Genomic DNA, 72,089 nt, shown 5'->3' with positions numbered 1-72,089 from the left:
TACTGGGATAACAAGACTACCGGTCAGGAAACTGGAGGGACGGTTAGAGTCTCCTGGCAGACCTGACACATAAGCGTTGAACAGAGCCAATTGGAATAGGTATACAGGCACTTTTCTGTACCAGCGTCTGGCCTTATGGGCAAATAAGTACGGCCCCATCATCTGGTCGTTGAAGTCCACCCCTCCCATGTTAAGGTTGTATTCGTGGACACAGAGGGGCTTCTCAACAACACTAGTCGCCATAGAAATTTTGACTGCCATGGCTGCATGAATGGAAGACAGAACAAAAACCTTCCATTTTTCCTTCCATCTCACTGCAAGCAATTAATTGGACCTCAAGCAGGCTCTCTCCCCCCTATCGGGTATCTACAAGCCGTTGGGGGAAGCCCCTGTTATTAGATCGCATGGTGCCACATGCACCAATTCCTAATTGAAAGGGGTGTATAAAAGTGGCACACTTGTATAAAAATTGTCCACGAATAAATGGTACCCCTTTTGGAATAAAGGTGACATCAAGTCCCAAACAATCTTGCCGCTGATCCCTATGTAGTCTAGGCAGTCACGGGGCTCCACGCTGCTATCTTTTCCCTCGTAAACCAAGAAACTATATGTGTAGCCTGTTGCTCTGTCACAGAGCTTATACATTTTGACCCCATATTTGGTACGCTTGCTGGAGAGAAAAATTTTGAAAACAAGGCGGCCAGAAAATTGAATCAGACATCTTGATTGGGGACAAACAAGGCTGCAAATGGTTGGTTAAAGTGGTTTACGAGGGGCCAAATTTTGTGGAACCGCTCATGTTCATGGTCACCCTGAGGATGATAAAGTTCATTGTCGTTGAAGTGCATGAACTGCAAGATTTGCTCGTATCTAGTCCTGGCCATGGCAGCTGAGAACACGGGCATATGATGAATTGGGTCAGTGAACCAATATGACCGCAACTCAGTCTTTTTAGTAATGCCCATGAGGAGGGATAGGCCCAGAAAGGTCTTAAATTCGGGAACCGTTATAGGTTCTCAGCTAAATTCTCTGGCAAGGGTCAAATTTGGATTTGCGGCAATAAATTGACCAGCATATAAATGGCTGTGGTCCACATACATCTGTACAGATCTTCCATGAAAAATGGCTCATAAAAGTCAAGGGAAGTAAAATTCTGCTGTTTCCACCTGAATTCCGGATTGGCCAGTGAATGGGGGAAGTACGGGCGCTGCAGAAGTGGTGGGCTGCCAATCAGGATTTGCAAGCGCATCAGAAAGGACACTATGGGCTCTACGGGCCTGTGTTCGAATTCTTGGTGGCTGCGGGACACTACTTGTGCTAGCCACTGCACAAGCTTGAACTGCACTTATGGGACCCACCACGTCACAAAGTGTTATCGCAGGTTCTGGTTTGTCTACGACCAGGATGTATTAGGCTGCTGGTGCTTGCCAGTTCACCAGAAGGTTGAGCGGCACTAATACTGGCACTTTGCTGCATACGAGAACCATGCGATTGTTGCACCTCAGCAACAGAAGAACGTAGTTGGGTACGCCTGACCTTAGCAGGAACCACTACTCCTTCGCCAGAGCCATCTGTTAGGGTGCTGCTGCTCTCTACAGGTTTGGATAGTGAGCCTGAATCTGATTGTGATTCTGACAGTGAGGCTCCCCCTGCGCTCTCATCTGTCATGCTAAGAATCCTGTAGCCCTCTTCACTAGTGCACCTTTTCGTTTGACATATTGGCCACTTAATTTATAGGTACCTAGTGTGACTCACAGGTAAAAAAGCACTTGGTTGTTGAGGACTGTTTGAACCGCTACAAAACAAACTGCTAGTGCTAGCAGAGATCAGGCGTGACTCTGCTAACTCCGCGGTTTTGTGTGCTGTGTATTGGAAGTGACAGTTATCTACTGATCCTGCACTTTGGGTGGGCTAGGCGGAGGGGCTAAACGCAGGTGCTGGCAAGTGTCTGAGCTGATCCTGCTAACGCTGCATTTTTGGGAACACTATACTATTGGGGACGCTAATATAATAAAAGATATTGATCTGTTCAGACACTATACTAGTAATGGAGGTATATAGTGTGTGTGTGTGTTAGTGTTGTTGGCAATCAAAGGGTAAAAACTGAGGCTGTCTGGGATTGACGCTAACACTTACTGATGCTAACACTAACTGACATCACCCAATGACACTAATAAAGTGATCAGAAATAGATCTGTACACTATACTAATGACACTGTGACAGGGAGTGAAAGGGTTAACTGGGGGGTGATCAGGGGGTTAAAACTTTATTAGGGACACTGACGCTTTACAAGACTGACGCTGATGCTAACTAGTGTCACCCGTGACACCAATACAGTGATCAGAAAAATAATCTGGGGGTGATCAAGGGGTTAAACCTTTATTAGATTTAGGGTATCCCCCATATATTTCCTATCTGGGACTAACACTAACTACCACTAACTGTCCCTATCGCTGTTTAGTGTCACAAGTGACACCAATACAGTGATCAGTAAAAAATATGAACACTGTACCTTGGTGATACTGTGACCGGGCGTGAAAGGTCTATCTAGGGGGGGGGGCAATCAGGGGGTGAAATATGTGCCTATGTGTCCTGGTGTTAGTGTAGTGCTTGTGTACTCACTGTTGGCTGCTTGCACACTGGAAACGAAAGGGCTCCAGGAGGGGAGATTGCATCACTTCATGTGCCTGAGTTTACATTACACAGGCACAGGAGGTTCTGTCATTCACCAGGACCTAAAGACTGATCGGTTCTGTAATGAATCAGATCGCCGCGGTACGTTGTTTCGTGCAACCGGGCCACCCTGCTGCAGTATATGTATGGTGGGCGGTCCAGAAGTGGTTAAAGTCTAGGGATTTGAACAGTTCTCTTTTACTGAACACTTCAGCAACATTTATAGGTCACAATGCACATCTAGTTTTCCTAACTAACTACGTTATGGCTTTCCAGGCATACCTCTATATGTGTAAGTCCAAAACTGGCAGAGTCCATTAGTGGAGAATTCCTTTGAGGTGGAAGATGGATGATGCTCTGGGCTACATCTTTCAGGAAATCTGGACCTTACTGCTTTCCACGCTGTCCCGCTGGTGGCTCCCCGAGCCCGACCTTCCCCTTTTTTATATATAAACCAGTGTGGAAGACAGAACCCAAAAGGTCTGGGAAACCAACTAGCCCAAAGCTTGACCCTTCTCTAGCCTGGGCAGCTAACTCTCACTTACCAGCAACACATTCAATAGGAGCCTACAGGTATGTATTGGGAACAGCTGGTTAATCACATATCCTCTTTGTTGCAAGTATAGGCTATGCCCAATGCCTTCATCTGGAAAGAAATTGGGCAGGTCTAAAACCTTAAACCTTCTAAATACCATAAAAAACTGTTCTGTTCACCAGTAAGTTTCAATTGCCACCAACTTCTATTGTTTTCTATGAACTGGTGCCACGGTTTTGTGGTTTTCTAAGTTTGGGCTCTAGTTCATGGTAAGGTTACATTTAAATGTGAATTGATTGACGTGATGATCTATGCTCAGTATTCATGGCTTCTCAGTTTGCCATTGTGAACGTGATAGTTTTCTCAGAGGTCTCTTTAAGAGTGTTTTTAATTTTATTTTTCTCAGATACTGTTAAGGTTTTTACAGATATTGGTTTGTAAAGAATGATTGTTTAGGCTTTGGTGGTGGGGTGGGGTGAGGTTGGTAACCAGGCTTTTGGGTTATGTTGCCCACCTTGTGGGCGGACAGTGGTTGGAAAACTGTTATTTGGTTGGTGTAAGATATTACTGCAAGAGTCTTGGTGACTATGCAGGTTGATCTTTTAATGGTTAACAGTGGTTGTATTTGGTAATAAAGGTTAAAGCTTATTTCATAAATAAACCTTTTTTTTAAAGCCAATAAAAGGGATGGGGACCGCTGCCTAAAGTTTTCACAATTTTTAGTGTGTGTTTACTTAATTATTATTTTGGTATGTTATGGTATGAGGGTGTTAATGGGGTGTACAATAACATGTTACAGCCACGAAAGAAGAGACTAAAAAAGTGGTCCCATGGAATCGTCACCTCTATCACACGTTTGTTTTTACATTAATTAAATTTTAAAATAGAGAGCTATGATGATTGTTAAACTAAAGGCAGGGATACTCACCTATTCTCCATCAGTCTGATTCCAATGAGGTCTCTGGCCGGCACTGGCTTCTTCTCCCTAGCTTCTGAATGCCAGTCTTTGGCCATCCTGATTGGTCGGTGTAGGATGAAGTAAAAAATCCTAGCACTGTGCTGTAAATGTAAACAGATCTGCGCATTCGCAGTTCCGTGTACATTCTGCAGAGGATTGGGAGCAGGCAAGTCATTTTCTTTTATTGTAGAAGAGAGATTGCACCTCTCTTCTACAATAAATAGCCTGCCTGTTCACAAGTGCACATTTATTTCCACTCTCTTCTACAATAAAGAGCCTGCCTTTTCATAAGTGCACATTTATCTCCAATTTAAAGCAGACTAAAGTTCCGCTGTTTGCTGCAAGCAGGCAGATATGCATACACTTGCCTGTCTGTTCAGTGTCCTCTGGCATGTAAACTGAGCTGTGAATGTGAATCTCAGCTTACAGTGGCCGGCCTGATCCCTGTGTGCCGGAATGATGACCCCCTGTGCATGTGGAAGAGCGACGTCATCTCGTCCAAGTTATTGAAGATGGCGGAAAACTGGCACACAGGAGAAGATGTCAACAATGAGGGACAGGACCTTTGGAGGAGAGGTGAGTATAAACTGCCTTTAGTTCCACTTTAGGTACATGTAAAAGGCTCAACCTCCAGAGGCCTGATGGTGACCCCCAGAGACAGGGAGGGCTGACATTCCTCCTTAGGGTGCAGGTTACTACGTATTGTGGGTGGTGTACAAGGTAAAAAGATGGGAGCCAGTCACTTTTATACTTTAACAAAGAGGTTTATTTCTCACAACAGGAAAAATGTGGGAGAGAGGGGTAGGGCTGGGGAAACCCTCAGCCAAATATAACAGCAGACTAGCAGACTAGCAGACCGGCAGACTGCTTAGACAAAAATGTAGAAAAAAGGTAGACAGCAGTACAGGAAAAGAGCCTTTAAGCTGGAACCAGAAATCTCTACTTTGTAGCATAAGCTGTCTCCTGTAGCAACAAACTTGACTCACAGCATTATTCAAAATTCTCTTGGATGAGTTCTCTTGAAGTTTTCCCAGCCACTTCATAGTCCTCAGCTCATGAAGAGTCACCTCTGGTACTTCCTTAGAACTCCATCCCTCTCAGCATTGCCTCTAGGTAGTGAGCAGGCTCTCCTTTGCAGAACCTTGAGCACATGGTTAGGCCTCAGGCTTTAGGCCAACCCAGAAGCAACTGTTCCTTACATACCTGGGTTAAAAGACCCAGATCACCTGACTTCCTCCAAATGAATACCTTCTCCCAGCATTCTCAGCGTGGCCAAAGAAACCTCTACTGATTGGCTGAGAAAAGCATACACACTCATAACCTGAATTCACTGTAGCCCATCATACTAATGCCAAAGGTAACAGTGCCACCTATTAACCAAAGGGAGAAACCACAGCTAAACCAGGCTTAAGAGGAAACCCATTTGATCAAATAGACTACAAATTAGCCAGGGTAGCTACCACCCAGCACAGATAAATTTACTAGCAGCCCTGTTTAAGACAAGGGTGCTACATCCTCCCCCTGCCAAGGAGACTACGGAGCCTGCAAAAAAAAACATGCTCTCAAGCCTGAGAGCGGATGTCCTGGCAAAATGTGGATAAGGAAGGGTAAAAGGATGGATACATTTTGAATTACAAATACGTGTGGCATTCCACACAAAAACAGGTGAAAATGATACTTTATTTACAATAACGTGTGGCATTCCACACGAAGGCAGATGAATAATACATTAGGCAAATTACATTTTATCCTTAACTATCTAACTAATACTATACTCTAGGCAGTAGAAAATGATTAATATGCAAATTGGTGGCATGGTCTCTCCTCAGCCGAGGAAGACGCAATGTATAGAAAAACACACATTTGTGTATAACAAATGACTATTCAATATTGATACTATAGCATTTGGCAACACACACTAGAGTATAATATACTTTTATAGCAATATCTACGCTATGGCAAAAGTGTATGTACATATTTAGAACAATGTCTACCCTCAGCCAAGGAAGACAATAAATGTATAAGATGACATTAAAAAGAAGGCCCCACTCCCTAAAGAGTGACACATTCTCCCAGAAAGTATATATGCAATATATGAACATACTTAAAGCATTAAATTCCTAAGCATATCGCTATGAAGATAAAAAACATTGGATTGGAACAGATTGGCTCCCTTGCTGCCATCTAGTGACAGTAAAACAGAAAAAGTTCACTTGAATATACTTTGTAGTCCATGAAGTATAGGTTTCAGATGTAAGCTTGCTCCAGGCCCAAACTCACAGCCTACCTGACTTCCTAATTAGAATATCACATTGTCTCTGTAACCCCAGAGTTCAATGGGCACAAACTTAAAGCAGAGTTCCACCCATTTAAAAGTCAGCAGCTACAAAAAGTGTAGCTGCTGACTTTTAATAATCAGGCACTCACTTGTCCCATGGTCCAGCGATGCGGGCGCACGAAGCCTCGCTCCTCTCCCCCTCCTCTCCGCGGCGCTGGCATTCTAACTGTGGGCACCCGGCTCTGGCTTCACAGCCGGGCAAGCTGCGCTGTGAATGGCCGGGCAATCTTCTGGGACCTGTGATGTGTCCCAGAATATTACAGGGAGGGAGGGGCGAAACGTGATCTTCCTTCCGGCGCCAGGGGAGGAAGTGGGAGCTGGGTGCCTCTAAAAACAGGGTACCCCCCAAAAAGAAATGACATGCCAAATGTGGCATGTCAGGGGGTCACCAGCACTTAAAGCGGAAGTTCCATTTTTGGGTGGAACTCCGCTTTATAAATTTCTTTTTCAACTGCACCAACACATAGTCACCTATTTGAGGAATCATACTGCCTCTGTATCCCCAGAGTTCAGTAGACACAAACTTTAGTGTGAACATTCTTGTTGGCTCTGTCACACCAAAGTCCAACAGGTACTTTCCCTGGTTTTGCTGTCTCTGTCACGCCAAAGTCCAGCTGATACTTGCCCACTTTAAGTATCACAAAGTTCCATTGTAGTGTAGAATAGGAGTATCATAACTCTGATCCCCCAATAGTGAAAACTTGTTTTCCCTAGTCACTGATTCCAGGGACTATAGACTTGAAATGTAGTGTTGCAGACTTTCAAATAGGCGACACAGAGAACTTGAAACATGACTCAGCCTTTTGCAGAAGACTTAAGCCCCGTACACAAGATCTGATTTTCCGACATGAAATGTTGGATGTCAGGCTGTTGGCGGTAAGTGCGACCGTGTGTATGCTCCATCGGACAATTGTTGTCGGACTTTCCGCCAACAAATGTTGGCTAGCATGTTTTCAAATTTTCCGCCAACAAATGTGTGTTGTCGGATTTTCTGATCGTGTGTACACAAGTCTATTGGACAAAAGTCCAAAGTACAAACACGCATGCTCGTAAGCAGAAGTGGTCGGTCTTGTAAACTAGCATTTGTAATGGAGAATTAACATTTGTGACGTGGCAAATTACGAAATCTCCAAATGCAGCGCACAATTCTTTTCTTCTTTAACCACTTCAATACCAGGCACTTTCGCCCCTTCCTGCCCAGGACAACTTTGGACTTTCAGTGCTGTCGCACTTTGAATGACAATTGCACGATCATACAACACTGTACCCAAACTAAATTTTTATCATTTTTTTCCCACAAATAGAGCTTTCTTTTGGTGGTATTTGATCACAACTGCGGTTTTTATTTTTTGCTAAACAAACTAAAAAAGACCAACATTTTTGAAAAAAAAAACAAAGTTTTTCTTTGTTTCTGTTATAAAATTTTGTTTTCTCCTTCACTGACGGACAGTGATGAGTCGGCACTGATGGGCACTGATGAGGTGGCACTGATGAGGAGGCACTGATATGTAGAATTGATGGGCACTGATAGGGAAGCACTGATATGTAGCACTGATGGGCACTGATAGGTGGCAATGATATGCAGCACTGATGGGCACTGACAGGCAGCACTGATGGGCAATGACAGGTGGCACTAATGGGCACTGACAGGCGGCATTGATGGGCACTGACAGGTGGCACTGATGGGCACTGACAGGCGGCATTGATGGGCACTGACCGGCGGCGCTGATTGGCACTGATAGGCAGCACTGATTGGCACTGACAGGTGGCATTGATGGACACTAACAGATGGCACTGATGGGCAGCACTGATTGGGCAGGTACTGACAGGTATTAATGCTGGGCACTGATTGGCACTGTGATGGACACTGATTGGCACTGTGGTGGACTCTGATTGGCACTATGATGGGCACTGATTGGCACTGTGGTGGGCACTGGCAGGCTTTATTATTGGGGCACTGCTGGGCACTGATTGGCAGCTGGTTGGAACATCTGATGGGGCTGTGCTGATAATTAACACCATTATCCTATAGTTTATAAGATCAAAGATATAACTATGTTGGTGTCCCTTTTCAATTTTACATTGTATTTTTTTAAATGCAACTGCCTACTCCCAAACTGTCATTTGATGTAAAACACATAGCATAGTATTATTCTACACAATTTTTTAATTGTGCATTAAAAAAAAAAATTGACATGCCATCTGCCAATAGAACTTAAACAAAAAATGCATTCTATGCATTCAAAAATATAAAAAAAATACCAAATCAAATCATTATTCAACCCAAAAAATAATGTCAAAGCAATAACTCCAGGGCCAATAATAATTAACACGTTATCTCCTCCGATTCCACAACATGACTGGTTGACGAACGGCTGTTCAGAAACGAACTGAAAAGCACGAAATGAAAAGCGCAAACTGAAAAGGGCTAAATGAAAAACGCGAAAAGAAAAGTGCGAATCAACACTCACCAAACTTCTACTAACACGAAATTAGCAGAAGGAGCCCAAAGGGTGGCGCTAAAGACCTGAAAAACCACGTAGTATGTCACTATGTTCGTAATTGTTGGCCAACATTTGTGTGACCGTGTGTATGCAAGACAAGTTTGAGCCAACACCCTTCGGACAAAATTCCACGGTTTTGTTGGCGGAAAGTCCGATCGTGCGTGTGTACGGGGCATAAGGCTTTTTTCCTCACACCTGGATGACAATGGCAATAAAGAGCAACAGGCCAGCGTTTTACTTTTCAGGGCACTTCCTGCAACTGCTGGTATCAGGAGAACAATCCAGCAAGAAACAGCAGCTGCAAGATTGTCCCTGCAACCAGATTTTTCCAATGTGAAGGACTACTTCTTGTAGAACTTTGTGAATTTTCTTTTCTGGAACAGCAACAATAATTGCAGCGCGTACTTACTTCAAGACAGGATCAGCAATTTCCGCTGACAACAAGTGTCATGGCCATCACTAAAGTGACAACAGCTGTAACTGCAGCAAATGTAGATATCTTCGCAGAAAAGCACATCTCAGAGGATATATAAGCTATCACTTTTTCTGCACATTCTCTATCCCTGTTTGGCTTACCAGCTTCAGACAATGGTGTGGCAAGACACAGGTTCGAGTCTTCCCACGACCACAGAACAAATGGGCATGCTAGTCCCACTGACAGTAACAGAGGGTCTTCAGTTGGAGCCTCACCTGTAGTAAGCAGAAGATGCGGGCACTCGGTTTCTTTAGCAGTTGCATAACCACCTACCCAGTCCACCTTCATCACCTGGGACAGCAGTGGTGGACAAGCGGCCACCAGCAGCAATTCCCCGCAACGGCAACACTGACTCCAGGGGCGCAGAAAAACCACAAAACCAGAACATAGCCTGCAAACAATTCACATTTCTCCAGCACCTCTTTCTTGCTGTAACAATCTCGCAGCACGTGAATCAAAGATGGCTGTGCACACAACTGTCTGCAACTATATCTTCTCCATGTTAGAGCGGCAACCCCTCCCCCTGCCAAGGGATTTTTCCAGCTGCTCTTCAGGAATTCAGCGCTTGCCTCTTTTTTTGCAGCAGCGCACAAACTCTTCTGGATTCTGCCTTTATCCCCTTCAGCACCGGCATAAAGTGACAAAAGACCAGGCTAACACTGTCCCAAAAGCAAAAGACAATAGGGGTGACCACAGCAAAAATAGTTAAGTCTGACGTTGGGTGCCAAAATCTAGCGCCCTCCCCAACCACCAGAGGCCTGGTGGTGACCCCCAGAGACAGGGAGGGTGACATTCTTCCTCAGGGTGCAGGTTACTAGTGGTGCAGGCAAAAAGATGGGCACCAGTCCCTTTTATGCTTGAACAAAGAGGTTTATTTTTCACAACAGGACACATGTGGGAGAGAGGGGTAGGGCACAGGACACTCTTAGTCAAATACAACAGCAGACTGGCAGACTGGCAGAATACTTAGACAAAAAAAAAAAGTAGGCAGCAGTACAGAGAGCCTTTAAGCTGGAACCAGCAATCTGTACTTTGTAGCATAAGCTGTCTCCTATAGCAACAAACTCAACTCACAGTATTATACGAAATTCTCTTGATGAATTCTCTCTTAAAGTTTTCCCAGCTACTTCATAGTCCCCAGCTCATGAAGTCACCTCTGGAACTTCCTTTAGAACTCCATCCCTCTCAGCATTGCCTCCAGGTAATGAGCAGGCTCTCCTTTGCAGAACTTTGAGCACAAGGTTAGGCCTCAGGCTTTAGGCCCACCCAGAAGCAACTGTTCCTCACACACCCACTCTGGGTGGAAAGACCCAGATCATCTGACTTCCTCAAATTAAAGTAACAATGCCACCTATTGACAAAAGGGAGAAACCACAGTTAAATCAGGCTTAGGAGGAAACCTGTTTGATCAAAAAGATTACAAATTAGCCAGGCTAGCTAACACCTAGCACAGCTAAATTTACTTGTAGCCCTGTTTAAGACAAGTGAGCTACATACATGTCCCTGTTTGTGCTTTCTTTGCTTCTTCTGCCTGGTTTGTCTTTCAGGTTAGAAGCTGTCTGCGGTTTCTAGGAAGATTTACCTCAGTTGCTGGGCAGATCTTCAGTCAGCTGAGCACTGAATTGGTGACAATTGACAAAGCATTTGTCAGGAAAACAGCTGGCCAAGTAGTGTAACCTTTCACTTGTATATTCACCCATCACTGGGCGGGGTCAGCAGTTACCTCCGGTCTGTTATCTGGACTCACCTCTACACTAAACATGTTGGTCTGTTAAGGGTTAATAACAGTTCTGTTCAGTAATAGGTTAAGTTTATTTCATGGTTAAAATGTATTTAACCCAATAAAGGGGCTGCAGCCTAAAGTCTTCTGACACCCTTTATCTTGTGTTTACCATATTATTCAACCAATTCCTAACCGGCCTATAGCAGAATGACGGCTGGGAAGTGGTTCAGTTATCCTGACTGGGCACCATATGACGTCCAGCAGGATAACAAGCCAGCGTACGCCCATGGGGGCGAGCAGCGCAGCGATCGGTGGTGTCAGTCTGACACACCGCAACACCGATCTCGGTAAAGAGGCTCTTTACCATGTGATCAGCTGTTTCCAATCACAGCTGATCACAGTGTAAACCGGAAAAGCCGTGTATCTGCTTTTCCTCTATCACGTCTGACAGACGCGACTAGAGGTGAGCCGATGGGCTGCTCTCCTGACGGGGGGGGTCTGCGCTAATTGATTATCAGCGCAGCCCCCCCAAGGATGCCCACCCAGGGCCACCTGGGATGCCACCCAGGACCACTCAGGAATGCACACCAATAATGACCACCAGGTATGCCACCCATGACCACCAGGGATGCCAATCAGTGCCCATAAATGACGCCAATCAGTAATGCCTGCCATTGCCTTCTTATCAGTGCCACCTTTCAGTGGCACCTATCAATGCATATCAGTGCCGCCTATCAGTGCCCATCAGTGCTGCATATTAGTGCCTATCATTAGTACCCATCAGTGCCACCTCATTGGTGCCACCTCATCAGTGCCTATCAGTGGCCCCTTATCAGTTCCCGTCAGTGCCCATCAGTGAAGGAGAAAACTTATTTACAAAATTTTATAACCAAAACAAAAAAACTTTATTTGTTTCAAAATGTTCAGTCTTTTTTTATTTGTTTAGCAAAAAATAAAAACCGCAGAGGTGATCAAATACCACCAAAAGAAAGCTCTATTTGTGGGGGAAAAAAATGATAAAAATTTTGTTTGGGTACAGTGTTGCATGACCGCGAAATTGTCATTCAAAAGGCGACAGCTCTGAGAATTGGCCTGTACAGGAAGTGGGGGGGGGGGCGGAAGTGCCCTTTATTGAAGTGGTTAAGTATGTTGTTATGATATGATGGGTGTTAATGGGGTGTTATAGCTCCCAACTCACCCTAATTTTGAAGGACTGTACCTGATTTGGAAGAAAGTCCCTCTGTCCCTCTTTCCTCCTCATTTGTCCCTCATTTTGGTCTGAGCTATATATTTGTATATAAAATGCACTTTTAATCTTTCAAAAAGTGTTTCCCAGTGCTAAACTTTTCATCCATTTTTTTTAATTGCTGCATTTGTAAATTTCAAAGCCTGTATAAAAGAAATAGTAGTGGTAAAAAAAGCAGTTGTGGATTTAACCACTTCAGCCCCGGAATGTTTTACCCCCTTCCTGACCAGGACCTTTTTTGCGATACGGCACTGCATTGCTTTAACTGACAATTGCGCGGTCATGTGACACTGTACCCAATTAAATTTGATGTTTTTTTCCCCACGAATAGAGCTTTCTTTTGGTGGTATTTGATCACCTCTGTGGTTTTTATTTTTTACGCCATAAACAATAAAAGACCAAAAAAAAAAAAAAAATTTTTTTTACTTTATGCTATAAAACATACCCAATAAAAAAATGTAAAAATCAAATTTATTCATCAATTTAGGCCAATATGTATTCTGCTACATATATTTGGGGGAAAAAATCCCAATAAGCGAATATTGATTGGTATGCGCAAAAGTTATCACGTCTACAAACTATGGGATATATTTATGGAATTTTTATTTATTTTTTTATTTTTTTACTAGTAGTGGCGGCAATCAGAGATTTTTAGCGGGACTGCGACATTGCGGTGGACAAATCTGATACGAAGTGACCCTTTTTGGGGACCAGTGACACCAATACAGTGATCAGTGTTAAAAAAAATGCAGTCACTGTACAAATGACACTGGCAGAAAAGGGGTTAACATCAGGGGCAATGAAAGGGTTAAATGTGTCCCTAGGGGTGCTTTCTAACTGGGGAGGGGGTGTGCTTTGACTAAAGGAAAACAGATCCGTATTTCTGCTTAGCAGAAACACAAGATCTTAATTTTCCCCTCTGGCAGAGCTGTTTTGCCTCTCCTTAGAACAATCGGCGGGGCCCAGCGGACATCGTATCCAATCACAACGGGAGCAGGTCGCCAGCAGAGTGCATGCGCGCCCCAGACCCCCGTGCATGAAATCAAGTACAGGTACATGATTTCACGCAGGACGGCCGCCCTGCCACCGTATATCTGCGTGAGACAGTCCAGAAGTGGTTAACTAATCACTTTTTTTTTGTTGTATAATTCTCCTTTAAGAAGGTGTGGCAGGAGGTGTGTTCCATGCCTACATACTTTTGCTAATAGGTGTCCCTGGTTCCCATCTCCAAAAGTTGGGAGGTATGGGGTGTGCAACAGGGACGAGCTGCCAAGAGCATAAAAAAAAAAGATTTGAAGGTCGTAGCTCAGCGACCAGGGGTCACAGAGACCCCAAATTTGGGGGGTAGGTAGCTGAAGTCCTACCTCACCATCCATGGTTCCGGAGATATGGGACTCCTTGTGCAGCCTGTCAGAAGCTACATACAGAGCGGCCAGTTTAAATACAAGCTGGCACACTCTGTTTGCAGCAGACTGAGTGGATGAGCGCATAGTGCCTCTCACTTCTTGTCAGAAGCACTGAGCTCAATGGACAGTGTTGAGTCTTTGACCAATGGTAAAGTACCATTGGCCCAAGCTGCCCAATAAAAATGCTGCAGCGTAGGCTGGCCTCCCACTGCAGTGTCATAGAAGGGGGCATGTGTCTAAAAGACAAATGCACCCTTCCAGCCAAGCCCTCTTAACTTAAGAAAGAAAAAACATGGGTTTATGGGTATAAGATTTACCCACAATCCCATGTTTTTCTCACACAGTCAAGAGGGAGAATGAGAATCTGCTGCCTGCTGAAAAGGTACTGTTTTAAGCACTTGCCGCCCTCCCGTCGTCAAATGACGGTGGGGCGGTGCGGCTCTCGTTCTGGGACGCCGTCTGTGGGGAGCGCACAGCGTGGCGATCACGGCCGCGCCGTGTTATTAGGACATGACGCAACCCCCGATCTCTGTAAAGGGCCGCTCCTCGCCTCACACTGACAGTGTGTGGCGAGGAGGACCGATCAGCAGCATCTCCTTGCAGATATCTACACATGTAATCAGGGCACTGATCTTCAGTGCCCTGATAACAAAAAAGCCCCACCAGTGCCAGCAATGAGTGCCCACCAGTGCCAGCAATCAGTACCCACCAGTGCCACCAATCAGTGCCCATTAGTGATGCCAGTCAGTGCTGGCTATCAGTGCTGCCCATCAATGCCACCCATCAGTGCCACCTATCCGTGCTGCCCATCAATGCCGCCTATCCGTGCTGCCTATCAGTGCCCACTAGTGCCACCCATCAGTACCGCCTATAAGTGCTCATCAGTGCCACATATCAGTACCACCTATCAGTGCCCATAAGTACGGCATTTTCGTGCCTCCTCATCAGTCCCACCTAATCAGTGCCCATATCAGTGCCAATCAGTGCCGCCTCATCAGCGCCCATCAGTGAAGGAGAAAAATTACTTATTTACAACATTTACTGACAGAAACTAAAACTTTTAGGAAAAAATGAAATAAAAAACACAGAAGTGATTAAATACCACCTAAAGAAAGCTCTATTTGTGTGAAGAAAATGATAACAATTTCACATGGTTACAGTGTAGCATGACCACGCAATTGGCATTCAAAGTATGACAGCACTGAAAATTGGCCTGGGCAGGAAGGTGGTGAAAGTGCCTGGTATTGAAGTGGTTAATCAAGCTAAATCATATATTATTATGCTATTTGTTATAAGATAATAATTTATAATTTATCTATTTACTGTGAAATTACTGGTTTGAAGTTATAACTGAAAACTTCAGTAATTTGTCCGTTAAGCCACCTGCTTGAGTACAGTTTTTGAAAATATAGTAAATTACCTTAAAAACAATATATAATAATTATTTGCATATTACTTACTTATGGTAATTAACCACTTGCCACCCAGGCCAATTCTGACACTTCTCTCCTACATGTAAAAATCATCATTTTTTTTGGTAGAAAATTACTCAGAACACCCAAACATTATACATATTGTGGTTATTGCAACTTTTTATGTTACACGGTATTTGCACAGCAATTTTTCAAACACATTTTTTTTGGAAAGAAATAATAAAAAAAACAGTAAAGTCAGCCCGATTTTTTTTGTATACTATGAAAGATGATGTTACGCCGAATAAATAGATATCTAACAAGTCACACTCATGGAATCACGCCAAACTTCAATACGTTAAAATCTCCATAGGAGACGCTTTAAAAATTTTGACAAGTTATATGTTTACAATTACAGAGGAGGTCTAGTACTAGAATTATTGCTCTTGCTCTAACACAGGGCCGGTGCTACAACTAGGCAAACTAGGCAGCCGCCTAGGGCACACTGCAGCCTAGGGGCGCCCAGCTGCTGGTTTCCCTCCGCGTCTGCATGCTCTGCAGGCTGCAGCATGTAACTAACTCAGTCCGACCGGTAATGTAATTAGAGGTGCAGCGCAGCACTGGAGCCAGCGCTAGAGGAAGCAGAACCGATGCTTTCTGTATAGCGGTGCCTTCTGTCACATGGGCATGGCAAAGGGGGTGCAGTCAGGGGTGGGGCCAATGGGGGCGGCAAAATTAGGTTTTCGCCTAGGGTGTCAAAAATCCCTGTACCAGTCCTGCTCTAACAATCGTGGCGTATGTAACCTGTGTATCTGGCTCTGATACTAGCCAGTGCCTCACCAGCCACTGACCTCACGTTCCTGGTGTGCAATGCCATCCCAAGTCACTGTGACTAGACAAGTGACATCAGGGAGGGGGTATAACATACAGTAGGATGCAATATGGAACCATGCTAATGGTTGAAAAGATACCAAATAAAGCTGCTAGCATGCCACCTAGATATCAATGGTTATACAATATTGGTAAACAAGTGCTGCCCTCCTAATATCATTAAAAAGTTAATATTATTCTCTATACAATATGTCATACAGTGCAACAAACATGAGAACATATAAATCACTTCAAATAGTGTATCCGCATCTATATATTGCAACTACGGTTGCATCGATACTGGGGTTTTTTTTGGCGAGGAAGAATACTGATACTTTCTGTCACATACTCGCTGATACCAAATACCAATAACTTTGCGGTGCAATTTGAGCCCATTCAAAATGAATGGGCTTAAAATCACACTGCAAAAAATCGCACGCGATTTGATTTGGAATGTGGTGTGATTCCTGTCCGAATCGCAAACAGTTTCCCGCACCCCTCCTTTGTGAATCCCAGCTGAAATCACTATGACAAGCCTGGCTGCACACAGGAGCGGTGGGGATTCAGACAGGAATCGCACCACATTCCTGTTCAAATTGCATGCAATTCTTTGCAGTGTGATTTGATCCTATTCATTTTGTATGGGCTCAAATTGCACCGCAAAGGTATCGGTTTTGGGTATCGGAGCATTTTTTACGAGTACTCGTGAAAATACTCAGTATCTCCACCAATACCAATATCGGTATCGTAACAACCCTATACACAGAAAAGTGATAATGTCCAAATAGCCGTAAACTCCAAAATTAAAAAATATGAGTCTTCTAAACATTCCCCTTGTGTGGGAAAGTGTAAACAAGAAACTCTTCAAACATGTGAGAGACACTGCAAATGTGTTCCTCCACCAGTCCAACACCAAAAAGGCTTACAGGTACAAAGTGACCCCCCGATTTAGATCAGTCACTTGATTATGGGAAAAAAGAAACCAGTTATGCCCTTAAGATGTAACGTCACCTCCATCTGGTGTAACTGTCATCTCCGATTTACGGGAGCAGATTTGGGGAAATGAAAATTCAAACATGCCACATAGCATAAAACCATTCAAAGTATTGTCCCAAATACTCAAAGTATAACAGTGCTGTATAAAAAGTGCCGATCTCGACATGGCATTTTATCACAAACTGCGTCATCGGGAGCATGGCTATGTTTATGACGAAACACATAGGGTGGAGCTGATGTACGTGACTTCACCATACATAGAGAAACTGGAAACGACTCGCCTATCTCTGGATAGACACTTTTTGTACAGCTCGGTTATACTTTTTAACCTTTGAGTACTTGGCACAATTTAATAAACTTGACTTGAATGGTTTTACGCTATGTTTTGGTTTCTCTGGATCTGCTGGGCCTGTACAGTAAGCACATTACTATGGCATGAACAGACACCAAAGGTGGGAGGGACTAAAAGGTTCATTGGGAGGGTGAAGTTCCTCTTTAACCACTTGCAGTCCGCCCCATAGCCAGGCTTCTGCCTGCAAGGGGCACATGCACGTGCCATTGGCGGGCACTTTCTGCTGTGATAATTCACAGGAGAAGCCGATCTGCGGGTTCCGGGCACTCGGTGTCCTCCAGCACCTGCCAGTCGTCGCCAATACACAGAGAACAGAGATATGCCTATGTGAACAAGGCATATCTCAGTTCTGAATGGTGGGAAGGAATGGGTTCTGTGTTCCTGCTAAGCAGGGACTAGAATCCATCTCTTCCCCTAGTAAAAGCAGCACACAGTTGGCACACAAACACTGGCTAGGCACACAGTTAAGCCCTTGATCACCTTAGAGGTTAACCCCTTCCCAGCCAGTGTCATTAGTACAGTGACAGTGCATATTTTTAGCACTGATCACTGTATTAGTGTCACTGGTTCCAGGCAAAGTGTCAAAAGTGTCAGAATGTCCGCCGCAATATCGCAGTCCTGCTATAAGTCGCTGATCGCCGCCATTACTAGTATAAAAAGAAAAACCAATACATGCTTATTGGGAATTTTTTTTACCAAAAGCAGAATAAATTTTGGCCTAAATTTATGAAGTTAGATTTTTTTTTCTATTTTTTTTTTAATTGGATATATTTTATAGCAGAAAGTAAAAAAAAATATTTTCAAATTTTTTTTTTTATTGTTTATAGCGCAAAAAATAAAAAAAAATGCAGAGGTGATCAAATGTTTAGTCTTTGTCCCCCAAGTTTGTCCACCTATCTTACCATCTCCAGAGTCACTATTTTTTTTCTTCATTTTGGATAGGGTAAGGGAGGCCCCTGTAAGGTTTATTTTTGCCATCTTTGTCCCATTGGAGAGATTTACCTTCACTTCCTGTCTCATAGCCAAACAGGAAGTGAGAGGAAATCCCTGCAAAATAAGGGAATCTCTTGGGGACCCCCAGGTGGAAGATTTCTCCTCTATTCATTTTCTGGGGACAACCCAAAATTTCAGATTTTCTTTTACTTTAACTTTCAAAGATAATGGTAAAAACAACAAACAGAGGGTGAATCTTCCTAATGGGGACACAGACAGCAAAAAAAACTGACAGAGGCTCTAATCCTGCTCCACTCTATCCAAAACTAAAAAAAAAGTTTTGCCTTTAGTTATACTTTAACCACTTCAGCCCAGGAAAGTTTACCCTTCTTTATGACCCGGCCCTTTTTTGCGATATGGCACTGTGTTATTTTAACTGACAATTGCGCAGTCGTGCGATGCTGTACCCAAATAAAATGTTTAGCTTTTTTTTCCCCATAAATAGAGATTTCTTTTGGTGGTATTTGCTCACCTGTGCGGTTTTTATTTTTTGTGCTCTAAACAAAAAAGACTGACAATTTTGAAAAAAAAAAACCCAATATTTTTTACTTTGGGAAATCATCCCCAATAAATAAATTGTGGCAGCACAGTTCCCTGTCATAGTAATTGTCGCCCAGGGTTCCCAAATAGGCAGGTTGAGGGGCTCCAGGGATATTTAATGTGGAGGAATCTGTTTTATCAGTTTCCTCCAAAGTTTGTAAAATCCATTTGGGGACCTGGAGCCCAGAGATTCCATAGCGTTATGGGTGGGACGGAATCTCCAATCCAGGGATCGGGTTTTGGAAACAGCCAGGAGTCTGGCTGATTGATTGAGCAGGTGGGTCCTGGGCTTATAGCAGAGTCAGGATTTAGGCTCTGGGCTCCACCCAGAGAGACAGGAGGCCTCCAGAGAGTCCAGAGAGTCCAGAGAGTCCAGAGAGTCCAGAGAGTCCAGAGAGTCCAGAGAGTCCAGAGAGTCCAGAGAGTCCAGAGAGAGGATCAGAGTAGTAAGGGGCTGCTTTCTAGATAGACCCTGTGTGCATTGAAGCTGTGTGCATCTAAGGAGACAGATGAGAGCCTGAAGTGGAAGGCCTGAGCAGCAAGGAAGCTGAAAAGAGGTACAGTAGTTGTACAGGAACCCTGTTATATGGCCAAGAGGGCTGAAGCGTAAAGCCTAAGTGGCAGTACTGCTGAAGAGAGCCAGGTGGCTTGGCATTTTTCATTTGTTATTGTTTCTGGGAGAAGAACCCCTGTGTGGGCATCCAAGTGCATGTATGAACTTTCCTTTATTTTGTTCCTTTTAATAAAAGTGGGCTACCATGCCCTTAAACTAAAGTACCTGTTTGCTGTGAACTTAATGAAAAGGCATCCACCACTGAGCTAGACGTCCCCCAATGTCACCAACTGTAAAAAATCGAATTTCTTCATCAATTTAGGCCAATATATATTCTGCTACATGTTTTTGGTAAAAAAAATTCCAATAAATATACGCTTATTAGTTTGCGCAAAAGTTATCACGTCTATAAACTGGGGGATAGATTTTATTTTTCTTCCCCCTCCTTCCTTTTTTTTTTTTTTTTTCCCCCCGTAATAGCAGCGATCAGCAACTTATAGCAGGACTGCAATATTGTGGCAGACAAATCGGACACCTAACTGACACTTTTGACCCTTTTTGGGGACCAATGACACTAATACAGTGATCAGTGCATTATTTTATCACTGATTACTGTACTAATGACACTGGCAGGGAAGGGGGTTAACATCAGGGGCAATCAAAGGGTTAAATGTGTTCCCTGGGAGTGCTTGCTAATGTGGGGAAGGTAAAGATCCATGTTCCTGCTCAGCAGAAATACAGGATCAGTACATTCCCCTCTCACAGAACAATAGCCAGACCACCGTTCTGCCTTTCTCCTGATCGACAGGTCCCAGAGGCCATCGCGTCTGCCGGACCTGCTGATTGGCTCCTGCTATGTCCAATCAAGCGCCCCAGACCCGAAAGTGTCAGATCATGCACTAGGTACGTGATCTGGCACAGAGTGGCCGCTCTGCCGCAGTATATGTGCATGGGGTTGTCTACAATCGGTTAAATCAGTGCTGCTAAAGGCATTTTTTTTTTCCATTTTGGGAAATTCTATTCACTTCCTGTCCAATAGCCACAGCTGGAAAATTACAGCAATTCCCCCCCCCCCCCCCCCCCCCCCCAACACCACCACCAGAACTAGTGTCCCCATTGGCAGATTTCCCCTCTATTCCTGTTCTGGTGACAACCCAAAATTTGTATTTTCTTTGGTGATAAGTCAACAGGAGAAATAGAGAGAGTGAATCTCCCTAACAGGGACACAGACAGTAATAAAACCTGATAAGGGTTCTAACCCCTCTCCACTTTATACAAAAGTAAAACAGGTTTTCCCTTCAGTGGTATGATGGTTTATATACAGTGCAAAGGTAGAGCTGCCTTTATTACAACCTGGAAGTTTTTAGACCTGAACTTTGTCCTCAGTTACAAGGTAATTAAAGTGATTGTAAACCCTCCTTTTTTTATTTTTTTAAAATAACAAACATGTCATACTTTCTGTCAGACTGTATTTGCGCAGCGGTGTTACAAGCGCACTTTTTTTGGAAAAAATACACTTTTTTTTTTTTTTAATTAAAAAATAAGACAACAGTAAAGTTAGCCCAATCTTTTTTTTTTTTTTTTTTTTTTTTTTTTTTTTTATTGTGAAAGATAATATTACGTCAAGTAAATTGATCCCCAACATGTCACGCTTCAAAATTGCGACCGCTCGTGGAATGGCGACAAACTTTTACCCTTAATCTCTATAGGCAACGTTTAAAAAAATTCTACAGGTTGCATGTTTTGAATTAGAGGAGGTCTAGGGCTAGAATTATTGCTCTCGCTCTACCAATCGCGGTAATACCTCACCTCACATGTGTGGTTTGAAAACCGTTTTCATATGCGGGCGCTACTCACGTATGCGTTAGCTTCTGCATGCGAGCTCGTCGGACGTGGCGCATTTGAAAAATTTTTTTTTTTTCTTATTTTACCTTTTATTTTTTATTTTTACACTGTTCTTTAAAAAAAAAGTGTCACTTTTATTCCTATTACAAGGAATGTAAACATCCCTTGTAATAGAAAAAAGCATGACAGGACCTCTTAAATATGAGATCTGGGGTCAAAAAGTCCTCAGATCTCATATTTGGACTAAAATGCAATTAAAAAAAAAAAAAATGCACCTTTAAGAGCTATGGGCAGAAGTGATGTTTTGACGTCGCTTCCGCCCTGCAATATGGAGACGGATGGGGGCCATCTTCCCCCTCACTCGTCTCCATGTCACATCGCCTCCACTGCCAACAGCTCCGGTAAGCGGCGGAGGGAACCGGAGCGCGGCGGCAGGGGGGGCCTCTTCCGCCACCCATAAAAGTGATCTTGCGGTGAATCGCCGCAGAGACCACTTTTATCTTGAAGTGGACCGCCCACTGAAGAACAGGATACCAGGGTTATGGCAGCTAGCTGCTGCCATAACAATGATATTCCTCTTCATAATACCAACGTATAACGACGGTGGGTGGTCCGGAAGTGGTTAAACTCACTTGGTGCCTTATCTGCATTAACCGCTAAAGCCCCGGAAGAATTTACCCCCTTCCTGACCAGAACACTTTTTGCGATTCGGCACTGCGTCGCTTTAACTGACAATTGCTCGGTTGTGCGAAGTTGTACCCAAACGAAAATTGAAGTCCTTTTTTTCACACAAATAGAGCTTTCTTTTGGTGGTATTTGATCACCTCTGTGGTTTTTATTTTTTGCGCTATAAACAAAAAAAGGCAACAATTTTGGAAAAAACGCATACTTTTTGCTATAATAAATATCCCCCAGAAATATATAAAAAAAATGTTTTTCCTCAGTTTAGGCCGATATGTATTACTACATATTTTTGGTAAAAAAAAAAATCGCAATAAGCGTATATTGATTGGTTTGCACAAAAGTTATAGCGTCTACAAAATAGGGAATAGTTTTATGGCATTTTTCTTTTTCTTTTTTTTTTTTTTTTTATTAGTAATGGCGGCGATCTGTGATTATTATATTTTTTTTTTTTTTTTTTTTTATTGGGACTGCAACATTATGGTGGACACATCGGACATTTTTTTACACTATTTTGGGACCATTGTCATTTATACAGCGATCAGTGCTATAAAAATGCATTGATTACTGTGTAAATGGCAGTGAAGAGGTTAACCACTAGGGAACGGTGAAGGGGTTAAGTGTGTCCTAGGGAGTGATTCTAACTGTGGGGGGAGGGGCTACACCTCACATGACAGCGATCACTGCTCTCAATGACAGAGCAGTGATCTCTGTCCTGTCACTATGCAGAATGGGGGAATGCTTTGTTTACAAAAGTATCTCCCCATTCTACTGCTTCGTGACACGATCGCGGGTACCCGGCGGAAATTGAGTCCTCGGGACCCACGGTCTCGGAGACCACGGCGGCGCGCAAGCGCCCGCAGCAACGCTTCCTAAAGGGGACATACCTGTATGCCCTTTTGCCCACCAGTGCCATTCTGCCGACGTAAATTGGCATGCGTTGGTCGGCAAGCAGTTAAATTGGCCTCAGAACCTGTGTAATTCATATGTTTTCGGGTTTAAAGGGTTGAGGTGGCAACCCTAGCAGGCGCGCTCCCGAATCCAGCATTTGCGTCCATGGACCTAACCCCCCCCCCCCCCCCCCTCCTGCCCAGACCATTTTTTTTTCAGCTTTTAGCGTTGTCACTCTTTGACAATTGTGTGGTCATACAACACTGTACCCAAATGACATTTTTATTTTTTTCCCCACAAATAGAGCTTTCTTTTGGTGGTATTTGATCACCTCTGGGATTTTATTTTTTGTTAAAAAAAATTAAAAAAGATCGATTTTTAAAATACAAAACCGTTTTATATTTTGTTAATAAATTTTGCAGACAGGTAATTTTTTCTCCTTCATTAATGTATGCTGATGAGGCTGCACTGATGGGCACTGATAAGGTAGCACTGTTGGGCATTGATTGCTGGCACTTATGTACTAGTGGGCACTGATTCGTGGCAGGTGGCACTGGTGGGCACATATGAGGCCACTTTGTCTCTTCCTCTTCGGGACCGATGTCCCTTCAACGGAAGCCGGGGAACAGCTTTTTTTTTTTTTTTTTTTTTTTCTCACACTGTGACCGTGAGGAAAAAAAAGATTACCGATCTTCTGTTTACATCATGTGATCAGCTGTCATTGGCTGACAGCTGATCACGTGGTAAGGGGCCGGATACTCCGATCTGTGATCAGCCAAGTCTCATTGACGCGGGTGATCAGAGTGAACGCGCCCTTCAGGGGGGTGTGGTGAGTGTGCAAAGGGGAGGACATCTAGTGACTGCTTCCCGGCAAAGCAGATCCGCGCTGCAGCCATCATTCAGCTATAGCGCGGATCTGAAGGGGTTAAATACGACCGACAAAAGCTCTATTTGTGTGAAAAAAATGATAAAAATGTAATTTGGGTACAGTGTTGTATGACCGCGCAATTGTCATTCAAAGTGTGTCAGCGCTGAAAAGTGGTCTGGGCAGGAGGGGGGTTTAAGTGCCCAGTAAGCAAGTGGTTAAGTAAATCGGATGACTTCTTTACATTTGATAAAATAATCAGCGAGTTCTTAATATTTGATGTATAAGCTCCACCTCTAATCCCACTGTCATTTCGCCAGCATCCACCAAGCCCCGCCCACTCCTCAGCATCGCTTCAATGTACCCAGAGCCCCGGCCACACCACCGCTTTAACTTCACTACACTGTACCCAGAGCCCCGCCCACCCCTCCATTCCGAACGCACATGCGGAATGCGGGCGGGGCTATGCAAACGAAGCCGCGCGAACACCACCTTCCGAAAAAAAAACAACCCTCCCACCGCCCCGGAAGCCCCCTGCTATGCTTCACTCTCTCATTGGACGGCTGCGAAGAAGAGGCGCGCGCCTCCGCTCGCTCCCGCGCTGGCTTTGTGTAGCTGTGAGGGACTCGTGGAGTTGAAGCGGACTCCGCCGAAGGGCGCCTCTGCGGGGAAGCCATGGAGGAGCTGAGCGCGGTCGGGGAGCAGGTGTTCGCCGCCGAGTGTATCCTCAATAAGAGGCTGCGGAAGGTAAGGCCCGTGTGTCTGTGCTCACTGCCGCCATCCATTCCTCTGACCCCGCCCCCTGGAACAACAAGTCACCCCCGTGTTCTCTTGTGTCTCCCGCAGGGAACGTCCGAGTACCTGGTGAAGTGGAGAGGATGGTCCTCCAAGTGAGTGCAGAGCTAGGCCTGTGTGTGAGCGGAGTGTACCCCACCTCTATGGTCCCCCCCCCACCTCTATGGTTCCTGACACTCCTCCGCCATGTTTGTGTTTACATTCCTCACTCATCATCATCCCCGTAGTGCTGGCTGGGCTCCTCCGGGGTGTACATCACACCTGTGGCCTCTCATCTGACCTCTATACTAACACACGACCACATGTCATTAACACACATGCAGATCTGTGCTGTTCATCAACTTCCGTTGCCAAAGTACAAAGCCTTTAAGAGATTAAAAATCAGTTTTTTTTATTTAGCCACTTTCCAACCATATAACTTACATATACAGCCACAAGGTGGCACTGCTGTGCCAGATCCCCTACCTAGTACGTAAGCCGACACTTCGGGGTCTGGGTGCGCATGCACGCTGCCACTGGCCTGCTCCCGCAGTGATTATACCGAACAGGAACTCGCCTACGGGTATCACGGACTCCGTGTCTTCCGGTACCCGCCGATCATCCAGCACAGAGGCAGAATAGCCATCTGGTAATGTAAACAAGGCAGATCACCATTCTGACAGGAGGGAAGGCACGGATGCTGTGTTCCTGTAAAACAAACATGGATCCATGCCTTCAACCTACTAGTAAAAGCACCTCCCACACTACACTAAAACACTCCCTGGGAACACTGTTAAAAAAGTATGGGTTTGGCTTTTAATAAGACATCCCTAGGTAGATGCAGCATCTGGCGCCTCTGCGCTGAGAACCAGGCGATCGAACACCGCCGATCACTCAGTTCTGACAGCTCCCTGAGCAGAGAGCTGCTGTCAGTCACAGCTCTCTGCACTGCCCCCTCTTCACTCACTGGAGAACTGAGTGGGGGCAGCCAGCTCAGGCTTCCAGCATCTTGCTGAGAGGCTGAGCCGGGTGTCGGTCCAGGCACCTGGCGGATCCAGACTCCCATTGTTTTGATGACGCAGTCCCTGGACCGACTTCTGTGACAGCAGAGAGCAGACCTCAACCCACTCTCTGCTGAAAATGGGTCACAGGAGTGCCAAATGAATTGCACTCCTGTGATTCATAGAAGTACAGCCAAACAAGCTTTAGCTATACTTCTCCTTTTTAACCCTTTATTATTATTAGTATACAGGATTTCTATAGCGCCAACAGTTTGCACAGCGCTTTACAACATGTGGGCAGACTGTACAGATACAATACAGGAGTAATAAGAGGGCCCTGCTCATTAGAACTTGCAATATAGGAGGAAGGGTCAAGTGATACAAAAGGTAATAACTGTGGAGGATGAGATGACGGAGTAAAACAAAGTAGAGTTGATAGGTGGAGGCAGGATAGGCTTCTCTGAAGAGTATGGTTTTTAGGGATTGTCTAAAAGCAAACTTAAGTAGGAGATAATCAGACAGATTGGGATAAGGACTTCCATAAGATGGGAGAGGCTCTGGAAAAGTCCTTGAGAGCAGGAGGGCTTGGAAGTAACGATGAGAACAATTAGGCATGTTTAAGACCAGGTTAGTCATGTAGCTGGGGGCTGAGCTGTGGATGGCTTTGCAAGTTGTTAGTATTTTGAATTAAATGTGACCACCCCTGATGTTAACCCCTTCCCTGCCAGTGTCAGTGCAGTGACAATGCATATTTTTAGCACTGGTTCCCCAAAAATTGTCAGTGTCAGACTGTCTGCCATAATATCGCAGTCCCACTATAAGTCGATAGCTGCCATTACTAGTAAAGAAAATAGTAATAAAAATATCCCATATAGAGGCTGACTGATATATCGGCTGATATTTGGCGTTTTTTAATTAATCGGCGTCGGCCGATTATAACTTCAGCGCGACTTGCAAATGACTTCTGTAATAGAAGTCAATGCAAGTTGCCTGAAGTCTTCCGGAGTTCTCAGTTTAACCATTTAAAGACTAGATCTTTTCTGACACTTGTTGCTTACAAGTAAAAATCTTGTATTTTCTGCTAGAAAATCACTTAGAACCCCCAAAAATGTGTGTGTGTGTGTGTGTGTATATATATATAGATATATAGATATATCTATATATCTATATATCTATATCTATATATATATATATATATATATATATATATATAATTATATTTTTTTTAGAAGAGACCCTAGGGAATAAAATAGCGGTTGTTGCAATATTTTATGTTACACGGTATTTGCACGGCGGTCTTTCAAACGCAATTGTTTTTGGAAAAAATACACTAATGAATTAAAAAAAAAAAACTAAAACAGTAAAGTAAGTCCTTTTTTTTAATCCAAAAGTTTTTATTACCTGTTTTTGTGTATTTAATATTTAAGAGTTTTTTTTTTTTTTTTTTCTAAATTATACATACAAATGAACTGATTGGAGGTTTGTTTTGTTTAATGTTTAAATGTAAGAAATTTTCTGTATCACTTATTACTTAAGGCTGCTTTCACACTGGAGCGGGCAGGCGTTGACGGTAAAACATTGCTAGTTTTAGCGGCACTTTACCGTCATTTTAGTGGCGCTATTCGGCTGCTTGGGCGCTTATAACCTAGCTAGCGGCCGAGGATGGGGTTAAGTGCACACGTATCGCTTTGCAGGCCCTTTGGCAGCGGTGCCCATTCATTTCAATGGGCAGGAGCGGTTAACACCGCACCAAAGATGCTGCTTGCAGGACTTTTTTTTTTTTTTTTACATCCTGCCAGCAAATCGCCAGAGAAAAACCCATATCGGTTGACCTCTAATCCCATAGTTTGTAAATGCTATAACTTTTGCACAAACCAATCAATATACGCTTATTTGGATTTGTTTACCAAAAATATGTAGCAGAATACATATTGTCCTAAAGTTATGAAGAAAGTTGAGTTTTTGTTTTCATTTCCATTTTCCATTTTTGTTTATAGCGCAAAAAAAAACGCAAAGGTGATCAAATACCACCAAAACAAAGCTCTATTTGTGGGGGAAAAAAAGGACATGTTTTTTTTGGGAACAATGTAGCATGGCTGCACAATTGTCGGTTAAAGCATCGCAGTGCCGCATGGCAAAAAAATGACCTGGTCAGGAAGGGGGATAAATTCTTTAGAATTTTTCAAGTGGTTAAAGTTCAAAAGTGTAATGATATTGCACAGAGCAGCCCTGATCCTCCTCTTCTGGGTTCCTCCGCCAGCACTGTCCACTCCTCCTCTTCTGTGTCTGCCCCCTCGGCAAGCCATCTGCTGTGGGGGCTCCCTCCCAAGTCAGGTTGTGTGTGTCCGTACACACACAGCACAGTTTGGCTCCGCCTCCTCAATGCTGTCCTTTATAGAATTTGATTGACAGCAGCAGGAGCCAGTGGCTTTCAGTCTAGGCTGTGAATCCAGGAAGGGGAGAGAAGACCTGTAGACAGGCACAGCACTGGATTGAGAGAAGAGTCAGGTAAGTGTATGGGGGGTGGGGGCAAAAGTGGTAAAATATTCTTTTACCTTAGTGCAGAGAATACAATAAGGTAAAAAAAAAAATTGAAGCTGAACCACTTTAAAGGGTTAGTTAATCTTTACCAAAAAACTGCCTATGTAGACCAGGGTAATAAGATAATAATAATAATAATAATAGATAAGAACAAATGCTTCTGATTAAAGTTGAATAATATAGGTGTAGGCCATGTATGTACCTTATGAAGTTTGACCTGAAAACTCCTAGGAAATTACCAAGAGATGTCTAGCTCTTACTGCTCACTTATCACAGGATTGCGCTCTCAAACACTGAGCTCAGAGGTACTGCATTGGGGGAAGAGCGAATGTGAGGAGCGGGGTTTGAATCGGAGAAAGGGCTCACTCCTTGTGATGGTGAAGGTAAGCAGTATCAGCTAGTCCTCTCTTAGCAACAAGGCAGGATGGGGTGATACAATCTCTGGAAGTTTGAGTCATGCTTCAGGAGGTAGATAAGTGGCCTAACACCTATAGCAAGGACATTCAAATTTGATCAAAGCTGAGTTGCTAAAACACAGTAGAGGGGGATGTACATAGGCCACAGCCATGATGCTTTCTATCACATCATGGCAAAAATGATCCCAGCTGTTGCATTCAGTGGGCAACTTTGATTATGAAATTAATCGATTACTATTTTCATAATAGATTAATCGGCCAGCCGATTAGTTGGTCTGCATACAGAATGCATTATTTGTTTACATATCAGGAAATACAGTGCAGCACACATACAGCTCAGTACACCGTCCATACATGTCAGTAAGTGCCTGGGAACCTGTGAATGTGCGAGGAGCAATGCCTCATGGAACATGTAGTCCTGGGCAGGAAGTGAGTGGTTCTAAAGGCAAAAGTTTTCTTTACCTTGCTATTGGGGCACTCTATACAGTACTTGACAACCAAAAAGCAGTATAGAAACAGATCAAAAGCAAACTACCTAGGTGTGTACCAAGCCTTCTGCTGTCCACACGGATCAATTTTCAGACGAGAATATTCATATGAAAAATCTTTGTACAGTCGCTGAAGGAAAGAATGTTGTTTGAAATTTTTACTTGTTTTTAATATTCTGTTTTAAAAATAATGTAATTTCTGAATGAAAACCACATACACTGTCTGAAAATTCCTTTGACCAAGCAGTTTTCTATTTCTAAATTTTCCTGTCTTTGTGGTTGAAAATGAACGTCAATTTGACCCCGCTAACGATTCAAAAATCGAACGATCGTTCTTAAAATGACTTTTTTTTTTGAAGGAAAATGTTTTTGTATGGCCAGCATATACTATATTACAGTTCTGTTTGAAAATCTGCAAAACAGTCTAACTTTTTTTAATTTTCTTTAAATAAAAAAAGATCCGAGTCTGATGATAGTTACCAGATTCAACCTCTAATAGTATATACAGTATATATCTCCTCTAATAGTATATATTAGGGGTGCGCATCTTCACTGGTCTCATTATTCGATTACGATTATCTGGTCAACGATTTGATTCCACGATGCATCACGATTACTGACGAGCTCCCACTTCCGCTTGGGCCGCCTAGGCGGCCCTTCCACCCTGCAATCTTCTGGGACACATCACAGTTCCCAAAAGATTGCCCGGCTATGCAGGACAGTGTAGTGAGACATGCGCACCCGGCGGTGAAGCTGCAAGCTGTCACAGCCGGATGCCCACAGTAGTATTGCCAGCGCTGTGGACAGGCGGGGGAGAGAAGGGAGGGTTTGGGTGGCCACGTCGCTGGATTGTGGGACAGGTGAGTGTCTTTTTATTAAAAGTCAGAAGATGCACTTTTTTTTGTAGCTGCTGACTTTTAATAAACAAAAAATTGGCTGGAACTCCGCTTTGAGTTAAAAATAACCTCACTCCCTTAACCATTTAAGGACCAGCCTCGTTTTGGATTTTAGGTGTTTACATGTTTAAAACAGGTTTTTCTGCTAGAAAATTACTTAGAACCCCCAAACATTATATATGGTTTTTCTTCTAACACCCTAGAGAATACAATGGCGGTCATTGCAATACTTTTTTTTGCACCGTATTTGCGCAGCGGTCTTATAAGCGCACTTTTTTTGGAAAAAATTCACTTTTTTGAATAAAAAAATAAAACTGTAAAGTTATCCCAATTTTTTTTAATATTGTGAAATATAATGTTACGCCAAGTAAATTGATACCCAACATGTCATGCTTGAAAATTGCGCCCGCTCGTGGAATGGCGTCAAACTTTTACCCTCAAAAATCTCCATAGGCGACGTTTAAAAAATTCTACAGGTTGCATATTTTGCGCTACAGAGGAGGTCTAGGGCTAGAATTATTGCTCTCGCTCTACCGGTCGCTGTGATACCTCACATGTGTGGTTTGACCACCGTTTTCATATGCAGGCGCTACTCGCGTATGCGTTCGCTTCTGCGCGCGAGCTCGTCGGGACAGGGGGGTTTTAAAAATTTTTTTTTTTATTATTTTAAAATATTTTATTTATTTTTACACTGTTTAAAAAAAAAAAAAAAAATTGTCACTTTTATTCCTATTACAAGGAATGTAAACATCCCTTGTAATAGAAAAAAGCATGGCAGGACCTCAAAAAAAGACCTCAGATCTCATATTTACACTAAAATGCAATAAAAAAAAAAAAAGTCATTTAGAAAAATGACATTTGAAAAAATATGCCTTTAAGAGGCGTGGACGGAAGTGACGTTTTGACATCGCTTCCGCCCAGCAGTATCTTGGAGACGAGTGAGCGCCATCTTGGCCTCGCTCGTCTCCTGACACACAACGGCAGAGGACGCGATCGCCTCCGCCGCTACCGACGGCGACGGAGGGCACCGGATCGCGGCGGGAGGGGGGGGCCCTCTCCCGCCACCGATAAAAGTGATCTCGCGGCGAATCCGCCGCAGGGACCACTTTTATCTGAAAGCCGGCTGCCGCACGAAAACGGGGATACCGGGGTTATGGCAGCTAGCTGCTGCCATAACAACGATATCCCCGTTCAAACTTAGGACGTATATAGTCGTGCGGCGGTCGGGAAGTGGTTAAAAAGTGCACTAATCCGGTGCACTACAGGGTACAGAGATTCACACACACATGGCTGCTGGGAGGTCAGAAGGGATAGAATCCACAGATGACAAACAACCCTGTGAAGTTCCCTGTACTGTCTCCGTGCTGACCAGTGGCAGCTGGTGCTCAAAATATTTTTGGGGGGTGCAAACACTGTGCCCGTCAAATGCAGCCACCTGTGCCCATCAAACGCAGTCATCACTAACCACCACCACAATGCACGGGCCACCACTGGTGCTGACCGTTCCTTGGCATTCCTGTTTGCACCTTCCAGCACACTAGGAGTTAACAGTGGAATGTGCACAGGATTGCCAGGGACCTGTCAGCATGGAGCCAGAGGTGTAATGTTACTGTTTTTAAAGTTACTTTAGTTTAATAAATGTTATGCTACTATGGATGATGTGCCCCCGCTGTATGTGCTTTTTAAAAAACTATTTCACTTCATACCGAATTTCTCCGTAGTACGATACGCTCATGTGACTCCCGTCCTGTCCCGCCCCTCCCCGCTCTCCTCTCACGTGTCTCCTGAGTCCTGACGTCAGCGGGGAATTCTCAGTCCCACCTGCTGACTATAGTTATCGTATCAGAAGAGAGGCAGGCGGGACTGAGAATTCCCTGCTGATGTCGGGACTCAGGAGACGGAAGAGGAGAGCGGAGAGGGACGGGACGGGAGTCACACGAGCGTATCGTACTACGGGGAAATTCTGTATTAAGTGACATAGTTTTTTAAAAAGCACATACAGCAGGGGCACATCATCCATAGTAGCACAAATTTATTAAAAGAGAGTCATTTAAAAAATACGCTCCGAGCGAGGGGCGGGGCTAGTCATGACGTCACCAGACATCGATTTTCCGGTCCTTATGCATCGATGCCGCATCGGGGACACCCGAATCGTGATGCAACGATTAATTTCAGCACCCCTAGTATATATCTCCTCTAATAGTATATACAGTATATCTCTTCTGTCTATAATTCTCAGATTTTGCTCTCCAACCATATAGTTGGTTATTTATATTTTTCACTGCATAGAGATATTTAAGAATAAATTGCCTTTTTTTTAAAAAACTTTACATATTAACTAAATTATACACCACACTTTTAAGGTTATTAACCGATTAATCAAACCAGTAATCGGCCAACTAATCGATTATGAAAATAATCGTTAGCTGCAGCCCTACTGTCAAATGCCCCCAGTAGGCGGCATGATTGTAAAACAAGCCCTCAAAGTACCACTTGACATTCAAGTGTTACTAAACCCAGTAATATGAAAATAGTTTATCTGCCCCCACAGTGCCCACAGATTATACATCTTTTTACATTTAAAATACTGCCACTATATACTTTTTTTTTTTTAGTGATGATCTGTATACCACGGTGCGTGATAAACTGCACAGTTTCTCAGGTGCTGAGAGTTCAGGTAGGAGGAGGTTTCCACTACAACCTGTATACACGCCCACATGTGTGATGTCAATATCATGTGACCTGGCTAGCTCTGAGAGGTAAATGTGCTCTCCAGCATAAAAGAAACAACTGAGCATGTGCAGATTGGCTACCCTGCCCATGTTAGCTGGCTTTCCCCAGATAGACAGTGCAGGAGGGGGAGGATCTGTGCATACCGGATAAAACTGCCTTTTTATACAATGCAGAGGATTAACCCCTTAAGTTCCACAGGGAGTATAACAAGCATGCTATGCTGCATATACAGATTTTACGTTGTGGGTTTAGTAACATTTTAAAGCATTTGTTCCATGGATTTCAGCAGTATGATGTTTTCCCTAGCAGAGGTCTCCTCCACACTGGCCCTCCAGTTGTTCAGAGACTAAAATTCCCATCATGCCTAGTCATGTCTGTGAATGTCAGTTTTACAATGCCTCATGGGACATGTAGTTCCGCAACAGCTAGAGGGCCATAGTCTTCCTTCTTCCTTCCCAAAGTGCAGTAAAGCAATTTAAAAAATAATGACCATTTTAGCCTGCCTGTTTTGTATTCCAGGGCTCATGCAGACAGGCGTTGTTAAATGCTGTCGTTTTTTTTTTTTTATTAACTAATTTGCTATTGAAATGCATTCTGATGCAAAACACAGCAAGACTTATGACTTGCTGTACAAACTACTATAATTTGATGTGAGCGCACACCCTCAAGAATCGCTGCACCTCTCTCTCGATGCTCTACTTTCACATGCACATACATAGAACAATTGTAGTCTTAGTGGTTACCCCTCCTATTCTTTACACAGCTCTGTTCACTCAGATCCCTGTACTCACAAAATAGTAATACCGCCTATAGCTTTAACAATCACCTCTCTTATGTTGCACACAGCACTGTGTATTCTAATTGATTGAATCAGTCAATAAGAATATTCAATGCTTTGTGCAATATAAGAGAGGTGATTACTAAAGCTGTAGGTGGTATTACTATTTTATGACTTTGCCTGCAGTGAGAATGGATTCAATAGGACCTAATGCAGCCTCAGAACTATCGTCTACAGCACACAAAGTAAACTGAAATCTGCAGACTTCCAATTAAAGTGCACTTAATTTAAAAACTCCTGTCTATTTGAGCTCTTTGGGAACTGTAAAGGAAACCAGTGGAACTAAAGTTACATTTTTCACTTTAGGTGTATTTTATGGTGTAGAAGCAAGGATTGCAGCTGTGATTTGGTCCCTCGTTAACTCCTTCATAGCAGATCATCTCATAACTCTTTCCCACATGTCCCCTGTATTTGGCTACATGCCATTATATGCCAAGTCCCATGGACCAACAGGTAATGTTACTGAACAGATGTGCCTGCTCTCAACAGCTTTACTGAACAGCTTTGTGAAGGATGATTTGACATCACCCCTCTGGGCACTCTTCAGTAACTGAGTTTGCAGTTAAAGGATAAGTTCACCTTTGGTAACATGTTACACCCATATTTAGGATGTAAAATGTTACCAAACAGCACCTGCCTACATCCCCCCCCCCCCCCCCCCCCCCCTTTGTGACAGTGGGTGAAGGATTTTCTCCCTAAACCTGCTGTCACAATGCAAAAACTGCATGACTGTGCGGAGATCTGCCCACATGGCCATGTCATTTATTCAGTTTCCTGTGAATTAATGAACTACAAGTACCCTCTTCCATTGCGGCAGATGGCTTGTATTTCTCAATGAACTACAAAGGTGCCACTGAGCGCTCTTGTAGATTCTTCCTGAACTTCAGCAACTGTCCGCCCATGTGGGGGAGGTATGGGCAGACAGCTGACTGAGAGTCTGTAGGATCCTGGCAGTGCTTTACACATGGCAGAGTAAAAAATAATAGATTATTGTGTTTTGTGTCAAAAAAAAAAAAAAAAAGTGAACAGCCTTTAATGGTGTGTGTGTGGAGAAGTGTATCTTTGTCCAAGCCAATCAACCCTAAGCTGGTGCATTCCTCTATTGGTGCTATAAGGCTGTAATACCCCCTAATTTTGGGAGTTAAAATAACGTTTTTTGTTTTTTACAGTAACCATTGAATCTGTTTATTTTCCAAAACTCCTAGCTGTTTTGTTAAAATTTCTTTAGCATAGTAACTCCCCTTGGGGTACACAAATCCCTCTGGCTGAGAATTTATGATCTATGACAGATCACCTGCACTCATTAATCTTTGCTACTCTGGCATTTTCAGCAAATGGGCAACACACCAGGGAGCTGCCAGCAATGGTTCTCTAAAATAAAGTTTGCCTCAGGTTTTCACAATCTGTATTTTTCCATTTTAAAAATATAACCTGTAAGTAAATATAATTATAGAGTACATATTCTATATCACTTTAATTTTCCATCAAGTCTGTCAGTTGCTTTTTAGGGAACCTCAAACCACTCATTTTAGAAAAAGCTGAGCCCTAGACAGATATAAGTTGTGTGTATGTATGTGTAATGTATATAAAATGTGTACATTTTTCTTTTACACTACATTTTGTATTGATATCTGCTCCCTGTAGTCCCCAGCACAGCAGGAATCTGGGCAGAAATCCAGTGCTCAGACATTCATAGAGGACGTGTTCTTAAAGTAAGCAAGCTGATAGTGAGCAGACAGAAGAATGGCCCCATCAGTATTCTGTTTCTCCTTCATTATACAATCGGCAGCCAAAGGGGTTTTTTTTTGGGGGGGGGGGGGGGTTGACATGCAGGTGTAAAATGCACCCAGTGCACAAAAGTTGCATTTCCATTTAAACCTATGGAAACAAAAACGCAAACTGCTGCATGTAAAAAAAAAAAAAAGTTCCTGACCCTTTCCAAAAAAAAAAAAACACATTGGTTGAAATCACACAGAAGTGGAAATAGGAAAACATTTTAAATGGACTGTAGTGCTTCTCTGCAAAATGCCTAAGTGTCAGCCTAGACTTATGCTGGCCATACACTATACGAAAAATCAGACGAAATTCTATTGTTTCTAATGTTTGGTCGATTTTCTGATAGTGGATGACGAATGATAATCGGTTTCTAATTCTCAGCCCTGAAAAATTTTGATTGACAATGTTGAAATATTTTTATAAATGAACGAACTGTGTAAGGTTAGTGGCTTTCTCGCGCGGGAAAAAATCGTTCGATTTTTGGTGCGCAGGTGCAAGAAGACTTTAGTAAATGGTAAAAAAGCAGGAGTAGTATGGCGCTGCCCTTATGGAGACAAAAAGATATTTTTCTTCTTTGTAGTAAATGTGTTACCTAGTGACCTTATTCCTAAAGAATTGCTTCTAAAGCCTGTATGTGTGAAAAGGTTGAATAAAAACTGTGACTGGTGACGGATTTTTTCTATTAAAAGTGAAAAATGCAACATATGGTGCTCCAATTATTCAGCAAAGGTGCATTGTGCGCTTTAAATTAGGTAAATAGTTGTGGATATGGCTACAATACCACCTAAGTGGAAAGTATAAAAAGGAAAACAGGAGTAGTATGGCGCTGCCCTTATGGAGACAAAAGGGCTTTTTCTTTAAAATAAACAATAGCTCTATGATTCCTAAAGTATTGCTTCTTAAGCCTGTGTGCGCCAAATAATTAAATAAAATCTGTGACTGGTGCTGCGTACTTACTGTTGAGCCCGGGTTCACACCTATGCGAATTAGATGCGGCTTACACCGCATCTAATTCGCAGGACATTTTAAAATACATTCATATGAATGCATCTGGTTCACATATGTGCGTTGCATTCGCACTGCGCATTGCACAAAAAACGTGTGCGTTTTTTGGGCATTGCGGTGCGAACTACAAGCCTATTATCTCCTATGGGAACGCATCTGATTTGCAGATGCATTGCGTTCTGAACAAGGATTTTCTCTTTCTCCTCACTACACCTCCCCCTCCCTCCCCCTCTCCCTGCTCTCTAATCCTGAGCAAAAACGCAATGAATCCGTTGAACAGGAGATTGTTATCTCCCCAGTGAAACCTGAGCTTCAATTCGCACCGCACATGTGTGAAACCAGGCTAAAGGTACAATTGCAACATAGGGTGCTTCAATTATTCAGCAAAAGTGCATAGTGCAACATCACTAAAGTGACCAGTATTAAACCATAAAAATTTATACAAAATTGTGCAAATTATCCATCATATATAGTGACTGATGTGCTGTGACCAGTAATAGTTGGATAGGAAAAGTGGTGTAGTAATTACATGTAAAGGAAAGAAGGTATGCCCATCGCGTAAAACCATAAGAGAACTTTTATTAAAGCTTTACTACAAAGAAGAAAAATATCTTTTTGTCTGCATAAGGGCAGCGCCATACTACTCCTGCTTTTTTTACCATTTTCTAATACTTTCCACTTAGGTGGTATTGTATGTGTAGAGGCAGCAGCCATATCCACAACTAAAATACCCAATTCATTTCGTGGATTTACCCCATACACCTACTGCAAGAAGACTTTAACCTGGAAGTAAACAAATGCAGCCACAACGATCTTTTGTCTACACAAGCTCAAATACACATTCAGCTAGCAGGACACATAGTACATTTGAGTTTGCCATTGACTACAGTCATGTAAAAATTAAGCTTACAAAGTAAAGACAAGCAAAATTGCTTTTAGCAAACTTTATCTGAAATATCTGTCCACAACGAACATACGGTACACCAAGCGGGCATATACGGAAGGGACGTCCAGAGGTCAATTTTATTTTGTCATTTCCCTTCTAATGTGACCAAATCGAATGATAAACTGGTTCATTTATGTCCATTGAACGTTTATCTTTTGAACTTTGGTCGCTACATGATGGTAGTATCTTTAGCCCTTCCGAAAATTCTTTCGTTTTTCTAAATCGATATTGTCTAGTGTATGGCCAGCATTACTGTCATTCCTGAGAACCTTGGTCATTAGGACAAATGGGGTGAATCTCCCCCAGTGGGACACAGACACTGATTAAAACCCGATAGATGTTCTAATTGTTCTCTGCTGTATTCAAAGCGGAAAGTGTTGTAGATGTTACAATTTTGTTCACTTCTAGAATCCCTATAATTACATCCCTTGTCATGTTGCAGGCACAACAGCTGGGAACCAGAGGAAAATATTTTGGATCCACGACTACTTCTGGCATTCCAGAAGAGGTAGGTTGTTAATCGAGAACACCTAAGTTTGCAAAATGTACATCTATGCTGGAATAGATTATTTTTTTTTTTTTCCGATGATATAATCAAACCCTTTTTCTTTTAGAGGTTTGTACCATTATAGGTTATTCATTTAAAGTGTAACTCCCACTTTTGTGGGGGGGGGGGGTGGGGGGGGTGGCAAATAATGTAACATATACAATTGCGACACAAGTCATATTGGAATTGAATGTTATTTAACCACTTAAGGACCGAGCCTATTTCTGAGATTTGTTGTTTACAAATTTTTTTGTTTTTTGTTTTTTTCTTTGCTATAAAATTACTTGGAACCCCCAAATATTATATATATTTTTTTCTAACACCCTAAAGAATAAAATGGCGGGTGTTGCAATACTTTCTGTCACTCTGTCACACCAAATTGGCACAGCGGTCTTGCAAGCGCACTTTTTTTGGAAAAAATACACTTTTAATAAGACAACAGTATAGTTAGCCCAATTTTTTTTTTTTTTATATTGTGAAAGATAATGTTGCGCCAAGTAAATTGATACCCAACATGTCACGCTTCAAAATTGCGCCCGCTCGTGGAATGGCGACAAACTTTTACTTTTAAAAATCTCCATAGGCGACGTTTCAAAATAATCTACCGGTTGCATTTTTTGAGTTACAGAGATGGGCTAGATTTAATGCTCTCGCTCTAACGATCGCGGCGATATCTTATGTGTGGTTTGGCCACTGTTTTCATATGCGGGCGCTACTCGCTTATGCGTTCGCTTCTGCACGCGAGCTGGACGGGGCGTGTTTAAAAAAAAAAAAAAAAAATTCATATTTTACCTTTTTTTTTTTTTTTTTTTACTTTATTTTTAAAATGTGTCAATTGTATCCCAGTTCTAAAATCCCTCACATTCACTCTGTACATGGACACAGACAAATCGCTTTTTCTTCAGGATAACAAAAGGTAGGAATCCGCAACGGAGGTTGAATTACTAAAACTAGAGAGTGCAAAATCTGGTGCAGCTCTGCATAGAAACCTTTCGGCTTCCAGGTTTTATTGTCAAAGCTTATTTTAACAAGCTGAAGTTAGAAGCTTATTGACTAACATGCACAGCTGCATCAGATTTTGTACACTCCAGTTTTAGTAAATCAACCCCAAAGTTTGTTAATCCCTGCAATGTACATAGATCACCCAGAGAGGAATGCTTTTACTCTTTAAATATTTAATTTTTAAAAATGCCTTTTTGCAAATGTACTTATTTCCCTCCCACTCCAGTGCTCTGTGCTGGTTTTGATTAATGGCCACATCCCTCATTACAAGGGTTCTCACATATTAGTGAAGAAAGAAGGGGGTAAATCCAACCAGTTCTGCTTATTTGCATAATTTGTTGGTCAAACTCTAGTTCCTATTGGGATCTTTGGACTACATAGTCCACTAGAAATTTTAGGTAAAACACATCCAAAAGTATTTGTTGTAAAGATCCTTTGGGCTTCACAACTTTGTGGAATCTTCACTTTCCGCAAACAGGAGCCAGAAGAAGCAAGCTTAAACTTTCATTATGGGAGCTTTTTCCTTTAAATTTTGTATTTTAGTATCTGGATCACTTTAACGCATAAAATCACCAGGAGGTCGTTTTTCGGCAAAGTTTTTCTTTTGCCAAAATGTCTCTGGCTTCCTGTGACTTTGTACATTGCGCAGACTCTGACTCTATTCTCAGCATGCCGAGGCTAGAGCCCGGTGCGCAAGTATATAATTTCTGCACACGTGCGACTTAATAGGTAAAGAGGTACGCTGCGTGACAAAATTGGCAGCGGAGAGGGCTGTGGGGGGGCCACAGAGGTGAAGGTATCCTGGATAGTTATTGCTGGGGAACAGCACAATAGAAGGTAGATATGTGCTATAGTCTGCATGTATCCTGTGAAGGATTGAATGTAGCAGAATTTGGTTTTACATATTAACACTTTATTATTTATACTTGGGAACTGCAGCAAGATTTTTTTTTTTTCTACTTGTATGTTAAAAGCTGCTATGTCTTTATGTCTTTGAATAGAGAAAACTGCTGATATGTGGTTTATCAAGTCGTTTACCAGATTGTTGAAAAGCACATGTTCAATGCTTGTGATGTTAATTATAGGGCATGTTTTGAAATTTTCTAATTGAAATAGCTGCCTACTTTTTGTGAGCAATGGTTTCAGGATAAGGATTTATGATATGTCATTAATCTACAGAGAACAAGAGCGAGAACTGCGGAACAAAAAGAGGGGAAAACGACCACGAGGAAGACCACGTAAAAATGTGGTGAGGTTTTTTTTTTTGTTTTTTTTTTTTTTTTTGTGCAGGTGTCCAAAACGATGATAAAATCCCAACCATCTTCTCTGCTCAATATAAAATTAAATATACTGTGTTGTCAATTAGCGGTATCTGTGTGAGTTTTATCTACTGTGCTTTGTAGGCCGAAGGTTGTTTATAGCAAAGCGGTTAAAGTGGTTGTTAACTTAATTGCCCCCAATTAATCAGGCACACAGTACATGGTTCCCTAAGCATTGCAGCATCTTCTTATTTATTTTTTTGTGTGTAAATGCCTTATATTAGCCTTTTTTAGCTCTGTCATTTGTCCTTTTTCATCTCTATTTCCGAGCTGAGGGAGCAAAGTAGGAGGGACACGGATTCCTTCTGACATATGCAAGATAAATCTGAAGAGGAATCTCTTATCTTCCTCCATGTGGCTGTCAATGCAGTGTGAATGAGGGGAGGGGGGCGTGGCTGGGAGTGTAGGAGATTCTCTTTCTCACTCTAGACTACATGTTGACAGGAGAGGGAGATGAAAACAGGCAGAGAGGAGACCTGCAGATGACAGACACACACATTTAGACCATGGTGTTGTTTCTCAGCAGCCATGATAATTGTGGTCTGTTCTCAGGGGGGAAGATGGGAGCTGGCAGGATCAAACAGGTATTGCAAGAGATACAGAGAAGTAATGCAAAAAGCAAAAGCACCATGCTGCAGCTAGCACATTAAAGGGACAAGAGCAGCATTTTTGGGGGGTTAACAAATGTTTGAAATTGAATTCCATGATGATGCTAACTGATATTAAAAATGCTCCCTTCCCTATCCTAACACCTATTCTGACTAATCTGTGTTAGAAAAATCTGTATACTTACTATTTTCAGACCAGTCTGACCACGTGATCTGGCTCTCCTTTATCTGCCAATGGCAGATGCAGGGGAGAGTAGGGAGTGCCGACAACAGATGGGCTATAGTAAACTTCATCGACCACTCTCTCTCTCACTTGCAGCCAGAGCTGGCTGACATAGGAGATCACATGACCAGACCTAAACAGCCTTAAAATTGGTAGGTATACAGATCTTTCTTACGCAGGTTAGTCAAAATATGTGTTGGGAGGAGGTAGAGAGTATTTTTAAGAATAGTTGGCTTTATCCTACTTTAAAGTTGGCCTATTTAAATGTTAAAAGGAGTCGAACACTTGGCTCAGAATGTATAGATGGAAATATTCATGTGTGATATTTAATCTTAAGTAAAAACGGGTAATATATTTTAATCATGAGTATAATAAATTCAGAAAATACACACAAATCCATTATGCATACCCTTTTTAACCACTTCAGTCCCAGGTGCCATTTCAAAATGGCGCAGAGGCAAGAGCTTTTAGTCCCAGCATCATTTTAAAATTTGGAACAGACTTTGCATTCCTGTATTCCTTAACTGAAATTTTCTGGCATGAAATCATACATTGCCTCAGGTTACTATGCCTAGACGAATGATTCCCAGACCCCGCGCAGAACACTGGGTAGCCTGTATTGGTGCCAGTCAGCTCTTGGCCCCACGAATCGGACCCTGTGCAATAATTTATTGCCTTAGAACTGGCAGGGTGCTATACATAAATTGAAGTAATTCCCAGCTGGGGTGTCAAGACCCTGTGGGATAGCCCACCGTAAATGGGTTAAGATTGGATCCCCTGGGGTGAGGAAAGACGAGTGCTGTGTTAGTGTTGTTGTTACCTTTTCTGCCTCCAAGTGCTCTTATGCCTCAAACAAACACCGACCCTTTCCCTTGGCATATTTATTGGCTTTCCTTTTTATACAATTAGCACTGTATACTTCTTCCTGGGCAACCCAAGCACTGCATAGTAGCAACAGTGTTTATAGAGGTGGTCCAGGAAATTACTGGTGCCTAATCCATGGGGCGGAACAAGGGAGTTTCTGATTTGATCATTCCTACCCAGCTAAAGGCTAGTAAAGAAAACTTCAAGGAAGATTTACCACAGGGCTTGCAAGTCTTATTTTGCCTGGCCAAGCTATCTTTGAGTCTTACAGGCTGCTGTGTGAGGTTCTGACCTGTTCTGGTTTGATGTCTCTTGGCTTGTTGCCGTATTGCCCTCCTCTCAAATTCAGTGCTTGAAAACATCCCTATCATAATGGATGAAGATGTCTGGTAATGTAGTCCAAGAAAAGGATTTTGCAGGATATGGAATATGAATATATATATATATATATATATATATATATATATATATATATATATATATATATATATATATATATATATATATATATATATTTATATTAACCTGCAAAATCCTTTTCTATATATATTTTACACTCTATTCCTAATAAAGAAGAATGCAAATTTAACAAATTAAGTCCTGAGGGGAAAAAAAAAAACTTTGGGGTAGGCTACAAACACTAAAAGGTATAACGTGTGGAACTGAGACATAGCCAAAATGGGGAGGGGGGGGGGGTACAGTGATCCTCTAGGATTTAGGGGAATGTGACTCGAGTGTTTAGTTTTAACATTCATATCTGTGTACATGAATTGTAGTAAAACCTTTTTTGTGGGTTTTTTTTTTGTATTTATTTATTTATTTTTTTCCCTTTACACTTTTTTATTTTTGTATTCAAAGGAGTCAGAAGTTCCACCAAAAGCCAAATCAAGCAGCTCTTCCTCCTCTTCATCATCTTCATCGTCCTCATCCTCTTCGTCGTCTTCCTCATCAGATGACAGTGATGCCGAGACACAGCAAAACGCCAGACCTCGAGATTCCCATCCTGTACCACAGAAGAAAGCTCAAGCCGTGGTGGTGAGGCCAGAGTTAAAGGAACAGTTGCGTAAGAAGAGAGGAAGGAAACCACTACCCCCTGAACAAAAGGTTCCTAGGCGAACAAAGGGAGCGAAACCTGGACCTAAAAGTGGAGCAGAAAAGGTTCAATCTGGGCACAGATTACCGGGATTTTCTTCTCTTAAATCGCACACTAAAGATGTACCAGTGTCTAGCAACAACCATCAAGGTGGTATGTCTTCCGAGGTGCTCTCAAACTTTGCAAAAAGCTCTCCTAATCATCCTAATGGTAGTTCACCCCGTAGCCTTAGCTGGCAAAGCTCTATTGTGCATTATATGAACCGAATAACACAGAACAGCTCTCAGCCAGGTAAGCGGCCAGTCAGTTTTGCTTCAAAAAGAAACAATCAGGCATCTGATACAAAAAACAACTCTAAAACCCAGGTGGATATTGGACCACCTCCAATTAAAACTGTGAAGCTTCATGACTCGGCAGAACCAACTGATTCTCAAATAAGTCAACCTGTGTTAACTGGAGGAGCGTCCAACAGAGAAAACATCCCAACTGTACAGAATAAGCTTCACAGTGCACAAGGCATGGGAACGTTTGGAAATAACTCATCCGTACATACGCCTCCGAAAAATAACATCCCTCCCACACATGCTGGGACTACGGGCAGTAAGGCTGATAAAGTTGGCAGAAAAGTGGGAGGTGTAGGCCCTGTAAGATCTGCAATCTCAGGACCCCCCAGGGATGTCACACGCACTACTTCGGATAAAGGGCAGCAGGCAGAAGCACACAGAGAGCTGGCAGAGTTAAGCACTGGAGATGACAGCAGCTTGGACTCTGATCATGATTCATCACTATCCAGCCAGGATATGTCTGTCCAGGCTGGTCAGGATTGGAAACCAACCCGCAGCTTACTTGAGCATGTTTTTGTGACAGATGTCACCGCCAACCTTATCACAGTAACTGTAAAGGAGTCCCCCACTAGTGTTGGCTTCTTCAATATGCGGCCATTTTAGGCGGTGTTAAACTGATAGGAGCATACAGCCAAATTGCCTGTTCCATTTAAAGGTCTAGCGATTCCTTTTTATTAAAACCCTTTATTCATTTTAACTTCTCTGTGGAACGTTTGGCTTGGAGAAATTCCTTTAAAATGGCCAAACGGCTAATTACTTAATGAAACAAGACTTAAAGCTGGCCAAGGTCGTTTTTTGGGGGATGTGTTATTTCGATCAGTGAGCACAATAATAATGAAGATACCAGCAGAACTGTTTTGGGTGATTTGGATTGGCAAATTTATGCAGTATTCGGGAGCCAAGAAATGCAATCTAGCAGCTCATACTGCTCCTTGGCAGCAGTAGACTAGGCTTATATATATATTTGTTATTGCAGTGGTTACCTAGCACCAAGGATTTGACCAGCCCTAACACAAGTGAAGAGTGAAGCCCAAATGGCAAGCACCTTTCCAGTAGGTGCTTAATGCTTGGGTTGCCTTACACCTACAGCACTTTTTGTATCCAAGAGGCAGATTGGATCATCATATAATTATTTATCCCTGTACATAGTTAGGCCTTAAAATACTGTAGAGTATTGATTCATTTGATTTATGGTTTGTGCAGTGTTCTCTAAAACAATATAGATCTAAACAAGGATTTTAATCTGAGTGTCTTCGGAGCCTAGAATATATATTCTATCAAAGAAGAACTCTAGACAAGTTTTTTTTTTTTTTTTTTTTTTCCCCTTAGTCGGCTGTGTATGAGTTGTATTCCACTTTAAGGATTGCTGCCCTAATTTAATTTATGCCAGATAGTGTAACCTTCACTATTCTTCCAGCGCTGCCACTATGTGAAATGCAACTCTCATACACAGAAGCTGTACTGGAAATTTTCTTCCCTTTCCTCTCTCCCTGTCCACAGAATGCGTATTCACAAAATTGTAAAAGGAGTGGCTTGTGAGTAAACTTTTATTTTTTTATCTCCCCTCCCCTCCCCCCCCCCCCCCCCCCCCCTGGAGTTTTGCTTTAAACACTATGTATTGATACAGTGAAAGTCAGGACATCAGCAATCCGGCTGTGCTTTCCTAGCTTTAGCGAGTTATATATTTAAGGCTCCTAGTGAGCACTTGAAAGCAAAAATTTAATTTACATCCATGTTTCCATGTTTTAAGCATGCAGTTATAGCCAGCTTTGGGCACCTCTTTAATCATTTAATCAACAAGTTTTAAATGTATTTCTGGCAGTTTTAAAAGAATTTATTGGTTTACCCATTGGTGGGAATGAGGGCATCAAATTTTGCATGTGCAAAAGTTTAGGCGCCTTGTCAGTCTGTACTTGGTAGCGCCCCTTTTGGAAGAAGTCTCAGCTCCTTACCTTCTCGTCTGCTCACTTGCAGGAAATTTTCCACTTTTCCTTGTAGAACAGTTCTAGTTCAGAAATGTTCTTAGGTCTTCCTGCATGCAAGTCCCTACTCCTAAAGAGATCCAATCACCATACCGTTCAATTTCAGCAACAATCTTCCCATAAGATTATATGTGCATTAACATATTTCATGTATGTTATTTACCTGTGAAAGCTTCCCCTGTGTAAACATCCAAAAGCCTTGAGATTGCTGCCGGGTGCCGCCATCTTGACCAGCGTGTCACTTGACACTCTGCAGTATTCCCCTTTTCTCCTAAAGGAGGGGGGAGAACTAGGCCAGCACAAACAATAATTACACTCCCAGACTAGGAGAGGGCTATAATCTGCAAGGAGGGAAGGGGTGTGATGGGGAATTGACTCGTAGTGAAGAATTAAAATTTGCTAGCAAATTCAAAGGAACATTACAAGTCAGTAAAACAATCATTCCTGGAAAAGAATAAATGGTATGTGTGTAAAATACTTTATATTTCTGTGCTTTTACCTGCAATTGTTTAAGTTGGTGACAGGGTCTCTTAATTAAATTTTAGTGTGCATGCCAGATTACGATCTTAAGCTGGTTTCCTTCATGGGCCCCGTGTGTGAAGATGTACTATAACCCATTTGGTTGATTTGCTAAAGAAATAGAGCATATTCACTCTGTAAAGGGTTTTCACCTTTCATTGTGAATGTTCGATTAACGTAATGAAGAAGGTAAAGCTTTGTTCACCACTTTTGATAGTGGGCAAGTAAAACCCTGTTAATTATTTCTTTTTATTGTTTCCCTTGCCCTTGAATTAAGTATTCAAAATCACCTTACTGCTTAATTCAGTGAATTTGAAAAAAAAAAAACTAAACAGTAAATTTTAGCCCAATTTTTTTTTTTTTTTTTTTTGTATAATGTGAGAGATGTTACGCTGAGAATCGTGATCTTCATTCTAAGCAAAAAAAGTGTGATTTTTAGCCAGAATCTTGCAGCTCTACTTACCTGTTCATCCCAGAAAGCCTGTTAAAAACTTTGAGCATAGGTTCAGTTTAACCGGTTGAGTTATGGGATTGGTTCTTTTTTGTTTTCTCTTTTTTGGACAAATAGACCTTTATTTTAGTAACATTCTCTTTAAAAGATTTTGTTTTTTATATAATAAAAGGTTAAAAAAAAATGGAAAAATTGGCATTTATTTTCCCAGTTAGACAAGTGATATAGCGTTACTATAAATAGAAAATAGTAATTTTATTTTGCCGTGTTTGAAAATGAAATCTAACTGACGGAAAAATTTAGTGAAAAGGATTAAATAAAAAATCTTTTTTTTGCTTTACAGTGCTTTCTCAAAAAAAAAAAAAAAAAAACACCTCCACTGTATTTTATTCCTCTGTTCTGTTGGCTTTGAATACAAATATATATTCGACAACTTGTAAGACAGTAAATGACTTTTCCTGATGCCTGTTCTGCTGAAGTCTGATCATTAGAATGAGATTGTCACTCTTGTATATGTCTGCTTCCCAGTGGACTTTGGTGGATCAGTTCTAGTGATCATGACAGAGTTTGGTAGTGTGGGCATAGGAAAAGTAAGTATTTACTGCCACTTTCTACAGGCAGGAGGGCTTTAAAATGGAAAAATAAACAAAATGCACCAGGGTTGCTATAGGCTCTAGCAGAGTATGCGGTTCTGGTAATGACAATCAAGAGCAATTCAATGTGATTAAAAAACCCCACTCAAGATTGCTGTGAGTCGTGACCTATCCTCATCTTGTATGAGAAACCAACTCCCAATAGAATATTAGATGTAGGACTAAGAAAATAGATTTGCAAAGCAGATGAGCCAGGTGTTGTGTGTTTGGTGTGTTTTTTTTTTTTTTTTTTTTTTTTTAGGGTAAAGTCTTGTCTAATCTGCAGAGTCATTGGGCTTTATAAAACATGATTATCTAGATTTCATCAGACACAAATGCATGGGAACAGATTTTCAGTTCCAGAATTCTACAATTGGGAGAATCAGCTAATCGCAAACAGTTTTTAATTTGCACATTTCAATGCAGATTTTTGTGGGCAGAAAATCCTGCAGCTCAGCATTCCAGGCAATTATGATTCCTAAATGTTTTATATGGCTCTCTGCAGTTTGGGCAAGTGTTCTCTATAGGAGATGGTTAATATGTGAGTGGAGGAGGAGACATGCTAGGGAATTGACTCTGATGCTGCCCATAGAGATAGTCAGGGTTTTTTTTTTTTTTTTCAGGCAACAAGTTGAACAAAAAATATATTAAAATAAAATAATTTATTTGAATCATTCCCAATGTGCTGTTCTGGACTGACAGTGGGTAGACTTCACCTTCAGAATACACACATCAGTGTTGCCAGTTATAGCCAGCAACACTGATCGTTTTAGGAAAAACCCAACAGGCTGTTTGTACAGAAGTCCAGTTGGTAGATGGACTTCTGTAAAACCACCCTATCCATGCATTTATTAAAATTGGGACGGTCCCTTCTGATCTGGCCAAATTTACTTTCATGTATGGCTGTCTTAAGGAAAGTCAGTTCTTCCAGCAAGTTCAAAGCACATTGCAAATTAATAAATAGAAGTGGAAAAGGAAAATAGATGGAAAGGGAGAACACTATAAATAAGCTTTTAAAAGATTTGATTTTCGGTGCTTTTATCTGCAATAAGTTGGTGACAGTGTCACTTTAATGCAGCAAGTGGATCATGTCTCTTTGGATTCTCTAAGTCTGTAGCAGTTAATCTACAACATAGATCTTTAACCACTTCCCTCCCGCCGGCCATCATATGATGACTTTGACTTTATGCGGGTATATCTGAATGATACCTGCAGCTACAGGCATCATTCGGATATCGGCTTTTTCAAACAAAAAAAAAAAGTAAAATTAACAATGGAAAAAAAAAAAAAAAAATGAAAGCGCCCCTGTCCCCGTGTGCTAGCACGCAGAAGTGAACGCATATGTAAGTCCCGTCTACATATGAAAACGGTGTTCAAACCACATGTGAGGTATCGCTGCAAATGTTAGAGCGAGAGCAATAATTCTAGCCCTAGACCTCCTCTAACTCAAAACACGTAACCAGTAAAACATTTTTAAAGCGCCGCCTATAGGGATTTTTAAGTACTGAAGTTTGGTGCCATTCCACGAGCATGTGCAATTTTGAAGCGTGACATGTTGGGTATCGCTTTATTTGGCGTAACTTCATCTTTCACATTATGCAAAAAAGCGGGCTAACTTAACTTTTTTTTTTTTTTTAAACACGATCTAAAAATTGCTGCGCAAATACCGCGTAAGATAAAATGTTGCAACAACCGCCATTGTATTCTCTAGGGTCTTTGCTAAAAAAACATATATAATGTTTGGGGGTTCTATGTAATCTTGCAAAAATAGATGATTTTTACATGTAGTAGAGAAAAATCAAAATTGGCCTGGTAGGCAAGTGGTTAAGAGACTGTAAATTCATCTGCAAGACTGAATGTGTAGTAGAAAGTCATTTTGAATCTACCTTGTAATTTTCACCTACTAAACCCATAAATTACTTGCTACTTTTAGCCTCCTGTAATCATATTGCTATAAACATCAACTTGCGTGAATGCGCTTTTTTTCTGGTATTGGGAAGGAGCTAACGGCACACTGTGTGCAGGATGTTAATAGAGCAGGATGTGAATAATCTACAAAAGTAATATTTTTTTTTTTATACATATATGGATGTGCCTTTTCAGAGTTTCTGTAATAGCTTTCTCCAAATATTGTAGGAAGTAGAGGTTGCAGTTTATGTATTCCTCTTCAAGTACTAAAGAGTATATAGCACGTTGCAGCATTTTCTGTTTAATCAATAGAACCAACTGCAGGTAGAGTAGACTAGGCTATCCACTTGGACTTTTTTCCATTATAGTTACTAATTTTGTTAAGAATCTAGAAAACTGCAAAATAGTTTTCCAGGTAAAATGCTTTGTAATTGATGAATACTAGTGTCTCCTAGAGTAAGCTGTTGTCCCAAAGAGAAATAAGGTTTGTTTCTGGAAGGAGCTACCACAACATTCTGGTAGCAGCAAAATATGAATTTTAGGTTTGAGGACAAACATGGGGAACAGATTGTAAAGGTTCTTTTAACCACTTCAGCTCCGGAAGGTTTTACCCACTTCCTGACTGGGCTTTTTTTGCGTTACGGCACTGACAATTGTGCGGTCATGCGACACTGTACCCAAATAAAATTTATGTCCTTTTTTTATTTTTCCCACAAATAGGGCTTTCTTTTGGTGGTATTTGATCACCTCTGGGGTTTTTGCGCCATAAACAAAAGACAAACAATTTTGAATAAAAAAAAAAAATGTTTTACTTTCTGCTATAAAACATATCCAATAAAAAAGTAAAACTAATTTATTCATCAATTTAGGCCAATATGTATTCTGCTACATATTTTTGGTAAAAAAAAAAATCCCAATAAGTTTATATTGATTGGTTTGTGCAAAAGTTATTGTGTCTACAAATTGTGGGATAGATTTATGGCATTTTTTATTTTTTTTTTTTTACTGGTAATGGCGGCGAGCAGGACTGCGATAATGTGGCGGACAAATTGGACACTAAGTGACACTTTTTCAGGACCAGTGACACCAATACAGTGATCAGTGTTAAAGGTACGTGATTTAGCGCAGTTGGGCAGTCCGGAAGCGGTTAAGCTGGCGATACATTATACAATGTTCTTGTTCAATATTCCTTTTAGATTTACCAAAACCATATACTATAAGGTCAGATATAATCCCTTTCAATTTGTATGCAATCAGGCAGGCCCTTGCACTACATAGCTGAAGGTAAATCTAAAGGAAATTGAGCAAGAAAATTGAATAATGTACGGCCAGCTTTAGAGGAGTTCTAGGGCCATGTCACAGCAGCATAGTAGCAGGTACAGATCCCTTGTTCTCTCTGGCAATTTGCATCTGGCTACAGCAGGTTTTATAAAGGTGTAAACCCCTGATGGCCATCATTTGATAATAAGTAGCTATAACCATTTTGCAACTAGCTTGAAACGCTGCAGAGCAAGTAAAGAGTACTTACAGCAGCTGGGAAGTGGGGAAGCGGCAGCTTTTCACTTTAAAGTGAATCTGTCACAAATCCAAGCATTTCAGACCTGATATATGGTGAAAAAGGGCACACCGGTCGCCTCCAATGAAGATTAGTAGATGCTGAAATGGCATACTGTGGAGCTATATTCAGATTTCCACTTTATTTTTAAAAGTCCAATTTGACTTTGTTCCCTAATAGGTCAGTAATGGTATCAAATGCCTAAAGATACCAAACTTAACATGTGGCAAGAGCAAACATTCAGAGGCCTATATCTGAAACTACTGATTATTTTTATTGGTGTTCATATTTCCATCACATGTACAGACTGAGTTGCCATGGTTTGCGACAGGCTTACTTTTATTTAGAATAAAATGGGCGTTGGAGTCAAAGGGCTCCAGTAGGTTAAAATACTGTGCAGTTTTGAAAAATATGAAAGTTGCATTAAGTAATACCTGTAGACTGTAACACCCTCAAAGCCCCTGGCAGAAAAATTTCTATATAGTTTAGGCCTTCCCCGTCATGGCATACATTGAGTTCTCTTCCCCAGCATCACAGAAGTTGGTGCTGTTCTTTGTTCAAAAAAGCTATACATGCACAGTGTGCTCTCTCCCCTGCAGCAGCTGAGCTCTGCTGTTTCTGCTACAGGGGGAGAGATGCAAACGGTATGAGTTTTTCTTCCAGGCTTTGGGAGTGCTGCAAATGGCAAAACTGCAGTGTATTTCAACCTACTGGAGTCCTGTGACTGCACTAGCCAGTTATAATCAAAAGAGCTTTAACCCTTGATAAGCAATATAAAACATTATAATTTTGAACTCAAGTGCCTTTTTAGTCCCAGATCAACATCTGGCTGATTTCATTTTTATTTATTTTTTTTTTTTTAATGGGTGGGTGCCCTTTTGTAAGTGCTTATTTTATGAAAACTATATTTCTGAGCAATTGTTGGATGCACAATGATCAATAAGTGACCTTTTAATACATAAAAGCAGGTCTATATTTAGATATAGATCTGCTTTAAATGGAGAGGCTTTATGGAGGATGAGCGGGAGTATTGGTATACTTTTACATCTGTACTGTAACAAGGAGACTCAGACTCGGGTGATCTGGTTCTTGCTCATGTGACCAAATGAAGTGGCCTCTATATACATATATTAAGCTATGAAGGATGGGTGGTGCTGATGTTGGTGCAGAGTTGTTGCATGTCATGCTGGATTTAAGAACTGGGATATCGGAGTCTCTTATGACTGATGGGAACATGTCTGCCCCTTCTAATACCTGCACCTAGCTAATCCTTTGTTTTTGTTTTTTAATTGGAAATTTGTGTTTAAAATGAGCATAAACTCAATGTTCAGGTCCAAATAGGCTCCCTATTTGGAATTAATATAATTTTTCTCAAAGCAAAACCCAAGTTTTACATTTTAGTACTATACTCTAGCCCAGGGGTCTCCAAACTATGACCCTCCTAGTTGTTGTGGGAACTACAAATTCCCATCATGCCTAGTCATGTCAGTGAATGTCAGTTTTACAATGCCTCATGGGAAGTGTAGTTCCACAACAGCTGGAGGGACATAGTTTGGAGATCCCTGCTCTAGCCTATGCTGCTATACAAACAAAGCAATCATCAGTTGTCTACAGATACCCCCTCTTTGTACAAATAAATATTTTGTACTTGGGGGTGTCATGTTTGGGCATTTTTGTAATAAAAAAGCTAAACTGAAAAGTAACATTTTACCATACCTTTTTAGTAATGTGAAATGAGTTTAGTATTCGTAATAACACCATGGGGCATATCTATAAAGCAGTGTATTTGACATTCACTGTGGATGAGTCTATCAGAGGTGTGTGTGTGTGTGTGTGTGTGTGTGTGTGTGTGTGTGTGTGTGTGGGGGGGTTGTGACTTGCTATTGGTGATTGTTTGACATTGGTGACATTCACTGCTTTATAAATATGGCCCGTGCCTTTTTAAACTTTGAGCCACCAGCAGCACACCAAAAAAGCAGAACACTTGAATACTAAAGGACATGTTGTTAGAAGGAAGGGGAAATGTGCCTGTATGGATTTTTTTCTTCTTAATACACCACTCAACTAGGAGACGTTTGAAACCGTTTTTTGGCGTTATGTAGAATAACTAGTTTCCTCCTCTCGTTTGCTTGTGTTGAATGACGGGCACTGGCAGCAAAATGATCACTTCAGATCTCTGGGGGCATATAGTTAAATGAAATCTTAACTTTCCAAAAGTGTAGTCTTTTGTTTAAGCTGAACTCCAAGCAGATATTAAATTAAAAACACGCTGTAATGTGTTTATGAAAAAAATATCAGCTGCTTGTATTTCTCAACTGTAGAAATGAGAGTGCTGAAGAGTCAGGTCACAAGACTAGCTTTGTTTCCCAGGACTGCACAAATCCCAGGACGCATGGACGGAAGTTCAAATCTTTTTGGCAGGTAGAACCACTCTCATGTGGTTTGCCCTGGAGTTCAACATTTAAAGGGAATCTGTCACAAAGCAAAACTCCTCTGAATAGGAGATGTCATTCCCCAACTTTTCTGAGGCAGTGAATCGTCACCTATTCATTAAATCACAACCCTAGACCTAACACGTGACATGAGTAAGGAAACTGCTGCTTCTAGAAGAGCTTAATCACACACGTGCTCTGTGACAAGCCATTCAGTTATACAACTGGGTGTGGCTTTTGGTACACCTTATTAAATTAATCACAAAATATAAATAATCCCCATGTAATTGGCAGTGTAATGTACCAATACAGATTGGTAGTTGCAATGTATTTAATTATAAATAGTTGGATACAATTATGAAAAGGAAATTTTATGTTCTGCGCAATACAATAATTGCAGGAACAAGTAGATCTACATTACTTTACCTCTGGCCCACCCACACTCAGCATTGATTAGTTCAGTATCCTTAAACCATGGTTGTGTTCTTTGTCTGATACATCAGTATCTTGTAAGAAAAGTGCCCTAACCTTTCAGAATCGTGATAGAAATTAGTGTGTTTTTACCTGCAGTTGCCTAGACAAATCTATATTTTGAATTGTACTTTTTGTAAAATATTTTTCGGATGTTACCCTACAAAGATAGTCATATCTATGTTTTTATATTTTTTGGGCTTCAATATTGTGTTTGTAAACTTATGCTTTTTAGGACTATAGACTTTAATTTATTTGCAGAAAACACTAGAACTGCTTTATGTATACATTTTGTACACAGATTCTTCTTTTTGTATTGTGTTAATAAAATATTTTTGTAATCTTTGGAACTGTTTTGTGTGTAAATATTATTGAATAGGGAAGGCCAGCAACAACAAACTTTCATTAGTGACATACATACTGCTACACAAGCTGTAGTTAGTGTGAGTGTGTGTGTATGTATAGATATTTGTGTGTGTGTGTGTGTGTGTGTGTGTGTGTGTGTGTATATATATATATTTTTTTTTTTTTTTCTATATCACACACGCACAGGTGTGAATGGTGCCTAAAAATGAACTTCTTTTGTTTGCTCTGTTAAAACTACCACTGAAAGAATTTTTTTTTATTATCTGTTCAATGAGTGAACCCCCCCATATGATATAAAGAGAGGGGAAGGTAGTCCTGTCACAAAGTGCTGTATGCAAGTAAAGGCGCAGAGAACTGGAAATGACAATAATAACAAAAACAAAAGCAGGGGAATGGGGAAAAGACTGAAATCTTCCCAGTCTCACAATTAATACAATAGATGAATAGTGTCCACATGTATACGTCCATAGAGAAAAATATATCGCATTAACACCTGTGGGGCATGATCTCACAGTCATATACATATAAGGGGTTCAAGGATCCAAAGAATGGTAGGTCCACAAGCAGGGCTGCCTTCATCAAGAAGCGAAACCACATTCCAATCCTAAGGAGAAACAGAAGAGAGAGGCGCCTCTGGGTGTAGACTAAAAACAAGTTTTATTCATAAAAGGATAATGATGATCAAACTCACATGTTGAAGGTCATCAGTAAAGCATAAAATAGTGAGCAGATACTGAAGAGGACATCATCCATCAGGAATTCAAGTCAGTCAAACAGCTCCTGGCTGGGGGCTCTGCCTGTGTGTGAGGAGAGGTACCGCTGAGATGTATGGCCGGCCGCAGCGGTGACAGGTCACAGTACTAGGCGGAGAGCGTGGAAGAACGTAAACATCCGGCGAGGAGTAATGACGTCATGGATCGAGCGACGCGTTGCAGGGCGTATGGGCTGTGGTGACGTGACAGCCGCGCCCCTTCATCAGGCTGGAGATGGATGGGATAGGGCGGCTTAGAAAGTGGGAAGTGGGAGGGAGAGCCAAAACAGGAAATGTGGTAATTGGTCTGGATAGAAGAAGGGGAGGGACAGGACCGGGACTAAAGGAAATGGTCAGAAAAACGATCAGAAGTGTCAGCAGTGAAGTGTATGGCAAGAAAGCATGACAATGATCAGGAGGCAATTGTATGAAAAGAAAAGAAAAAGAACTGATGTGAAATAAAAAGTTCAATTAGTACAGAGGGTATGTGGCTGGGAAAAGACTGAAATATATATAAAAAACATATAAATAAATCGATATGAGATGGTATATGGCTAAAGAAACTAATGGGAGAATAAATATGAATGTATAAGTGATAATAATGATGAGAATATATAAAAATATAGAATTGTGCAATGAAAAGGGCAAGTATATATAAAAATGAATATCAGTTAATGTAAATGAATACATGGGTATAATGAGTCTGTGGAGGGGAAAAAAAGGCAAACATATATATATAAGTATATATGTCCATGCATATGGAAAGTAATTATAATATGGAAAGTAATTATAAAGGAGCTGGAGAGAGGACAACAGTATATGGATATATATCATATGGTAATGGGAAGGAGGGGGGGTGGGAGGGAAGGGAAGGGAATGGGCATGGGCATGTATCTCTCCGTCACACACAAATCAGGCCTTATATAAAAACTCACAATTAATTAAAGGAGAGATCTAATTATCACTAAATGGATGGTGATTAGTAAAAATTATTATTATTGCATATGTGTGTGCATGTATGCGCACGCAGAATTGCGCACGCACACAGCACACACAGACGCAAGACAAGATCTAAAAATATTCACACAGAACCTAAAAAGGCTAAAAATCAAGAAAAAAAAAAAAACAAACTTATTAAAAAGAATATGTGTATAAAAAAGTTTTAAAGGATGGTAGAGATCTCTATGCTTTCGTTGATTCCTCCTGGCGATAGGGCATCTAAGGTATATATCCAAAAAGTTTCTTGGGAACAGAGCTTCTTGAATCTTTCAGCGGGAGACAGGGATCTGGGGATTTGCTCAATTACCCATACCCTAAGTCCCGCTGTCGAGCTCTGATGGGCCACCGCAAAGTGTCTAGGGACACTGTGTGGGTCAGTGCCACCTTCAATTAGCCTTCTGTGCTCACCGAACCTCTGTCTGAGAGCCCTGATGGTACGGCCTACATAAATCAGCCCGCATGGGCAACTCAGACCATAGACTACGAAGTCTGATGAGCAGTTAAAGAAATCTTTTAACATATAGGTTTTACCTTTAGTAACAAAAGACTTCTGACCATGATGGACGAAATGGCAAGTTTTGCACAAGGCCTTGCGGCACTGATACATACCCACCAGAGGTATTAGTATAGGTGCAGCAGGAGAAGGTACAGTGGATTTGAGTTTACTAGGGGCAATTTTACTCTTTAAGTTAGGGGCCCTACGGTATGTGACTTTGGGATGTGGAGGTAGTACAGCTGAGAGGTGGGGATCCTGTTGTAAAATATCCCAATGTTTAGATAGAATTTTTTCCATATGTTTGAATTTGTGATGAAAGGTGGTTACAAATCTGCTGGAACAGTCTTTAGGAGATGTATTGTCTCTGGGAGGTTTGCCATGAAGGTAGTGATTGTAGGCTTCATCAACCAAGGGCTCTGGGTATTGTTTATCCAGAAATTTCCTTTTAAGATTAGCACTAAGTGCAGTGTAATCCGAATCTTTTGTGCAATTTTGTCGAAGACCACAAAACTGCCCTTTTGGGATGTTGGTGATCCATTTTGGAAAATGGCAACTCTTGTAGTGCAAATACGAGTTGCCTGCAGTAGGCTTGGTGTAATTCTTAGAGGTGATAACTGAACCTTCGTGTCCCAATTCTAAATCCAAAAAGGCTATGGTGGAACAATCTGTGACTGATGTGAATGAAAGTCCATAAGGATTATCATTGCAGTGTTTCACAAAAGGAGTAATGAGCTCGGAGTCACCATCCCAGATGATAATCAGATCATCAATGTACCTACCAAAAAACACTATGTTGGCTGCAAAGGGGTTGTGATTATGAATGTATTCGTTTTCCCAAAAGCCCATAGCCAAATTGGCGTAGGACGGAGCAAAGTTAGCTCCCATCGCCGTACCCTGTATTTGTTGATAAAAATCTCCATTAAAAGTAAAATAATTGTGCATCAGGCAGAACTCTGTGGCCTCTATAATAAATCTGGCCTGACGCATGTTCATTAAAGGATCCGTAGATAAAAACTGCTCCAAAGCCATCAATCCAAACTGGTGTGGGATAGAGGTATAAAGAGAGCATACATCGAGTGAAAGCCATACATAAGAGGACTCCCATCTATAAGAAGACAGGAGTTCTAAGAGATGCGTTCCATCACGTATGTATGACCGTAAAGATGAAACTATGGGCTGTAAGAATTGGTCTATGTACAAGCTGAAACCCTTGGTGACGCTGTCCATCGCCGCCACAATAGGTCTGCCAGGAGGATCCACTAGGCTTTTATGAATCTTGGGTAGATAATAAAAATAAGGGATTTGATAAAAAGATTTCCGCAAGAATGAGCTTTCTGTTTTCGTGATGATATCTTCTTTCAGAGCAGTGTTTATAAGGGTATCAGCCTCCAGTGCAAATTCTGCAGTGGGGTCTTTCTTAAGTTTAGCATAAGTAGCTCTATCTGAAAGGAGTCGATATGATTCCCTTAAGTAGTCAGACCTATTGAGCAACACTATACCACCCCCCTTGTCAGCTGACTTGATCACCAAGTCTTTGGCAAGAGTAAGGTGGTTCAGCGCTGTGATTTCAGAGGGTGAAAGGTTATGAGCTTTGGATGTATGGTTGCACATTTTTATTAGATCAGCATAGACCACTCTATAGAAACTCTCTATATATGGACCTTTGGATTGAGTAGGAAAAAAGATGGACTTGGGTTTTAATGTGGACCGTATGATCGGCGGAGATGTGGCTAGATGTTGGGTAAGCATTAGTGATGTAAATTCATCACAATCAAAACTACCCAAATCCTCAATATTGTGGTCAGGAAGCTCTATACTGAGATCTGATAAAACAGTGGGAGGTATGGTTGAAGTCTGAATAGTAGATACGCCATCTGTATTCTGATCTTTGAGTAGTTTTATTTGAAAATGTCTTTTCAAAGTTAGTTTGCGTATGTAGCTGTTTAGATCCTTAAAGAGGACAAAAGGATTAGGTTTGTTAACCGGAGCAAAATTCAGTCCGCGATTAAGAAGAGAACTGTCAGCAGGGGACAAGGTGTAAGAGGATAAATTGAAAATCTTTACCGTTTTGGGTGTTTCAGTGTGTTGACCTGTTTTTCTAGTTCGTCCTCCTCTGCAACCTCTTCTGTGAGCTTTCTTTTTCTTGATATGGAGGCCGGAGGAGGACCGAACACTAAAAAAGGGGAGGTGGAACTGTTCGCTGCAGGAGCATTATGGGTGTTTGATGACGGGGTGTTCAAAAGTGGTGGGTTTTCTCTCGGGGGTACTGTTGGTTCCGTGGGCCTGAGATTAGAAGTGGCTGAATGATTAATATGTTTAGAACTAGTGAGGGTGGTGATGGAGATCTCAGCAACGTTAGTACAGGTAGGAGGACCATCTCTGGGGACATGAGATGTAGAAGTAAGTGAGGAACTACAGGGAGTGCTAGATCTATTATAAAATTGGTTGAGAGCATTGATCAGTTCTAGATTCTTATTCTTATGTTTATGGAGGGTCTGTTTATTTGGCATTTTGGACGAATGTTTGGAAATATTGGGCGATCTGGAAACATGTGAAGTGCGTGAGGAGGATGAATCAAAGAATTCTTGAGCTGTCTGACAGGGATAACAGCATCATATGGTTTAATATCCAGCAGGGAAGGAATGGAGGGATTAGAAGGTGCCTGATCACATCCATTCTGTTCAGATGAATATGAGGTGGTCATGCTAGGTATAGATTTGTTCTTTTTATTCCATGAGAAAACCTTATTGGAGTTGTAATCCTCCAAATTACGTTTGAATTTCCCCATCTTGACATCAATAAAGGCATCCTCATCTTTTTTGGTTTTCTCTTTCAGTATCTCAAGCCATGGTTGTGGAATATGAACTTGAAAACTGGCAATATCTTTGATAATATCTTGAACTTGCTGGGTAAGGGTATTGAGCTTATGGGCTCTATGGGAAATCAGTATTCCCATCCATTTAGTCGTGCAGAATTCTGCAATGTTGGCCCATTCTCTAGTCTGATCTGTGCTAAAACCACTGGGACAGTCTTTAATTACTCGTAGTCCCCTGGGTGAAATTTTCACATCAATATATTGTTGTAAAAAGAATGTATCCCACCACTGGAAGTTGGTGGTGTGGATTATTCTTTCAAGTTGTTTAAATTTGCCACACAAACTGGCGTGTTTTACCTGAAAGTTTCACAGTATCTGAACAAAGTGCTCCTCCTAGATACATATGTACATACACAGTACAGTGAGTGGTGTCACCTTAGAAAGTGAAGGGCCCTGCTCCCATCTCACTATTTGGGGTCGTGGGCAGAATCACTGTAATTCTGGCTGTTATCCCAAATGCACTACATGCATTTGAGTGCCATTATCCTTTAATGGCACCCCAAATTCAATGCGATTCTGCCACGATTGTTGTGCAGCAAACTGCACCTTCACAAATCACATGAAGTATGTCGTCCAAAAAGGAGCAGGAGATTCTTTTTGGGTACCAAACGTGCAAAGGGCAGCCCATTCGAGTGAACACACTGCCCTATGCGACATGCAGAATCGCATCAAAATCACATAGCGGGGACAGAAAAAGAGAAACGTATGCAGTAACCACAGCGAATGACAATATTTTTCTTACGTTTTATTGACACACAACTCTTCCATTTTTGACCATAGGGTTTATAGTGCCACCTACAGGGGTAGTAATTCATATTCCCATTGCACACGTTCCTGGATAAGGCTTCAAAAGATTTGGGTGCTGCAGCAACGGCCAGCTGGAGACTGGTTCAAAAGTCACAATGCAGAGATTTGCCAGCACACCATCGATCAACAAAATAACGTCCAAACTGATTTTTAATGCATGATTACATTAGAGTGGTGCAATATTTCGGGGTCATGTCTCTGAAATGTTGCACCACTCTGATGTGATCATGCATTAAAAATCCATTGGATGCTATTTTGTTGATCCATGGTGTGCTGGCAAATATCTGTATTGTGACCTACAGGATAGGACACTAGCCAGAAAAGACACAACACTGTTTATGGGCATTCCTAGCTGGTAAAAACACCTTCTCTGTTATAGGCAAGCCAGTTATCTTTTGCCTAGTGTTTCAAGAGTAAGGATAAGTTCTCCTGGGATTTTTTTTCTATGGAGACCTTCAATCAACAGCCAAGATGGATGATTTAGTGGTCATCCCAATCTGGCCAAGGAGTGCATGCAGACCTTTAACTCTGCGCTGGGTCGACTGCAACAAGCCCCATCCTGGACCCGGTGGCCAGCAAGTTAAATGTCTTGTGGTGACACATGACTGGATGCTGGAGCCTGTGTTGCCCTGGCTGACAGAACACCACTTCAGTGATGAGAAGGATCTGTCTCGGGAGCCTTGCCTGCTCTGCTGGATTGGTAAGTAGATGTCCCCTCCCTGGATGCAGGCATGGGTACTGCCTGAGGTAGTTGACCCTGCGGAACATGGCCCACCTGCCTGCAATGTGGCCCTGTGCGTCTTGCCTGGGTCCCCTGATGGGGGGGGGGGTGCAGACCCTTGGGTTAGCCTATGGTAATCCACTGGGGTCAGGGGACACTTGTATTTATGTACCTTCCCCTTCGCTGAGGGGTACATGACCAGCAGCTGTAGAAGGTGGTGGTGGTGTGCGGTCAGTCATTTTATTGACTGCTTGGGCTGTCTCCTGGGATTTTTTGTCATTGAGTCCTTCTTAGGCCATGGCCTTGGGGCCTGCTGGGCAGGCTGTGGCGTCTGTCATCCTATTTGTGGGTTTTTGCCATTCCTTGCCTTCATTCTGGTCTGGCGCCTTCCTCCCGTGGGAGGGAAATACTGGCTGGCTGAGGGTTTTACCAGTGGCCATCATGGAGCAGCCTCGGCTGGCAGCCATGTCCAGCAGGCGATACCCACCTGTGGGAGTAGGTCACGTTGGGCTTGAGTGCATGGATCTTCCCTTTCCACACCTACAGTGAGTGCTCCCCCTGGGGTCCAGTGAACCAGGTGGAGGAATCTTCCCCTTCCTGCTTTCAGGATCCTGTGGACGGTTAGGGCTCATGTATACTACAGCTGCTAAACATGAGGCGTGTTTTTTTTTTTTTTTGGCCAAATCTCATGAACTCAACTGCATAAAAAGCCTACAGTGCATCCGGAAAGTATTCACAGCACTTTGCTTTTTGTACATTTTGTTACAGCCTTATTCCAAAATGGATTAAATTCATTATTTTCCTCAAAATTCTACAAGCAATACCCCACAATGACAAGGAGAGAGAAGTTTGTTTAACCAGTGCCTCCGAAGTGCCTGCCATCATCCTAAGTGACTTTAACATTCCAATCAATGTTAATACTGCTACCACTTCTAAACTACTCAACCTAACCTCCTCTTTTAACCTAACACAAACCACCACTAACTCCAACGGCAACACTCTCGACCTCGTATTCTCCCATCGCTGCAATCTCTCTAACACACCCTTTTCTCTCTCTGCTCACAACCTTATCTGTTTCACACTCTCCTTGTCTCCTACATCCCATGCTGCCAACCCACAAACCACTACCCGTAGGAACCTTCGCAACCTCAACCCTTCCCTTCTTCACTCTGCTACTGATGGCCTTTATGACAAAATCGCACCCCTGTCCTGCCCAGACCTAACCACCTCCATCTACAACACCACGTCATCCTCCCTAGACTTACTTGCTCCTCTTTCTACACACAGAACCAGGCCCCATCTGCCACAACCCTGACAAACAGACGACACCAGAAGTCTCAAGAGACACAGCCGTGCTCTTGAGCGAGCATGGCGTAAATCTAAATCCCTGCAAGACTTTACCCTCTACAAATGTGCCCTTCTCAAATACAACTCCTACCTCCACACTGCTAAACAAACCTATTACAACACTCTCATCAAAACCCCCTCATCCAAACCTTGTCAACTCTTTTCTACCCTTAATTCCTTACTTCACCCCCCACTGCCCCTACCCACCAACTTGCTTACCGCTCAACAGATTGCCAACTACTTCAAGAACAAAATTGACACAATTTGCAAGGAGATATCCAGCATTCAAATTCCTCCCCTACCCAACATATCGGGTCCAACACCACACTCAATACTCTCCTCCTTTTGCCCAGTTACCACAGATGAAGTTGATAAACTTCTCTCCATGGCCCACCTCACTACCTGGACCCTAGACCCATGTCCCCTCTCAATTACTACGACCACCTTCCCACTCTATCCTCAACTCCCTAACCCACATCTTCAACCTCTCCTCCGACACCTTTCCTTCCCCGCTCAAACATGCACTGGTTACCCCCATACTCAAAAAAACCCTTACTTGACCCCACCTGTTTGAATAACTTAAGACCCATCTCCCTGCTCCCGTTTGCCTCCAAGCTCATCGAATGCCTTGTTCATGACCAAATGAGTCGCTACCTCACGGACAACAACCTTCTCAACCCCCTACAGTTTGGCTTTCGCCCACAACATTCTACCGAAACTGCCCTACTAAAACTCACCAATGACCTACCAACTGCTAAAACCAATGGCCACTACTCCATACTCATACTTTTAGACCTCTCTGCTACCTTTGACACAGTTGACCACCTACTCCTTCTCAGCAAATTACACTCCCTTGGCCTCCGTGATTCTGCATTATCCTGGTTCTCCTCCTACCTATCTCAGCGCACTTTCAGTGTCACTTACAAATCCATCTCCTCCGCTCCACTTCCTCTTTTTGTTGGGGTACCCCAAGGCTCCGTCCTTGGGCCTCTCCTATTCTCACTCTATACCTCTTCCCTGGGCCAGTTGATAACCTCCCATGGCTTCCAATACCACCTCTATGCCGATGACACCCAGATCTATCTCTCCACTCCTCAACTCACCCCCCCGATCTCCTCACGGATCTCAAACTCATATCGGTATGGATGTCACACCACTTCCTCAAACTTAATCTTTCTAAAACTGAGCTTGTTATATTTCCTCCTTCACGGTCCCCCCCCTGTGACTTCACCATTAATATCAACAACACAACCATTGGTCCCTCCACACATGCCAGGGTCCTGGGTGTAATCCTTGACTCTGACCTCTCCTTCAGCCCCCATATCCAATCACTGGCTAAATCCTGCCGCCTTAACCTCCGCAACATCTCCAGAATTTGACCCTTCCTGACTAATGACACCATAAAGCAACTTATTCACTCCTTGATTATTTCCTGCCTTGACTACTGCAACTCTCTCCTAATGGCCTACCCTTAAGCAGGCTATCCCCCCTTCAGTCTATTATGAATGCTGCTGCTAGACTAATACACCTCACTAATTGATCCATGACTGCCGCCCCTCTCTGCCAATCTCCTCACTAGCTTCCCCTACGCTACCGTGTAAAATTCAGAATGCTAACCATAACATACAAGGCCATTCACAACATCGCCCCCATCTACATCACCAACCTCATCTGCAGATATCGCCCAAATCGTCCCCTCCGCTCCTCCCAGAACCTCCTGCTCTCTAGCTCCCTTGTTATCTCCTCCCATGCTTGCCTTCAGGACTTCTCCAGAGCCTCTCCCATCCTCTGGAGCTTCCTGCCCCAGTATGTCCGATCAGCCCCTACCCTGTCCACCCTTAAACTGGCCACACACCTATAGATTATCTGCAGATTTTCTATGGTTAGATGGAAAAAGTGGGAGATTCCTCCATCCACACAGTTTAGCGAACATGGAGAAATCTGTTGCACTTTTTCCAACTAACCGTAGAAAATCTGCAGATAAACTATAGGTGTATGGCCAGCTTTAGGAGAACCCTGAAAACTCATTTATTCAGGGAAGCCTATCCCACACCCACATAACAACTATCCCCGAGCCACCCCCATAAAATCATTCTCTGCAGCTATTACCTTTTGTACCACCACACCATCCCTTTAGAATGTAAGCTCTACGAGCAGGGCCCACCTGTACCTTTTGTATTGTACTGTAATTGTGTTGTTTCCCACATGATTGCTCTGTCCAATGATGGAGCGATCAGTTGTCAACAGACTGGCGCATGTCCAGTTCAGCTCCTCCCCTCTACTCACACATATAGGTACAGTGTGTGAGGAGAAGAGGTAGCCTCTGCAGCAACGCTGTGGGCTGGATCTGAAGTGTCCACAGCGCTGATCTGTGTCCATTCAAGCACATCCATCCATGGCTCATTCATGCCACATCCATGCCACATCAGTGATCATCTGTGCCACATCCTTGCCACATCAGTGCTCATCTGTGCTACATACATGCCACATCAGTATTCAACTGTGCCACATCAGTTGTCATGCGTGTCTCATCAGTGCCACTACAGTGCCTCACAGAAGTGTAATAGGTAGTCCAATTAGATTTGAAATTTATGTCCCTAGAACAGTGGTGAAGTACCCCTGCAAGTCTAAAAAAGTACCCCTGTCTTGAGAAGGTAATTTCTATTGTTTGGGTGGCATGGTTTCTGTGTGTGTGTGTGTGTGTGTGTAATGTCAGTATGTGTTTGTGATGGTTTTTGTTTCTGTGCGAAATCATCATCAAATGCAGCCTGATTGGTGCCTATAAAAGCAGCCCCACCAGTGCTCACAAATGCAGCCTCACCAGGGTGCATAAAGGCAGTATCACCCGTGCCCATCAATGCAGCCCCACCAGTGCCCATCATTGCAGCCCCACCAGTGCCCATCATTGCAGCCCCACCAGTGCCCATCATTGCAGCCCCACCAGTGCCCATCAAATGCAGCCTCACCAATGCCCATCAAATGCAGCCTCACCAGTGCCCATCAAATGCAACCTCACCAGTGCCCATCAATGCAGCCTCATCAGTGCTACAATTCCCAGAATGCAACAGCGGCTGGTGTAGCAGTAAGATTGGTATCCCGTGAAAGTAGATATCCCTTGCTGTGACTGCCCATGTGCCGGTTTGAGGCAAAGCAAGCCGAGCGCAGAGCTGCTGCAGCCGAAGACAACTGAGGTGAACTAACCCCTTACATGCAGATTGACAGGCTGGATGATCGAGAAACAGGCTGGATCTGGATGACAGCGGGACACGGCGAGACAGGCTGGTTGGGAGGAGGGGACACAGGCTGGGTAAGGGGGGACAAAGGCTGGATGAGGTGACACGGGGGATCCCTCATCCAGCCTGTGTCCCCCCTCATCCAGCCTGTGTCCCTCTGTGTCACCCCTCATCCGGTCTGTCCCCCCTCATTCGGCCTGTGTTACCCTTCAGCCTCTGTCCCCCCTCACCCAGCCGGTGTCCCACACTCATCCAGCCTGTGTCCCCCCTCACCCAGCCTGTGTCCCCTACTCATACATCCTGTGCCCCCCCTCATCCAGCCTGTGTCTCCCCTCATCCAGCCTGTGTCCCCCTGTGTCACCCCTCATCCAGCCTTTGTCCTCCGTCATCCAGCCTGTGACCCCCCTCCTCCAGCCTATGCCCCCCCTCCTTCAGCCTGTGCCCCCCATGTCCCCTCTCATCCAGCCTTTGTCCCCCCTCATCCAGCCTGTGTCCCACCTCACCCAGCCTGTGTCCCCCCTCATCCAGCCTGTGTCCCCTCTCACCGAGCCTGTGCATTCAGTGTAGCGTGTATATATTTAGTTATTTCAGGTACTTATATAGCGCCGTCAATTTACGCAGCGCTTTACATATACATTGTACATTCACATCAGTCCCTACCCTGAAGGAGCTTACAACCTAAGGTCCCTAACACACATTCATACACATATACTAGAGTTAATTTTGACAGGATCCAATTAACCTACCAGCATGTCTTTAGAGTATATATACAGTTCATTCAGTGGTGTACATTATATAATACACTTTGGGATGTGTGTGTGTATAAATTATATATATATATATATATATATATATATATATATATATAAATAAACATACAGTATCTCAGAAAAGTGAGTACACCCCTCACATTTTTGTAAATATTTTATTATATCTTTTCATGTGACAACACTGAAGAAATGACACTTTGCTACAATGTAAAGTAGTGAGTGTACAGCTTGTATAACAGTGTAAATTTTCTGTCCCCACAAAATAACTCAACACACAGCCATTAATGTCTAGATTGCTGGCAACAAAAGTGAGTACACCCCTAAGTGAAAATGTCCAAATTGGGCCCAATTAACCCGGTGTCATGTGACTTGTTAGTGTTGCAAGGTCTCAGGTGTGAATTGGGGGAGCAGGTGTGTTATATTTGGTGTTATCGCTCTCACTCTCTCATACTGGTCAATGGAAGTTCAACATGGCACCTCATGGCAAAGAACTCTCTGAGGATCTGAAAAAAAAATTTGTTGCTCTACATAAAGATGGCATAGACTATAAGAAGATTGCCAAGACCCTGAAACTGAGGTGCAGCATGGTGGCCAAGACCATACAGCGGTTTAACAGGACAGGTTCCACTCAGAACAGGCCTCGTTATGGTCAACCAAAGAAGTTGAGTGCACGTACCCAGCGTCATATCCTGAGGTTGTCTTTGGGGAAATAGATGTATAAGTGCTTCCAGCATTGCTGCAGAGGTTGAAGGGGTGAGGGGTCAGCTGGTCAGTGCTCAGACCATACTCCTCACACTGCATCAAATTGGTCTGCATGGCTTTCGTCCCAGAAAGAAGCCTCTTCTAGAGATTTTGCACAAGAAAGCCCTCAAACAGTTTGCTGAAGACAAGCAGACTAAGGACATGGATTACTGGAACTATGTCTTGTGGTCCGATGAGACCAAGATAAACATATTTGGTTCAGATGGTGTCAAGCGTGTGTGGCAGAAACCAGGTGAGGAGTACAAAGACAAGTTTGTCTTGCCTATAGTCAAGCATGGTGGTGGGAGTGTCATGGTCTGGGGCTTCATGAGTGCTGCCGGCATTGGGGAGCTACAGTTCATTGAGGGAATTATGAATGCCAACATGTACTGTGACATATTGAAGCAGAGCATGATCCCCTCCCTTTGGAGACTGGGCCACAGGGCAGTATTCCAACATTATAAAGACCCCAAAGACACCTCCAAGACGACCACTGCCTTGCTAAAGAAGCTGAGGGTAAAGGTGATGGACCGGCCAAGCATGTCTCCAGACCTAAACCCTATTGAGCATCTATGGGGCATCCTCAAATGGAGGGTAGAGGAGCGCAAGGTCTCTAACATCCACCAGGTCTGTGATGTCATCATGGAGGAGTGTAAGAGGACTCCAGTGGCAACCTGTGAAGCTCTGGTGAACTCCATGCCCAAGAGGGTTAAGGCAGTGCTGGAAAATAATGGTGGCCACACAAAATTTTGACACTTTGGGCCCAACTTGGACATTTTCATTTAGGGGTGTACTCACTTTTGTTGCCAGCGGTTTAGACATTAATGGCTGTGTTTTGAGTTATTTTGAGGGGACAGCAAATTTACACTGTTAGTTATACAAGCTGTACACTCACTAATTTACATTGTAGCAAAGTGTAATTTCTTCAGTGTTGTCACATGAAAAGATATAATAAAATATTTACAAAAATGTGAGAGGTGTACTTACTTTTGTGAGATACTGATATATATATATATATATATATATATATATATATATATATATATATATATACTCTACATCCAGTGTAGCATGTATATATACAGTTAATTCAGTGGTGTACATTATATAATACACTGAGCGAAATTATAAACGCAACACCTTTGTGTTTGCCCCTATTTATCATGAGCTGAACTTAAAGATCTACGACTTTTTCTATGTACACAAAAGATTACTCACTAACACAGATTTAGACAGATTTGTGAACAATATTTGAGAGAAATATGCCTTTTGTGTTCGTAGAAAAAAATTGTAGATCTTTAAGTTCAGCTCCATGATAAATAGGGGCAAATACAAAAGTGTTGCATTTATAATTTTGCTCAGTGTATATCTATATATGGATATAAATATATACACTCTGCATTCAGTGCAATTATATATACAAAAACACCCCGCGCCAAAGTGAAGTTAAATAAGTGAATATAAATATTAGGCTGCTCCCCTGAAAAGTGAAAAACGCATGCCATTCCTAGAGGCAGACGCGGTACGTGTTACAGGTCCAGCTCATCCAGCCTTTCGTATGAGACAAGCCAGCAGCTCCAGTGCCGGGTTCGCACATTTTAATGTAAGGAGCCATTTGGCTTTGCTGTTTTTAGTTCTATGTTTTAATAAACAGTATTATGCTATGGGAAGTTTCTTGATTGTCTTTGCATATCCTGCCCCAAAACTCTGAGGAAGAGGCTTCCTGCACATCTCCAGCTCCATCCATATGCGAGCAGGCATTATCCTGCCAAAGCATTACTTGACTTTCTTTTTAATTAAAGAAGTCAAATACATCTGGTAAGCAGCTTTTACATCTGCTCATGTTGGGTGTTCTGCTAATGATATGGTGAAGGAGTATCCACTATCAAGCACTAATCTAGAATCACCTGCTTTATCCGTTTTGTTTGGAAAATCACAATCCATTGGGACTGTTGTTTTTAATATTTGATATTTATTATTGTCAAGTCCCTTATTATAAGTGTTTTATTAGGAATGTTTTGCCTAGTTATTTGAGTGTGTGATTTAGTTCTTCCACATTATTTCCACACTTCATTGTAATGCACCAAACGAGCGCCCCCTTTTTGCATGTATTTGCATTCAGTGCAGCCTATATATACAGTGCATTCGGTGGTGTACAGTTTCCAATACACTTCAGACGGTGTACACAATATATAATACAGTGCAGCCGGTGTACAGTTTCTAATACAGTGCAGGCAGTGTACACAGTATATAATACAGTGTAGTGTGCTGTGAAAAGAAAAAATCCCCATCATGTCCAGAAGGCCACCAAGGAGAGGCAGACGCCCACAGGCCACTAAAAGAGGGCAAGCAGCCACTGTGTCTACAGTCAACAGTGGTGGTCGTGGACATGGTGCATTCTCTGCAGGTGACTGTGGGGCATGCTTGTCCTTTTTTTCTGCTGCTGGCCGTGTTATTGAGACACAACATGCAGAAGAGTTGGTGGAGTGGATAACGAAGCTGTGCTCAACCTCCTCATCCTCTGTCACCCAGGCTCATAGTAGTTTGCCTTCCAACGCAGCTGCCAAAGTGGCCTATACCACCATCTTCTTGTCCACAGTTACTCCTTCCGTAGCCCCACCATCATGCACGGAGGAGTCCCCAGAATTATTCGACCACAATGTCGGTTACATGCTGCAGGAGGATGCGCAGCAATTTGAAGGCTCCGATGTTGGTTCCCAGGTTGAGGAAGGGAGTACCGTGAGCCTAGAGAGAGAGGGTGCCACAGAAGGACAAGAAACTGGCAGTCATGTTCCCCAAGCTGCAGCATACTGCCAAGTTTGCTCCAGTGACGAGGAGGGAGGGGATGATGAGGTCACTGACTGTACTTGGGTGCCTGAGAGAAGAGAGGAGGAAAGTGAGGAGGAGGCACAACTCCAATGAGGCAGGATGTCCTCTAGGGGGCAGCTTAAGGGCAGCCACCCTATTGCATCACACTGCAGAGCTCCGCAGGTGCAGGGCACTGCTGACTCCCTGCTGACTTTTAAAAGTTCCTTGGTGTGGGCATTTTCGACACATGTGCAGCAGATCGCACCGTTGCTGTTTGCAACCTACTTCTGAAGCAGATCAAGCATGGCAAGAACAGCAGCCACTTGGGCACCTCATGCCTGACCAGACATATGAGGACCTGTCATGCAGTCCGTTGGCAACAGCACTTGGAAGACCCACATCAAAGAAAAAGGCGGACTTCTCCTTGCTCCTCATCTGGGATCTCCAACCCTACTATACCTCCAGTCCTCTCAAAAACCTGCACTGAGAGGAATGAAGGTATAGCAAAAGGTGTCCCAAGTACTTGCAGCCAATCTGCTAGCAGTACACCACCATCTGATTTTAGCAGGCAAATTTCCCTACCCCAGTTGCTGAACAGTAAAAGAAATTCGGTCCCAGCCATCCACATGCTAAGCGTCTAAATGCTAGCTTGGCCAAATTGCTAGCACTGCAACTGCTGCCTTTTCAGCTGGTAGACTCTGCCCCCTTTCGTGAATTTATGGAATGTGCTGTACCTCAGTGGCAGGTTCAAAAACGCCATTTCTTTTCACGGAAGGCCATTCTGGCTCTCTACCGGCATGTGGAAGGCAATGTTTTAGCCTCGTTGGACAGGGCGGTCAGCAGTAAGGTTCATATTACCGCTGACTACCGCTGATGGTCCAGCAGGCATGGGCAGGGACGTTACCTTTCCTTCACGGTGCATTGGGTAACTCTGCTGGCAGCTGGGAAGCAGTTTTAATTTTAGTCTTAGGACTTTTTTGGCATTTTAGTCTTCTGCAATTGTTTTAGTTTTAGTCGTATTTAGTTGACTAAATCTCCAGTACATTTCAGTAATTGCAATTTAGTTTTAGTCATAGTCTTTTGACTAAAATGGCATTTTAGTTTTAGTCTCATTTTAGTCTTTTGACTAAAATGGCTTTTAGTTTTAGTCATATTTTAGTCATCTCAATTGTTTTAGTCGTATTTTAGTCGACAAACATTTTAGTCGACTAAATGAATACTATTATAAGGTCATTTTAGTCGACTAAAATGTTTTAGTCATTTTAGTCGACTAAATTAACACTGCTGGGAAGGATGCAGGACAGGGTTCAGTGTTGTTGGAGCTTGTTCCACCACCTTGCCTCCAAAATGCTAGTGGTAATTCTGCCACAGCTCTCTCCTCCACCCCCTCCTCTTCTTCTTCCTCTATGGCCTCTTCTGCAGATTTGTCCGCTGAACCAGCAGGGCTCCGTAAGCATTCAAGGGTCTACGCAAGCAGTCAGGCTAAAAGATGCCATGTGGTGCTTAAGTTGGTCTGCCTAGGGGACAGGAGCCATACTGGGGCAGAGATTCTGTCAGCTCTGCAGGGACAGGCTCAGAGGTGGTTGACGCCATGCCAGCTTCAGCCAGGAAAGGTTGTATGCGACAATGACACCAACCTTCTCTCCACCCTCCCACAGGAATACTTGACCCATGTTCCATGTTTGGCACAGGTACTGAATTTCGGTTCTTGAGCAGGTACCCAGGCTTACAGAATCTCCTGATGCTGGCCAGAAAAGTCTGTGGTCATTTCCGCCAGTCATACAATGCCAGTGCTCTGCTGGTTGACATTCACAGGGAATGCAACCTGCCCACCAACAGCCTCATTTGTGACATGCCCACCAGGTGGAACTCAATGTTGGCAATGCTGCAGCAGCTGCACACACAGCAGAGGGCCATCAATGAGTACCTGTGCGAGTATGACACCAGGACAGGGTCAGGGGAGCTTGGCTTCTTTTTGCCACGCCAGTGGCTACTGATCAAGGATGCATGCACTGTCCTGTCACCATTTGAGGAGGCCACAAGGATGGTGAGCATCGACAATGCATGCATCAGTGACACTGTCCCTCTAGTCTTCTTGTTGGAGCACACGCTTGGTGGAATCATGGACAGGGCACTTAAGGCAGAACAGCGGCAGGAAGAGGAGGACTTCTTTACCTCTCAAGGCCCCCTTTATCCAGATAGCATTCCTGCAGGCCCGCCAAACACACAGTTAGATTGTGTCAGCATGGATGTAGAGGATAACACTCAGCAGCAGTCTTCAAGGGATGGTTTTCAGTCCCAAGAAACCCAAGGAGTTGTACGTGGCTTGGAGGAGGTAGTTACGGATCATGTGATCCTTAGTGACCCAGAGGACTCAGAATCGAATGCCTCTGCAAACTTACTGTCACGTACCTGGTGGTGGAGCCCAGAATGCAAGGAGTAGCCTCTCGTGTGCCTCTGGTTCGAGAGCCCCTGATAGAGAAGACAGGGACTCAGGAGCGCAGGGGGCCACAAGTGCTTGGTAAGTGGCAGGTGTAGAGTTGATCTGGACCTCTGGTGAAGCAGCAGGAGGACTGACAGGAACACTGGATCCACTGGCAGGAACTCAGGAACAACAGGCAACAGGGAGGTGTTCTGTAGTACAACTGAAGCACTGGAACAACTGGTAGAAGAACCGGAACTCTTGGCAGGAACACTGGAACTGTTGACTGGATAGAGAAGCACTGTAGCTAGCAGGAACCCATGAACAAGCAGGCAGCAGGGAGGTGTTCTGTAGCACAACTGAAGCACTAGCAAAGTCAGACAGGCCGGGTCAAACACAGGCAAGCAGAGCAGGTACAAAACAGAATCAGGAGAGTAGTCAGGGCACGGACCGGGTCGGCAACGGACAGGCAGGTAATAACTGAAGGATGAGGCAGGAGAATCGTCAGACAAGCCGAGGTCGGAGACAGGCA

At 42.7% G+C, this 72,089-nt stretch overlaps 1 protein-coding gene across 1 annotated transcript; it reads left to right on the top strand.

Moving 5' to 3' along the window:
* Positions 1–24,346: 24,346 nt before the first annotated feature.
* Positions 24,347–46,551, top strand: CBX2 (chromobox 2). Its single transcript, XM_073608185.1, has 5 exons — positions 24,347–24,604; positions 24,704–24,747; positions 37,714–37,779; positions 40,000–40,069; positions 42,693–46,551. The coding sequence occupies exons 1-5, from the start codon at positions 24,533–24,535 to the stop codon at positions 43,872–43,874; spliced, it is 1,434 nt and encodes a 477-aa protein (XP_073464286.1). The 5' UTR covers positions 24,347–24,532; the 3' UTR covers positions 43,875–46,551.
* Positions 46,552–72,089: the final 25,538 nt, after the last annotated feature.

This window comes from Aquarana catesbeiana, linkage group LG12 (assembly GCF_042186555.1).
Source record: "Aquarana catesbeiana isolate 2022-GZ linkage group LG12, ASM4218655v1, whole genome shotgun sequence".
NCBI lineage: Eukaryota > Metazoa > Chordata > Amphibia > Anura > Ranidae > Aquarana > Aquarana catesbeiana.
The sequence above is the reverse complement of the archived record's forward strand: the minus strand, read 5'-3'. Positions and strand labels throughout refer to the sequence as shown.

Excerpts from the sequence above, each read along its gene's own strand:
- CBX2 (XM_073608185.1), top strand. The coding sequence starts at position 24,533 with ATGGAGGAGCTGAGCGCGGTCGGGGAGCAGGTGTTCGCCGCCGAGTGT. Across the intron at positions 24,605-24,703 it reads TCAATAAGAGGCTGCGGAAG|GGAACGTCCGAGTACCTGGT; the intron begins GTAAGGCCCGTG and ends TGTCTCCCGCAG. Across the intron at positions 24,748-37,713 it reads TGGAGAGGATGGTCCTCCAA|GCACAACAGCTGGGAACCAG; the intron begins GTGAGTGCAGAG and ends GTCATGTTGCAG.